The 70,893-nt window shown below is 47.9% G+C and overlaps 1 protein-coding gene across 3 annotated transcripts; it reads left to right on the forward strand.

Moving 5' to 3' along the window:
* The first annotated feature begins 4,536 nt into the window (after positions 1 to 4,536).
* Positions 4,537 to 35,171, forward strand: Ghrhr (growth hormone releasing hormone receptor). Of its 3 annotated transcripts, none has more exons than XM_005377510.2 (13): positions 4,537 to 4,631; positions 25,688 to 25,790; positions 25,910 to 26,017; positions 26,715 to 26,806; positions 28,055 to 28,152; positions 28,865 to 28,994; positions 30,032 to 30,185; positions 30,367 to 30,427; positions 30,930 to 30,999; positions 31,805 to 31,896; positions 32,439 to 32,568; positions 33,133 to 33,174; positions 34,848 to 35,171. In XM_005377510.2, the coding sequence occupies exons 3-13, from the start codon at positions 25,948 to 25,950 to the stop codon at positions 34,971 to 34,973; spliced, it is 1,065 nt and encodes a 354-aa protein (XP_005377567.1). In that variant the 5' UTR covers positions 4,537 to 4,631; positions 25,688 to 25,790; positions 25,910 to 25,947; the 3' UTR covers positions 34,974 to 35,171. The 3 variants fall into 3 exon arrangements, with proteins under 3 accessions (XP_005377567.1, XP_005377568.1, XP_005377566.1); XM_005377511.2 differs by lacking the exon at positions 4,537 to 4,631 and adding an exon at positions 7,066 to 7,111; XM_005377509.2 differs by lacking the exon at positions 4,537 to 4,631 and adding an exon at positions 22,656 to 22,750.
* The last annotated feature ends 35,722 nt before the right edge of the window (positions 35,172 to 70,893 follow it).

Here is a 70,893-nt window from a genome sequence, read left to right on the forward strand (position 1 = left end):
GTAGAGGCTGGCTTGGTGTGCTTGGGCCCCATCTGTGGGGTGTACCCAGCCTTTCTCAGAGCCTTTCCAGGCTTATCTCCTTACACTGTTCCATTCTCCTAGGTGTGGAGCCTTCTCTACGCCTACCTGGGCCCAGCCATCCTCAACCCATTCTACCTCCATCCCTTAACAGAGCCTTTCTTGTGACATTGTTTCCAGAAGTTACGACTTTTAGATTCTTTTAGCCCAGAGGTAGGGCCAGAGAGCAGGCCAGGAACTGCAGCTACTGGAGCACCTAGTACATATGAGAAGCCTCCTGTGACAGTGTGTACATTCTCTCATGTCTTTGCAACTTGGAAAGTAGTGAGGTCCCCATTTATGGAAGATACTGAGCACCCCTGAAGTTGAGCAGATTTGTCCGAGGTGGCGGAACTGAGATTTGAACCTATTCTGCTTGACTGAAGGACTGGGATTTGCTTAGCTCTGGGGCAGTGCCACAGCCAGCCTGCACTGCAGCTGTGCCCCATCCTACAGAGCAGTGAGGGAGAGGAGAAAGGGAGCAAGGCCAACCTGGGAGCCTGTGGCATCAGGAGAAGCCCCTTTCATTCCAGGGCTGCCTGGAAGTGGTGTCAGCTTGAGATACACTAGCACCACCAGGCTGAGGCTGCTCCCTGGCACTATCCCTATCCCTGACTATCCCTCCCTCTGGGAGTAAAACAGCTGATAAACTTGCTTGCTCAGGAGAAAGGGAAAGGCAGTGCTGCATCACGAGAGCTAATGATGCACTGAGACAGGCCTTGGTTACCCACTAGGCCTCGACACAGTAGCTTTGGGGCAGGCTGGCCTAGACTTGTCCTCCAGCCCATGGGCTCAGGGCTCCAGGCACCCATCTCCCTGGGTCTTCTCAACTTCCCGCTGCCCCTGTGCTGTCTTGCCCAGCACAGCATAGAGGAGAGGTTTGGGGGCTCTAACTGGAGTCCTTGTCTGTTTTGTTCATCCAAATTTAATTGAGAGAGCAAATTTCCTGAAAGCTTCTAGGACTCAACCTTCGTCCCTAGTCTGCTAAGCATTCAGGTGGCTGCCCACGTGAGGTGCCCTGACCTGTTGTGCCCCTTTGGCTAGGTCTCTGTTAAGACCAACCACAGGTCACTTCCTTTAGCAGACTCCTGCCTGGCCAGATCCCTGAGGTAGACCCGGGGGGGATGGCTTAGCCAGTGTGGAAAGCTGCACCCCTCTGCGCCTGGTTGAGGAGGAAGCAGGATGTAATCTAGCAGCCACTGAAGCCTAGAACATTTGTCTTTCCATTAAACTCACCATAGTAAGAAGCTATGGTTCTACAATTGTCCCTTGTATTCTAAGTCCCCCAGGAACCCTAGAGCAGATCAGAGGATTTTGCAAAACCTTTCCCAAGGAGCATCGGTCCAAGCCCTGTGACAACTGTTCCTATCAGCTGGAGGTTGTGTTTCCCTGGAATATATATGTATGATCTCAAGCACTGGGTCAGTCCATCCTGGGTTTGGAACATTTAGGAGTCCTTACAGCCTATATTTTCTCTTTTGATATTTCTTTCCTCTTCCAGCATGAAGGGGACTCCTTTTCCAGGTACTGGAGTTGTGCTGACATGAATGACTCTCTGAAGGTACTTGCTGTAGGATCAGGCAAGTGGTGAAGCACAGATGTGATGGACTTTAAGGGGGTCTGTGGCTATAATTCTGGCCCAGACTCCAGGCTTGCATGGGTTCCGTGAGGGCCCAGATGGAAAGGTGTGCATGGCTCAGGAAGCCCCCTGCCACTAAACCCCAAGGACCCTGGTACCTCTTGAGGACTTGGTTGTCTCTCCTTTGGGGTTCCCAGGCTGGTCCTCAGTGTCCCTGGAGCTGGAGCGAGGAGCTGGGCTGGAAAAGCACTGGAGGAACCTGTGCCAGGCCACTGCCTGTGGCATGGCTGGGCCTGTGCTGGTCCACTGGGATTTTCCACCGCTCCTGTAGGGCATACCTTCACTGGTCAGAAGCCTCTCAAGGAGGGGATAGTGATTAATGTTTTATGGGCGAGCTGCTGGGCATGATGCCTTGTTTTCTTTAGGTTTAGAATACAATGAGGACGATGAGTGGAATTTGCTGCTGAGCATGGGGCTGGGTGAGGCTGTTCTTGGAGCCTAATGACCCAAGGTTCACTGTCCATCACCTTGGAGGAAGGGACATAGGTAGAACATCACATAGGCAGGGAAGTCAGGCAAAGCCCTCACTTACAGGGCCAGCTTCACCAACCTGTGAGCAGAGGTCTGTGGCAAAAGGCCAATGAGCTTCCCACAGACTGTAGGATTCTACTCATCCCAATAAAGCCACCTTCTCTGCATGTAGAATTTCTCTTATTTTTCTGTTCTTTCCTATACACTGATGAGACAAGGGGTGAGGCACAACTAATCCTCAGCCATCGGGCAACTACAGCTTTACCTGTTCTTAAAATATTATTAAAAAGTTATGGGTGGAAGATAGCATTCAATACACGTGAAGGAACTGTCTGTACAGAAAGAACCAAGGACAAAGTGTGCATGTGTGTTCAGGGATGGGGGTGACTTATCCCTGAACACCCTGTTTTGATTCATTCTCTAATCTGTCCTAAGACACTTCTAAGTGATGGTCACAGGACGGGCCAGGGCAGTACTTAGATCTGGACTCCGTGACCTCAGGCAGCCTAGGCAAGGACAAGGCCTGCCACATAGTCAGAGACTGGAGAAATGTCCTCAGCCCACAGTTGCCCTTTCTCTATAAGATGTCACCACAATGGGCTGTACTAGGTTTGCCTGTCACTGCCTGCACCCATGTGGAATGTTGGCTCCAGGAGGCTGACCTGGTTGGGTTTGTTAGGGGGGACATGGTACACACTTTTCAGTAAGCTACAAAGTAGGTGACAGATCCACAGGTTGGAGAAGATTCTCATCTATTTTCCCTCTGCCACAGTGACCTAAGGGAAGAGGGTGGAGGAGAGACTATGCATGAGTCTAGTCCAAAAAGAGCAAACCTATAGGATGAAGACAGACCTCAGATCAGAGCCCCGTTTGCTGTAGCTGTGAACATTCTAAAAGTGGGCAATGTCTCCTTGAACTTTGCTGCTGTGTTAGCTTGGTTTGTATTTTTCATCATGCAACTCAAATAGATAGCAAACCAAAATGAATTAAATCTACATCACCAAGAAATTCATTTAAAGTATATAAGCTTAAAGTTGCTAGCTGGAGGTAATGCCAGGCCACACCATGAAGGTGTGAAGGTATTTTGAATCATGGTGTGCATGTGTGCATTTGTGTGTGTGCATGGCTGCATGTGTACGTGCTTGTGTGTGTGCTGCTTCCTGGAGAATGCTGTTGAGTCTGTCTGCCAGCTGCCCACACTCACTCTTAGCTGACTGTGGAGCCCTGCAGGTCTCCTAGGTCCTGTGAGGGACCTGCCTGCTGGGAGAAGTTTTGAGCATCTCACCACTTTCTGGTCATTTTCTTGAACTCCAAGGAAAGCTTCCTTTAGTCCAGCTGGAGCTGTGAACACTGAGGGTCCCTTGCACAGATGCTGTCACAGGGTGGACTAGCATCACAGGAGGCAGGAGATGACACTGATGTGTCCTGCTGTGAGGAGCAAGTCCTCTGCTGGAAGCCACCCTCTCCTTACTGTCCAGCTGGGCTGACAGTGCCCACATCACCTTCCACCTTCTCGGCTAAAAGCCATGGGTAAACTCCTTCCTTGGATCAGCTATACACCGTATCATTATTTCCTTATCAGGGAGACTTTTTTCAATGAGAAACGTGATACATGCTTTTGTTTATTCCTGGTGCTCAGTGCATATCCCCATGCAGCTGGGCCCTGGAGGTGACCCCCATGTTTAGGAAAGTGTAGTGTGAATAGAGCTGGTTTCATGTCAGAGCAGAGGTAGGTTTTGGAGGCCAGTCAAAGGAGATGTGGCTTGCAGTTCCAACAGGCCCCCTGGCATGAGCCAACTGCCTGGTACACTTCAGAGTCCTAAGGTGAGTGTTCGTCTCCCTTTCCAGCGTCCTGCGGTTCACTCACCGGGGTTGGACCTCTACAGCAGAGTGGTGGGCATGCAGGACTTCCTGGCCCTCTACACCAGCCTTATTTTGTCTCCTGCCTCACCCTACCCATCTCCCCTCTCATCTGCCTTTCTGGAGACCTGTGGATGTGGCCCTGTTCCACACCTCAAGGGAGGATTCCTGGGCCCTGAGGTGAGATGACTCTGTTCAACTGTTCGTGAAGTTCCCGGAAGTCATCTGTGCACCTGGCTTGGGACTCATAAGCCAGTGGCACCTTCCATCCGAGACAAACTCCAAGAATTCCACAGCTGCCAGTGACCTCCTAGGAGTGGAGGAACAGCACATCTGCCTGCAGGAATGTGGGGCCCAGAGACGCCAGGCCCAGGAATGCCTCACTGGCTGCATCTTCCCTTCCAGAAGATTCTGAGGGCCCCAGCTCCCTGCTCCTTCCCTTCCTTCTCCCTGTGTATAAAGCTACCCTGCTTTCCCCTGGGGAGCTCTTTGAGAGGAAAATCCTAGAGTGTTAGATTTGAAAGGAACTTAGCAGCTGTGGTGATTGGGGCCACAGGCAACATCACACCCCTGGCCAAGGCCCAAGCAAGTGGATTGGATTCAGGTGGGTCACCTGCCTTTTGAGGTCCCTGCAAAATGGCAGTCCCAGCTGCTGGAGCTGTGGGGTTGGGTTTTCACAGATGTGGGTTGGGTTCAGAAACTGCATTGCCCTCTTGAAGACCCATCCTTCAGGTTCACACAGCAGACGCTCTGGCAAGTGCTGCAGGAAAAACTCACTTGATTTAAGCCAGTGCTCAAACTTGTCTGTCCACAGAACACTCTGTTGGAAGTAATGTGGATTATTATTTCAGAGCACGTGTTGTCTACAAAAGCTGTATTGTAAAGACTGGCCTGCGTGCTATCTCCGAGGGCCTCTCAGCTTTCAGATTCCCTGGTTTAAAACCCTAAGGTGACTTCATTTATCAAAACTTCCCCTGGGGACAGGTGTGAGAGAAGGGAGAGTTTCAGAGTTCAGAATGAGGTGCTGAGGAGGTGGGAGGGCAGTGTGTATGAGAGAAAGAGAGGGAGAGGGAGGGAGAGGAAGAGGGGAGGAGGGGGGAGGGAAGGGGGAAAAGGACGGGGAGGGGGGAAGACAGGGGCTGGGGTGGGCTGGTGGTGGGACCCGCCTACCAGGAGTGCCTGTGCCTCCTAGCTCATCACTGATTAACCCTGTCCTGCCCTGCTGGGGAGCGTGTGCAGGAGCAGAAGCAGGGCAGCAGGTGCCTGGCACTCTCAGAGAAGGCCCCCAGGGACAGAACCTCCATGAATCATTGACTGTCCTCCCTGGGACTGGTGTCCATGCCAAGCCCCTGGAGCTCTGGGCAAAGGCGGTGGAGGGCGGAGGTGAGCCCCACCTGGACCTTTCCGAGACAGGCTGACCCAGGGCCTCCTGAGTGGTCCCAGCGCACGGGGGCTTCCTTGCGGCCTGGGTCAGCACAGCCAGCAGCAGTGCAAGGAGCACTGAGCTGGGAGTGGGGCCAGAGTTCTAGGCTTCCTCTGGCCCTGACTCAGGACAGTACCTGGGACCAGGCCCTTCTCCCTTCTGGGGCTGTTTCTCCACTCATACAGTGGAAATTAAATTTAAGAGTCCCCAGACTTTCTCAGCTGTAGGATTTTTCCCCAAAGCTTTTTAAAATTTCCTGCCAGGAATCCATGTTCTATGTGTGTTGGCCTTGAAGTCTTGTTGTTGAGATTTCTACTCACCTGTCTCTGTACCTCTGGCCTGACTTGAGCTTCGGGGCTCTGGGACTGATCCACTCTGGTGTCTGTGACACGCAGAGGGAAAGGAGTCAAGTCTTTCCTTGGAAACTCCAGGATGCTGAGAAGACCTGGTGACCCCACGGCCAAGCAACTGCTGTCTGCCTACCTCCCAAAGGTGCAGGCTGACACTCAGCCCGGGAGCCTGTGACCACCGACACGGCCCCTCATCTTGCTTAGGTCTTGGCCTCACCAGGGCCCAGGGGAGCCCTCCCTGCCTCGATCCCCTGTCACATAGCACAGGAGGAAGCCCCGGAGGGACCACTGCAGGCTCTCACTGGCAGGACCCTCTCCACCCTGTCTACTGGAGTGAGACCCATCCAGGCCAAGGCTCCATTGCACATCCGGGCTTATGTAGGTGGAAAAAGCACCTGTGCACCTCAGCCCATGCTTAGGAAGCTGCCAGAGAGGGCCTTTCAGGATTAGCACTCCGGGACCCCTGTCCACAGATCTGCAGATTCCAACCCTGCTGGACACTAAGAAGACCTGGTGACCCCATGGCCAAGCAGCTGCTGTGTGGACCTTTGTGGGGACCTCGGGGCAGGTCCTGGACCTAGTGAATTGAGGAGGTGCTGGGCCTCATGGCAGGCCGGGCTGGGGTACCCTGGAACAGCTGTGTTTATTTGTGGGTCTGCAGGCAGCTGGACATGACGACGTTATAACTCCAGGCAAGATCCGGAGGTCGCTGAGCTGAGCATACCACCTCACACCTAATCCTGAGCTGGGAAACTGAGGTTGGGGGAAGGGATCTGTCAGTGCCAGCGCAGGGCAGTCACAGAGCAGGAGCCTATCTCTTTCTGCTGAGCAAACTCTGGCTATCAACCCTGGCTGCCTTTTGCTGTGGCCAATTTTGGTCTCTCTGTTCTCTGTCCCTGGGGGGTTCTGAAGCCCACATTCCAGGACTGCACTGAGCACAGTACTGCTTCCTGTGCCCCAAGCCCTGGAGATTCTACTCACAGAGGCTGGGGCCATCGCGGAACAGAGGAGAGGAGAGGGTGTCTGGAGTCCCAGGGGAGGCAAGGGGTGCTGCTCCCTAGAAGCCAAGTGCAGGGCTGTGGTGTGGACAGAAAAGGGGGGCCAGGGCTGAAGCGGCAGCTTGGGATGGGGGAGCCTGGAGGTGCTGTGTGTTTCAGGCTGGAGTCAGGGCCTTGGGGGTTGGGGATCCCTGACCGAGCCCTGGCGGGTCGGTGAAGGTCAAGAGGAGATCCACCGGCAACGTCCCTGGGGAGTGCTGGGCACTGTGCAGAGGCTTAACGTTCACCTCTTCGCTTGACGCTCACAAATGAGGTGAGAACTGTTCACTCCTTCATTCAGCTGAGAAATATTTACTGAGCTCCTGCAGTCAGGCACTATTCTGGGTGTTGGGTATTAAATAAAAGACAATATTTACATTTTATAAACGAACAAACTATGATCCAGTGAGGTTAGGCAACCAGCCAAAAGTTGCAGAGCTAAAAAGCCAAAGCCAGAAAACAGAGCTAGAGCTGCTGGGCTCTAGGATGAGTTCTTTCTGTTTGTCTGTGCTGGCTGGGCAGAAAGGTAGAGGAGTGGAGTAGAGAGAACTGCAAATGGCCTCACTGTGTGCGTCACAGCAATTCCCTTCCCCTCTCCGGGCCGGAATTTCCTCACTGGACTTTGAGGCTTTGGGCCAAGCCATCCAGTTGCTCCTGGGGGCAACAACAGAAATCAAAACCTTACAGGAGAATTGCAACAGCGTTTTTGACGATGTTCTATGCATCAGAGGCTGCAACATTCACTGGGAGCCGTGGAAGGTGCCTGAGCTGGTGGGGGTTGGGGGAGGAACACACCAGAGCATCCTTGACCTCTATGTGCCCTGGACCTCTCCCAGTTCCCCAGGACCTCTGGTCCTCTGGTTATCAGGGGAAGCAGCTGAAGCTTTGTACAAACAGTCAGGGCAGGCAAGGACACAGAGACATATGGTTTATAAATACGGGGGCCAGCTGGGGCATGGATGGATCAGGTGGGGAGGTGAGGGCTGAGCTGCAGCGATGCTGGGAGAAGGCTTCAGGGGCATCCCCGCTCCTTGTACACAAGGCCCCCACCCCTCTGCAGTAGCCTTTCCTTAGATCAGAACTGGTTGCCGGCACCTTGTGTGGAACACTAGGCTCAGGAGCTCAGACGGAATCTTGAGACATAGGCGCTCTGGCCCGGCCGCAGGTCCTCCCAGAGGGGCCCAGCGCCATCTCTGCCATGCGGTCTTCTGGGCTGAGAGCCTGTTGTCTCGAGGGTGCCAGTGCACAGCACTAAGCCATCCTGGTTTGCAAATGGAAGCACAGGACCATGGGAAAGGTGCTCAGGAAAGAGATGGGTAGCTAAGCTTCCACAGGGCCTGTGGCTCTGCTCCCTCTGCACCCTGAATTAACATACAGCAAACTCCTCCATACCAAAAGGTGCCCCTTGAGTTTTAGTCTCAGTGAGTGAGAGCGTGCAGCTTGGGCTGGAGATAGGTGGTAACGGGACTGGGGCTGTGCATCTGGAGCCTGAGCCCTTGGCCCCTTGCAGAGAGCAGCCTCCTGGGCAACCTTGACACCTGTTTCTCCTGCTCTAAAATAAGCCCTGTTCTCCATGCTGGCACAGGAAGGAGCCACAGGGCCCGTACATCTCATGGTGCTCTGGGGCTCAGGCTTGGCTGGATGAAGCCGCTGTAGGGGAAGGAGGGCAAAGTCTGCAGAGAAGTTAAAAGTTTATAAAGCAATGAGTTATCCATGTACAAATCAAAGCGCTTTCTTCAGTTGGAGGAAAACAAAGTGATACATTGTTCTCACGTTGTCTGGCAGGAGGCCAGAGCTCCCGCACCTGGGTGCCCAAACCTGCCTCACCCTCAGCCTCCCCATGAGAGCCTCTGTGGAGGACCAGGCCTGCCACCGGGAGGAGGGTAAAGAAGGATCTAGGAGAGGAGCCACTGGCTGGGTTGAGGGCAGAGCAGCCTGAGGTGCTGAGCCATACCGGGAGTATGGAACTCGCTCCCTCAGTTCTGCCATCCTGATTAGCAGAAAATTTACTTTGGAACGGTGAGACTGATTTAAAAATCTTAAAGACAGAGACTATCTTGCCACTCAGAGCCCAAAGGATCTAAGCCTCATTGTTAGTGGTGCCCCAAAAATCCTCAGCCCTGAGCCTCATCTTGCCCATCCCTGGCTGGAGAGGATCCCTGATCAGCCTGTCTTTGTGTTGCTGTAACAGAATACCCCAGACTGGGTAGATGATAAAGAACAAAGATGTTGTTTGTTCTGGTGGCTGGGAAGTGCGAGATTGAGGGCCCACGTGGTGGCAGCAGGACAAGGATGTGGAAGTAAGAACAGAGAGGGCACAGGGCTGAGCACATCCCACGATAACTAACACTCTCCTGAGACAACAGCATTGCTCTATTCTCAGGGCAGAGCCCTCAGGTCCTCACTGACTCTTAAAGGTGCTACCTTCCTGCTTTGTGCCACTAGGGGTTAAGTTTCTAGTGCATGAACTTTGGGGGGTACAGCCAAACCATAGCAGCCCCAGTTAGCTCTTACTTTGCCCCCAACTCTGACTCTTACTTCTAGCCCAACAGATATCCTAAGTAAACCCCAGGCTGAGCTTTGCCCTGGACAGAAACTGAGCTGTAGTACAGCCCCATGAAGAGCTGGGTCCCAACAGGGGTGCATATTAGAGTGGCCGATGATAACAGCGCCACAATCCAGCGAGGCTGAGGATTGGAGCTTCTGTCGGTGGGGACCCTTCCTGAGATCTGGCCTTGCTGGTAGACCATCTCTTCTCCAGAGGAAGGGGTTCATGTAGGAATAAGGTGAGGAGCTACAACTCAGCCAGGGATTGGGATTGCTGTGCTATTCCCCTGCATACCTTCTGCCTCAGTCTACTGCATGTCCAGAGACAACTGGTCACAAAATTGATGCCCCAGCTCTGAGCTCCCTCCCTAGCTCTCCAGCCTGGACCCCTAGGCTGGGGTAGTTTGAGACAGGCATGCTTTTAGGAGCTAAAGTTAGAAAGAGGCAGCAGGTGTCGTCACCAGGGAGGCCCAGGAGTCCCCAGGGATCTGTGCTGCTGGACAGACAGCTGCCTATGAACTTGTCTGTCCTCTCTGCTATCAAGGAGCCCATCTGCTTAGGGGATGGGCAGACAGACTTGACTCTGATATCTCCAACCTTCACCTGGTGACACTCATTTGTACCACATTTTAAATTTAATTATAATCACAAAAGTTGTGTACAAATAATTTTTTCTTAAGAACTAGAGTATTGAAATGGAAGATAGTGCTCCATTTGACACCCACATTCCATCATTCCCTCCCCTCTTTTTTTGTTATGATTTTGATATGGGAACTTCTAGATATTGAGAAATACTTTCACAGAGGCCAAGAATGGTGGTATATACCTGTAATCCCAGCACTCTGGGTGGCTGAGGTAGGAGAATTTTGAGTTCAAACTCAGTGTGGGTAACTTAAGGAATTAACACCACCCTGTTTCAAAATTTAAAAAAAATATGGCTAAGGGTATAGCTCAATCCCCAGACAGATGACAGACAGACAGACAGACAGACAGACACACACACACACACACACACACACACACACACACTTCATTGTCCCCAACCCTTTTTAAGAAAGTTTTTTCAGATAGGGTCTCACTAAGTTGCTAGGTCACCCAAGCTGGGCTTGACTTTGAGAGCCTCCTGCATCAGCCTCCCAAGTACTGGAGTTATAATCACGTGTTATAAGCATGACACAATATAGGGTTTTTAAAATTAAAAAGCCATGATTTTCTTTTTCTACTAAAGATCTCTATATTTTAATCAGCTTTACTGAATTAGTATATAATAAATGCACTAGTATATGTACAGTTCAATGAATTTTAACCAATGTGTCCTAGAGCATAACCGAGATCAGGATCACTATGTAGAATGTTACTGCTATTCCTTAAATGATTCTTCTTAACTCCTCTCAGTCAGTTCATAACTCTTTCCCCTGGGCCATAGCTACCTCTCATTTTCTTTCTGCTGTTATTGTTTTACTTTTTCTAGAATGCCATGTAGAAGGAATTACACTGGATCTGACTTCTTCCACTTAGTGTAATGCTTGGCATGACACACATTTACCATGACTTGCTTATCCACGTATCAGCGATGCATATTTGGAATGTTTCCAGGTTTGGGATGGCTAAGAATAAAACCACAGGAACTTTGGGATGCAAATTTTCACTTGAGCATGTCTGTTTCTCTTGGACAAATATATACTTAGAAGGTTATCAAAGTTGTAAAAATGTATGTTTGACTTTACATCCAACTGTTAAACTGTTTTCTAGAGAGGCTGCACTGTTTTCCAGTCTAGATTTTTAGATGTTCCACAACACGGCCAAGACTTGTATTGCCAAGTTTTTGGTTTTTAGAAAAACTTTTAACCTTTCTTATGGATGTGCAGTGGTATCTCATGGTGAAATTTATATTTTCCTTTTTTTTTTTTCTAAATTATATTTTTCTAATGGCTAGTGACGTTGAGTATCTTTAAATGTGCTTGTTGCCACTCATAATTTTTTGGTTAAGTGTTCAAGGCTAGTCTAATTTTTTCAAATCAGATTGTTTCCTCATCATTAAATTGTAGGACTACTTTAATAGTCTGGGTATGACTCCTATATGAGATACATATTTTAGAAATATATTCTATTTAGTATCTTGCCTTTTCATAGTAACTACATCTCTTTTTAAGTGTGTGTGTGTGTGTGTGTGTGTGTGTGTGTGTGTGTGTTTTACTGGGATTGAACCCAGGGTCTTCACACTGAACTTCATCCCCAGATGTTTTTATTTTCCACTTTACACTATGTCTTGCTAACTAACTAAATTGCCTAAGTTGAACTTGAACTTGAGAGCTAGAATGCTGGGATCACAGGTGTGTGCCACTACACCTGACCCTTTTAAACTTTTTATTGGGAAAGAACTGTAGATCAAGAGAACAATTGCAAAGGTAGTACAGAGCACAGTTCTTTTAATGGTAACATCATATACAACCACAGTACAACAATCAAAACCAGGAGATAAATTACAGACTTTATTCAGATTTCATGAATGTCCCTTTTCTGTTCTAGGATTCAATCACTTTCCCATGGTCTCCTCTAAAATGTGACAGTTTGCTATTTTGTCCAGAATCCTTTCAGTGTTTTGTCTGATGCTGTCTCATCATTAGCTTGAGTTTATGCATTTGGGGGGCAAATACCATACCCTTGTCTTGTTACATCACATCCTTTGATACATATTACATTGGCAAACTTGATACTGGTGATGATAACCTGGATTGCTTGGTGTGTGATGGGTTTCTCTCATGAAAATTTACTATTCTTCCCCTTTTCATTTAGTAAAAGTATAGGGGAGATATTTTGAGACTAGGAAAATATCTTGTTTTTGTTAAATGTTTATATTAGTTGGTGGAATGTCCAACAATTGTTATTGTCTGAATGGAGGTTGTCCACTTCCCTCAATTCAGCAAACTTCATTAATTAGAATCTTTCTGCCAGGAAAAATGGTCTCCTTTCTACAGTTTCTTTAACTTGTGGGTATTTATTTTATCTCTGGAATATAATGGCCTCTATTTATCTGGTTGATGGTCTACCAGACTTGGCCATTGGAAGCTCTTCTAGATTTGTTCCTGGGTCCTTTGTCATGCCCCAGTTTCTCTTTCTCTTATGTTTCTGTTATCTTTTTTCCTGAGCACTCTTTTTTCTTTTTCTCTTTTACCATGAGATGCTCTAGGTCTATCCTCAGTTATTCTTGCTCCAACCATGTAATCAATAGCTTTTTTTATTGGAGGATGTATTTAGGTGCCAATATCTGAATGTTAGTATCTACAGGGGTGCCACTGTTTCTGGGTTCTGTCATAGGGAAACAAGGAAATACATGAATGTGTATTAACTCATTCATTAAGGCTTGTGATTAGATATCTCCCCAAAGGCTCATGTGGTCATAGGTAGGGCTTTTTCAGAGGTGGCTGGATCTAGAATGTGTGATGCTGGAATTGATTCATGGTGTAATGCTAGGATCAAGGGCACTAGGATTAAGGGTGTGTGTGCTACCCACCCTAAGTAGGCTGGATAAGATATAAGGGATTGAAAGAGCTGTGGTAGTCCCTAGTTGCTTTGCTATCTTCTGCCCACCATGAACCGTTTATCCTCTGTGATTCCTGTCTGCCATGTTATCCTGCCTTGGAGCCAGCAGATTATGGACTGAAACCTCTACAAATTGTGAGCTAAACAAGCTTTCCCCCTTTAATTTAGGATGGGTATTTTGTCTCAGCAATGAGAGAAAAGTAATTAAGACACCATGTATATGCATATGTCTCTATACCTATGTCTTGATACCCATTACCCATCCATAGATACCAATTATCTATTTACTTAGATATTAATTGACCTGCCATTCTATCATCTATCAATTAAAGAAATACATGATCTTATCTAACACTTATAACTACAGTCCAGCACCATATGTTAATTTCCCTTTACTCATAACTTGTTTGGCGTTCATTAATGACAATGTATTTCTCTGGATCTTCTTATCTACAATACATTTATTTGTTTATTCCACCCTATTACATTTGTAAAGTATATTCAGAATTGTTAACTCAACCCGTGAAAAACAAATTCAGCAAATAGAGTACAGCGTCTTTGTACAGTTCTTTTTATCTTTAGCTTTGCAGCATCCAGGAAAATTTACCTCCTACATGGTGATTATGTCAAGTATTTGTAATAGTCACATACATTTTTCACAGTCTGTATTTTATTCTGGGAAGCCCTGACATCCTGGATAGATTTTACAATATTTATATGCAGTAATATTCACTCTTCAAGAAGTACAGCTCTGTGGATTTTGACAAGGGCATAGAATCACATTCCTAACACAGAAGACTCCTTCATCCTCAGATACCTCATGCTGCCCTTTGTGTGTCAAGCCCTTCTCCTGCTCCCACCCCTAGACATTTATCTGCTTTCCGTCCCCATAATTTTGCCTTTCCTAGAGTTTCACATCAATGGAATAATAGAGTACATCAGCTTTGGGATTTGGTTTCTTCCTTTCACTTAATCAAAGTGGATTTAAGATTCATCCATACCATTTCATGAATCAATAATCTGTTCATGTATATTGAGGCATAATAAGGTAATGTGTGACTGTATTACAGTTTGTTTAACCATCTACCTGTTGAAGGACATCTAGGTAATTTCCAGGTCTTCATAGATCATAAATAAATCTACTGCAAACCTTTGTGTACAGGTGAGGAGAGTGTTCAGTGCACTATGGTATATTTTGAGGAGTAGGATTCATAGTAAGTATATGTTTAATTTTAAAGAAACTATTAAAAGTGTTTTTCAAAATGGCAATACTATTTTACTTTCTTACTGAAGATTCAGAGTCCTAGTTTCTGCACATCTTTGTAAGCACTTAGTTTTGTCAGTTTTTTTTTTTTAATGTAAGCCGTCCTAATGGGTATGGTTTGTGGTGTGTAGCTTGTGGTATTAATCTGCACTTCTGTAATGACTTATGATACTGAGAATCTTTACAGACGTTATTTGCCATTTGTGTATCTTCTTTGGTGAACTGTTTAGCTCTTTTGTTCATTTAGAAATTGTACTTTCTTGTTGAATTTTGAGTGTTCTTTATATGTTCTTTACAAGTTCAGGTATTTGATTTGTAAATATTTTTAAAATATAGACAAGCCTGTGGCTTGCCTTCTTCAAGGAGCAAAAGGCTTTAATTTTGTTAAAGTATAATTTACTCAGTTTTTCTCATACAGATTGTGCTTTTAGCATCGTATCTAGTAAGTCTTTCCCAAACTCAAAATCTGCAGATTTCCTTCCCCTCATGTTTTCCTCCAGGAGATTTGTTATTTTATGCTTACATTTAGGTCCCTGATCCACTTTGGGTTAAATTTGCAGAGGTTGTAAGGCATGTGTAGAGGGTTGGTTTTTTTCTTCCTTTTGCATTTGAACATTCAATTTTTGCAGCAATATTTGTTGAAAGGGCTATCCTTTCTCCTCTGAATTGCCTGTGCATCTTTATGTAAAATAGATGTGTTGACTATGTGTGTGTGTGAGTTTTTCTGGGTTCTCTATTTTATTCCACCCCCCACCCCCACCCCCCAGCATAGGGTTCTACCTTTTGGCCATTACCATATCATCAAGATTATTATGGCTTTATCATAAGTCTTAAAATTGAATAGTCTGAATCTTTCAACTTCCTCTCAGGACTGTGTTACCTGTATTATTTCCCCATGTTTATTTATCCATATAAATATTAGAATCAAGTTCTTTATATGCGTGAAAACAGCCAGCTAATTCTATGCTGATTCTATACATCAAGGTGAGGAGAACCGCCTCTTAGTATTGCCATCCATAAGCACAACATGGATCTTTATTTTTCCAGGTTTTTATTTCCCTTATTGGTGTTTTGTCATTTTCAGTGTATATATCATGCACATTTTTTGGTCATATTTATACCTAAGCATTGCATTTTCTGAAGCTATTACATGTGGTATTTAAAACATTTTTAGTTTCTAATTGTTAATTGTAAATATAGGAAAGTATATTGATTTTGCCTATTGACTTTGATCTTGCAACATTGCTAAATCCCCCTATTAGTTCTAGAAGATTTTCTGTATATTTCTTTGAATTTCCTACATAGCTTATATTGTGTTCCCAAAACAAATAACCAATCAGTTTTACTTTTTGCACTCAAATCTGTGTGCATTTTGTTTGCTGTTCCTGACTTTCCATTTGTTGAACTCAAACAATGAAATCCTGTCTTAGGGGAAAGTATAAATCTTTCATCAGTTAGCATGACAACAGTAGGTGTTTAAAATGTTCTTCATCAATGAAAAGAAGTTCCTTTTATTGTTAGTTTGCTGGGAATTTTTATTATGAATGGATGTCAAATTTTGTCAAAAGCCCTGGAGGCAATAATGTTCTTTTTAAATTTGTTAATATGATGAATTATATTCATTAGAGTTTTGACTTTTAAACCAGCCTTACATTCCTGGGATGAACTCCACTATACTTTTTATTTAGTTTTGGATTCTAGTTACTAATTTTATTGTGGATTTTCTTTTGTTGTTGCCTTTGTGTTTTAGGTATATATTTTTGAGAGACACTGGTCTACAATTTTCTTCTTTTAAAATGTCTTTTTTGTTTGTTTGTTTGTTTTAGAGCAATTATGGTCTCTTAGGAAGAATTCTAAAGAATTCCATTTTCCATTTTCTGAGATTTTAAAAAAGTGATATCATTTCTCCTTTAAATGATTGGGAGAATTTAACAATGAAACCATCTGGAGTTGTAGTATATAGAACTTATTTGGAAGTGTTTTTTAGTCTAATTTCTTAGTTACATATATGATTCTTGGGGTTATCGATTTTTCCTTTAATAAATTTTATTAATGTCTTTCAAATAATCATTCATTTTATATGTTGTTGAATTTATAGGCATAAATTATAATGTTCCTCTATTTATGTTCAGTGTTTTTAGGACTTGTGGTGATGTTCTCTCTTTCATGCCTGGTATTGGTAACTTGTGTGTTTTCCTCTTCCCCAAGGAACCTTGGTAGATATTTATTAATTTTTGCACTACATATTTATTAAAAAATAATTCACTAAATTTAAAAACCAGCCTTTGATTTCATTAATTTTCTCTATTGTTTCTGTTTCCTGTTTCTTTGATTTCTGCTCTTTTAAAAATCTTATTTCATCTCTTTTTTTCTGGTTTCTTTTTTTAAAATTTATCAGTACAATTTAGACATACATATTGATTACATTAATCATAGGGGATCTGTACCTGTACATGATATATCTTGGTATCTATTTTTTTTCCTGTTCCCCTCCTCTCCCTTCAACCCCTCTTCCTCTCTTTATTTACAAAGCTTTGTTTCCATTTTGTCCTTTTCTCATTTTTTTCTTTTCCCCTTTCTGGTATTTTTTGGTGGAGATTTACATTATTAGTTGTGATATTTCTTTCTACTTAAATAACCATTTAATGCTACAAATTTCCCTCTAAGCTTTATTTTAGCTATATCCCACAGATGTTGATACTTTGTAGTTCTCTCATCAGTCCTTTCAAAATATCTGTTTTCTCCTGAGATTTTTTTCTTTGAAATATTTAGAAGTAAATGCTACAATTTCCAGATATTTTGGGATTTTTTTGCTTAATGTTTTGTTAAATATTTTTGGCTTTATTCTGTTATGATCAGAGAACATACTTTGTATGATTTCCATTCTTATATGTATTTATGTGACTTTATCAAGACTTTTTGAGACAGTGGTGCAGTGCTGTAAGGCTGGCCTCAAACTCATGATCCTCACACCTCAGCCTCCTAAGGGTTTTGCATTACAGACCTGCACCACTGTACCTGACTCTCAAGGTTTTCTTTATAGCACAGAAAATGGTTCGCATTTGTGAGTGCTCTATGTGCACTTGAAAATAAGATCTATTCTGCCATTGTTTGATGGGACATTGTTTAATATATGTAAATTTTATCAAATTGACTGACAGTGCTGTTCAAGTTATCTATTGCCTTATTTTTAAAATAAACATAACTTTAAAATAGCTTTAGAAAAATTGATAAGATAACACAAGTTCCTATACACCCAGTTTACTCTATTTTTAACATCTTATGCCAGTATGGTGACATTTGTCATAATTAATGAGCAAGCACTGCTACATTATTATTAACTAAGGCCCATACTCCATTCAGATTTACAAAGTTTCTCTGCAGTATCCCTTTTCTGTTCTAGTATCCTATCCAGGGCTGCACATTATATTTAGTCATCACGTATCCTTAGTCTCCTCTTGCACTGACAGCTTCTCTGATTCTCCTTGTTTTTGATGGCCATTTTGTGGCCTATTGGTTTGGTATTTTGTACAATGCTATTCTAGTGGAATTGTGGGCTGTATGTTTACTTCCTTCCCCAGATTCACATGTTGAAATCTTGACCCCCAAATCTGGCATTCGGAGGTAGAACTTTTGGGAGAAGCGTAGATCGTGACAGTGGAGCTCTCATCAGTGGAATAAATAGCTTTATAAATATGGAATCCAGAGTGCTTCCTTGTTCCTGTGCACTATGTGAGGATACTGTTAGAAGATGGCTGTCTATGAACCAGTATACAGGCCTTCTCCAGACATGGGATCTGCAGGCATCTTGCTCTTGAATATTTTAGGCTTCCGAACTGTGAGAAATAAATATTTGCTGTTAAGGCCACTTAGTCTGTGGTATTTTTATTATAATAGCCTGAGCAGCTGAAGGCAAATGGATTTGTCTGATGTTTTTCTCATATTTAGACTCAACTTATGGGCTTTGAGGAAGAAGGCCACAGAGGCAAAGCATCATTCTTATCACACTATGTCAAGAGTGTGTGCTATCAACATAATATGCCATTGCTGGTGTTAGCCTGGGTCACCTGGCTGGTGGAGTGCTCGTCAGGTTCCTGCACTGGAAAGTTCCTCCCTGCCTTTCTGGCAACCCTGTACTCTTTGAAAGGAAGTTGGTCAGGGCAACTCATGCTTAAGTCATTTTTCTTTGACTTGACATTTTCTGTGATGCAGCTTTTGCTAGCAATGGATTTTTTCATTTTTAGTTTCTCTTTGAAAGTCTTAACTTTTTTGAAAGAGATTTTCACTAACACAGAGTTGTAGTTTGAAAAGTTTTCTCTTTCAGTACCTTAAAAATATTTCCCCACTTTCTTCTGACTTGCATATTTTTTTGAGAATATCTGTTGTCATTCTTATCTGTTTTGTGTCTTTCCCCTTCCTTTGAGAAAATATTTTCTATTGTTCATGACATTTTTCTCTAGTAATAGTTTTTCAATAACTTAATTATTTTGGTCTTAGAGGATTTTGTTTGTATGCTCATTCTGCTTGCAGCTCATTGACCTTAGACATGTTTTTCATTAATTGGGAAATTTTTCAGATATTTTTTTCTTTTAATATTTTTTCTGAATCCTCTTCCTTCTGTATACAATACTAATTATGCATATGCTAGACCATTTGATATTATCTCTCAATTATCTTACAGTTTTCTTTTCTTAAAGAAAGTCTCCCACCCATTTTCCCCATGTTTTTCTTCCCCTCATGTTTCATTCTTGGTGTTTATATTGTGATACTTTCAAGTTCATTGCTGTTTATGTTCTATAACATTTTCTCTGTTGTTAATCACAACAGTGTATTTTTTTCTTTTCTTTTTTTTTTTTTTTCATTTCAGACATCTACTTTTCTCACTTCAGACATCTACTTTTTTCACTCCTGGGTGTTGAACCCAGGGAACACAAAACTGCATTCCCAGTATTTTTTCTTTTTGTCTTCTTCTTCTTACTGTTGTTATTATTAGTTTGTTTTGAGATTGAATCTCACTAAGTTGCCCACCCTGGACTTGAACTTGAGATTCTCCTGCATTAGCTTCCTGCATAGTTGGGATTACAGGCATGTATTCCACCATACCTGACTGAACTTGGTATTTTTTATAGCTTTCTTCTCTGTTCATCATGACTATGTTTTACTTTACCTTATACACATGGAGCAAGTCTGTAATAACTGCTTTCACATCCTCATCTGCTAGATCCACCATCTTTAGTACATCTGGGAATATTTCTATAGGTTGATTTATTTCTTTAGTTATGGGTTACATTTTCTTATTTCTTTGCATGCTTGATAATTTTTGTGAACATTGGATATTATGAATTCTACATTTTAGTTTCTGGATTTTGTTTTATTTAAATAGTGCTAGATTTTTTTTTCTAGTAGAGTCATATTGTAATCCTTTTTAGGGTTTGCCCTTAGGTATGTTGGAATGAACCTAGAGGTGCCTTACCCTTACTCCACAGATAATTTCATCAGATTACCAAGATACTGCTATTATATAACCATGCCTTGTGAGTTTTCACTTGGATACTCACAAACTACCCTCGGCCCCATGAGTTTTTAGAATTTTCTGCCTGCTCCATTCCCGTTGTTCTGTCTGCAAGTCTGTTTCTTCTCACACGTACTCAGATAAGTACTCAGGTAAAGATTGTGCTGATATGTTGGGGGACTGTATTCAAGACTTTGGAGCTCTACCTCTGAGAAGCACCTTCTCTCTGCTATTCTGCTTCACACATTCACCTAGCTGGACACTCTCGATTCCAGTATCCTTCTCCTTCACTCACCAAGACTACCAGCTTGGGTTGGTTCCTCCTGTTTGGGCTGTAATCTGGAAATTGCCTCCAGGTAGGAAACTGGTACATAGGGCTCAGATCATTTGTTTTCTAATATCCACAAATTCAATATTTTGCATATTTTGCTTGGATCTCTTGTTTTTAGTGTAGAAAGATAAATCAGTCCTTATTACCTATCTTGCCTGGAAGCAGAAGTTCTTCAAGTATATTTTTGAAGTATTTCCATGTTCATACAGGCTTAGTTCCTACTTCTATACTTGTTTTGTCTGTGCTGTGGATGAAACCCAGGACCTTGCACATGCTAGGCAAGTACTCTATCACTGAACCACGCCCAAGCCTCTGTGGTTCATACCTCTGACATGTTCTCTAACACTCCACTGTATAAAGAGATTACATTTTGTGTGGTTATTCTGCTTATCATACGATGATTATATTATTTTCTAATTTTATATTATGTGTTATAAAATACTGCTCTTAGGAAGCAATTATCTAAAGTAGAACTTCTGATTTTGGGATACATTTATTTATAGATTCAGTAGGTAGTGCTGAATTATTTCTGAATTGCCAGTTCATATATTTCCTTTGCTCACTTTTCTATTAGATTGTTTTTCTCTTTGTTATTGATTTATAGATTTTTAAAATATACTTTTATACTATTTATTTGTTTGTTAGTGTTGGTTTCAAACATTTATTTCAGTTTGTACCTCGTTTTTGGTATTCACCTATCATGTCCTTTCTTGAGAATATGTTTTGATATGCTGGTGTGGTAATATTTCTTGATATTTCTCTAATAGTTTCCATTTTATCATATAAAAATCCTGTTTCACTCTAAGGTCATGGAATACATTTTTGTTTTCTAAAAAGGTCTTACTACTTTATAGGTAGGATTTTAGAATCTATATTTTGTAAATGTGTGCTAAAGATCTAACCTTATGTTTTTCATGCAAAAAATCAGTTGTTCCAATCTTGTTTGCTGATAGTTCATTCTTGAGAATGAACTAGAGAAGGAAGGTCCATAACCCTGGGCTATTCAGAAGGATGGGTTTAAGGAGAATTTTGGGGAACAAAAGTTTAGATAATATTAACTATTATGAATTATCAATATGGATTTTTAACGATCATCGATGCTAATGATATTGACGCTATCAATGGTTAATCATAAAATAATTCCTGTTCCTCTTTGCTGACAAGGGACAGAAGTTCTAACTTTCTCATTAAGTCACAGCTTATCAACATTCTGCCGTCCCAGCCTGTGAGTCCGCAGCCTGCTGAGAGCGTTGCTCTGCTTCCCTGGGGGAAATGTGCTGAGCGCTGTGGAGTGCTGCTTGCGCTGTGCATGGCTATGCTCATAAAACCTTGGATACAAGGGTGGCTGGCGGGGCTGAAGGCTTGGAGTAGTTCATATTTTCTTTTCAAAATATTTTTCAACATTTTGTTGACAATGAATAGAAGTGGAAAAATAAAGCTCTGTTGATGTCAAATGATTCCTAAATCCAGATGTGGCGGGGGCGAGAAGCCTTCCGTATTCATGACAAGTTGTAAACACGTCTGGCGTCTCTAGCATGCATCCCAGCACCCTCTGTGAGTGGAGATCTGCCCATAGTCAGTAGAACTTGTCTGCTCCTGGGATACCCAAGGCCCTCCAATATATAATATGCTTGCAAATTCCAAACTGCTATGCAAGCTCTAGCCTGGATTAGAACATTGTCTTAGCCTGGCTGTGTGGCTTTGCATTTTATAGTCATAAATTATGATACAAATGACCAGACAATGAATGTTCAAAATAATGTGAGTGCCTGTGTGACTCCTCTCATTTCTGCTACTGAAGAATACCGCAGTCTTGCTCTGTTCCTGATGGCCCAGCTCCATGGGTCCTTTTGTGTACTTTCCAATCGGCCTCCTTTTCCCTCCTCCTGTCATGAGGAATTTTGGGGGACTTTGATCTGCTCCGTATGAACTCAGGAGTCTTGCCATCTGCAGATGACGCCTCACCATTCAGTCTGGTGTCCTTGCCAGGTAAAGAAGCCAGATCCTACCAACACAGCACAGAACTGGTCAGCCTGTGGCAGAGATTAGTGATCATGTTTCTTCCTTACAGCTCGTCCCAACTCTCCAGCCCCAACCACCACCTGCCCTACCTCGCTGGGGGCCCCAAGTTCTGATCTCACCCTGCATTTTTGTGGATCAGGCTGGGAGTACCAACCAATCTGGGGGCTACCCGAGGGAGGGCCAGGGTGTTCATCCTGTTTTCTGAGGTCCTGTCATTCTGAGACAGGGCTCTCCAGTGCAGGCCACCCAAGAGCTGGGCTCAGGGAACCATATGGTAAAGAATATTGACCTGCTAGAGCACGAAATCCTATGTTGTTACCTCTCTGGGCTCTGGGTGCCTGCTATCGGGGTACACTCCGTACTCAGAAGCAGAGTGAAAGGGGCTGGGTGTGGGGGCTCAGACCCTCTGTGCTGACGTGGAGTCCCACTCCAGGGCCAGGCTGAGTTGGGCAGTGCGCTGGGACCCTGGTGAATATTTAGTGGTGTGTCCATTTTGCATGCTGCTGCCTATGCAAACAGCCACCTGGAGAGGGAAGGCAGAGCAGACAGTGTGCTCACAGCAGGAGGGCATAGGGTGGAGAGAAGCAAGCCAAGCCTCACTGAATCTGACTGAGGGAACCCTCGCTCAGCCACAACCATGGACAGCTGGATGTGCGGTGCCTGTGTCCTCTGCTTGTTGAGCCCATTAGGAGCCGTGAGTAGCCAGTTCGGATCCTCCTCCCTGTCCAACTGGATTCAAGATCTGGGAGCCAAAGGGCATTTGGGGACCCAGCTAGAGACCCCATTGTCCTTCCCCAGCATGCAAGTCACTCCCTACCATGCAGGTGGCCAGACATGTCTTGGAGGAGTCCCTTGTCCTTCCCTGGCAAGTCTGCTCTGACTACTAAGGTGTCCTCCCTGGAGTGGAGCTGAGCTCATCTCCCTGCTGCTTCCCCCAGGACCTGGCTGTGCCCTCTGGGGGCCCATGGAGGTGCTGTAGGCCCTGAGACAATGCCTTGGAATGGGGAGATCAAGCCAGGCCCTTCCCTTCCCACTCGTGTGCTCTTTCTCTAAGCCATGCATCCCAACCATTGCCACACACTCCCTGTTAAAGATCTCAGCCCCTCTACCCACTATGACTCTTCTACCACCCTCAGTTTGGTTGTTTCCATTGAAGAGGGTGTGTCCAAGGCCTGGGTGGGTCTGAGTAGCTAGTGGATACTAGATGTTCCTGCTCTGCATTTATAGGACTCACTTTTCTTGCTGTGATGCCCTGGGCGAAAGAAGCTTCTGGCCTGGAAAACTGCAGCAGGGGTACAAGCCAAAGGGCATTTGGGGACCCAGCTCCCCTGTGTGCTGCAGGCTCCTAGCAGGTTTTTCGGGTCAATGCAGGTGACAGCAGGGACTAGGAGGGGAGTCACAAGGTATGGGGGATGTAGGTGGAGATCTCCTTCTACCCCCACTGCCTTGCCTTCAAGGGAGCATTCCTCCCAGAACCTGGCTGACCTGGGTGCATTGGTTTTAAGCTGGAGTCCTGGAACCATGAAATTGACTGTGTGACCAGGGTTAAGTTCCTTCCCTTTCCTGAGTTTCCCTTGTCTCTCGAACAAAAAAAGGAAATCCTATCTGTTCACCAGGCTGTGCAGTGACTGGGTCTGATTTGTGAGGACTGGGTGCAGGGTGCAGTGCAGGTATCTTCCACTGCCCACCCCCTTCCTCTCCTCTGTGCAGCTTCCAGCGAAAGCTTTATGTTCAGCAGCGGGCCTTCTGTCAGTGGGGCCACTCAGCATTGGGTGCTCTTGCCAGCGCAGGAACTAGAACAAATCATCTCCTATCATGTCCCACTGTGGGCTCCAACCCCACAGACCCCTGAGATGTGCAGTGGTCACAGATGGCAAGGCTAGGCATCCACGGTGATGGGGTCTCCCCTCCAGAAGGGGTGAAGATTGGTATGTGCATGGGGTAACTCAGCAGGAGCACTGGGTGACTTGCTATCTCTCCAGCCCTGCCTATTCATCCCTCTTTATACTGCCCACCTCACAGCTGGCCCTGGAACCACACATCCCAGGGCTCTGGTTGAATCTCCCTGAATTTGCTCCTCCTCTTAGGATGTGCAAAGACTCCTTGTCCATCCTTTAGGTAGAGGCTGCTCACCTGGGGCCCTGGTTCCTTTGGCCTCAGGGATTCCCCAGACAGTCCCTGAGAGCATGTTCCAGGAAGGGGTGGGGTTCCTAGACAGTGGAGTGAAGGACAGAGGCCACAGTTTTGCAAGCTCACAGGGTGACAGTCAGGCTAATTGTGTAAGAAAGTCATTTTCACCCATTTGGGACTCTTCACTTTTTATTTTGCTGTAGTCTTGGGGAGAAGGAGGTAGAGGTGTTAGAAGTCCTGGTTTTGACTCCCAGCTCCCTAGGGAATTTGCTAAAATGCCAAATCCTCGATCCATTATAGGCATCTGTGTATCTCTGGTGCCATTCCTTTTGGTCTCCTGTTGGTTTATGAGGTACATCTTTAGAAATACCACTGGAGAGACAACTTCCTTTCCCATTTCCAGATATCATTCCCTGTCGTTCCTGGGTAGCACAATATTCTGGGAAGCTCTTAAAACTGTAATAGTTCATAATTGCTAAGCCATACACGCAGATAATTATCCTTCCATCCATCTATGCATCAAACTACCCACACACCCTTCTGATATAGCACCCTCATTCATCTACTGTCCATCCATCCATCCGTCCATCCATCTGTCTGTACGTCACATTCTTGCTCCTTCAGCTTAGTCATATATGCACTCATCCATGAATTCCCTCACTTACTGAACTACTCATCTACTCCTGCACCCTTGCCTGCAGGTCCCTGAAAGCCTGGAATGATTTTCAGCGGGCTAGCACCAAGGGATTGGCAGAGCTATGTTCCTTATGGCGTCTGGAGGAGAGAATTCACTTTCTTGTCTTTTCCTTGGCTTGCAGTGTCTTTACATCTCAGTCTCTCTTTCCTTTTATCACTCCACTTCCATCATTAAATCTAATTCTCTGACTCTGACCTCTTGTGATAATATTGAGTCACCACAAGATCCTTCCCTGACATCAGCAGGGTCTTTTTCACTTTCTGAAATGTAAGATCACATAGTCATGGGTTTCAGGGGTTTGCACATGGAATCTCAGGGCCTGCCTGCCAAGGTGGTTTAAACAGAATTGCCTCCAGGGAGAGGAGTGCAGAATGGGAGAGTAACACAGGGTAGGAGGAGAGGCCACTCCAGGGACTGAGCTGAGCGTTGTTGTAAGATCCTCAGAAGAATTTGTTTGATGTGTTTCAGAACTTAATACCATGAGATGAAAAAGGAAAGCATCTGTTCAAACCTCTGCCTGTCCATCCTTTTTTCCTTTCTTCCTTCCTTCCATCCATTGATCCACCCATCCATTGATCCACCCATCCATCCTTTTTTCTTTCTCTCATTTCTCCCTTCTTCCCTCCCTTCCTTCCACATATCTGAAGGACCATGAGACTCACCTGTAAGTGCTGTGAGGCAGCCTGGGCTTAGGATCAGGGCACGGAAATGAATCAGGCTCTGGCTCTGTCTTCAGACTACTTGGGCAGGGAGCCCAGAGGGAGCACTCAGCTGGCTTGGCTCATCCTGCTCACTCTCTTGCAGGTGCAGGGACATGTGCCCCCAGAATGTGGCATCGATGTCCGGCTGCAAGAGGATGAGAGCGCATGTCTGCAGGCGGCAGAGGGGGTGCCCAACACCTCCCTGAGTATGGGACTTGGGGGGGGTATTGGCATCCCTGACTCAGCTCCTCCTCCAGCCTTGCCTCTCAGAGAGCTGGACCAGCCATACCCTTGATACTCCTGCATCTCCCATCTCTCCACCTAGGCTGCCCTAGGATCTGGGATGGACTGCTGTGCTGGCCGATGGTAGGCTCTGGAGAGTGGGTCACTCTCCCTTGCCCGGATTTCTTCTCTTACTTAAGCTCAGAGCCAGGTGAGATGTCCTGGTTGTGCTGGTGGTAGGGAAGCAAGGCAGTTTCACCTGGGGTGGTAGCACAACCTAGAGGGTATTGCTGACTTTGGAAGTGGGCAGACCTGTATTTGAATTCCAGTCACCCCTCTTTTTGAATGACCCTGACCCCTGCCCTCTCCTGAGCAAGAGTAAGACATTGGCTTAACATGGGGAAGACCAGAGAGTAGAGCACAAACATGTTGGACGTGGGGCTGGTGCCAACCAGCCTTCCTGCAGCTGGTCGCAGGAGGCCGGGCTGCAGTGATGGAGGAGGGCAGGGCTTGGCTGGCTGCTCAGATGCCCCAGGATGAGGAGGGTAGAAGGGCACCTGCTGCTGCCTACCTCCCTGGCCTGGGGGTCTGGGTGGAGTGTCTCTCCAGGGACACAGAGGGGCTGCTTTTTTTCTTGCTGCCCTTAGTATGCTGAAGGTTAACTCACTATTTCTCTGCTCTCCGAGGAACGATTTTCTCTTATCAGAGGGCACATGGGAGGTTGGAGAGGTAAGGCCCCAGAGTGTGGCCAGGCTGGCTGGACCTGAGAGTGGGCCCCTGGAGGGAGCTCTCTCTCTTTCTGCCACCAAACACTGCCTGTGCAAATTCTACCATGCTGCAGGCTTCCTTCCACCCTTCCTGGGAGAGGAGAGGAGCCATGGTGACCAGAGACTCTTGCTTTTCCCCAGGCGCTGTGCAGCGGGATTGTACCATCACAGGGTGGTCAGATCCCTTCCCATCTTACCGTGTGGCCTGCCCTATGGAGCAACTGGCTGAGGAGGTAAAAGGTTTTGGACATTTTGGAGAAAGAATTGCCACGGACATATGTATGGGTAATGGGCTGCACAGTTGGGAGAGGGGTGGGTTGCCATTTCCTTTCTAGCCAAGTTGGAGTTATAGCAGTAGCCAAGTATGGTGGCACACACCTGTAATCCCTGCGCTCTGTGAGGCGAAGGCTGGAGAATCATAAATTCAAGCTCAAACCAGGCAATTAATGGTCTCAAAATTTTTTAAAAAAATTAAAAATGGCTGTAGATGTAGCTCAGTGTGAAACTGCTGAGTTCCAGCCCCAGACTGGGGTGGTGAGGGACAGTCATCCAACAGAGGGCGCTAAAGTGTCTGGTGCAATGGGGTCCTTTGCTCATTGCTTGAGTGTTGACACATGGGCAATCTGCTTGGAGGGAGGGGGAAGGCAGAGGGCAGGTGGGTGATGGGCTGGCTCCCACCTCCTTGGCGAGCCTCTTCTGTGCTTAGGCCTCTAGTGCAGGGAGCCAAGGGATTTTAGAGAAAACCAAGGCTCCAGGCAGTGCTGGGCAGCATTCCCTTCCCTGGCCCTCAGTCTACATGGCGGTCACCATGGCTATAGTGCAGGCAAGGGGGTGACTCGGGGCTGGACTCCAGCCAGCACCTCCCCTGCTGCATGGAAGCAGGTCCTGCTCTAGCAGGGGCTTTGGCAGGTGTGTGCACCCTCACGACCCTGCTTCTTCCTCCCCTTCTTTCTAAAAGGACCAACATGAGTGTGGCCATTTTTCTTGATGATAAAACTGAAGCCGAGAGGGGCAAGAAGTACACAGGAGAGTGAGGGCAGGGGACCAGCGCCTGTGCCCTTCTCTCTGGTGGCCAGGCGAGACCGATTGGCTCCAAACACTTGGGCACAGAAAGAGCTTTTCCTTGCCTGCCTGCGGCTGTCCCCGGTGTCCTGGCCGTTCTGTTTATGTGGGGACATTGTGTTCCCAAGCTGGTGAGCAAGCTGGATGTCAATAAGCACGACTGGTTTCCTCTTGGGCGCTGTCACTCCCCAGGGATGAGCCACGGCGAGTCTCAGTGTCCCCACCCAGCAGGCCCAGCAGGACAAGCAGAGACGGGGCAGGAGTGAAAGCCTCCCTCACACAGGGTGCTTCTTCCAGTGCTGCCCGCAGACACCTCTGCCCTGGGGAGAAGGTGGATGCAGCTGCAAAGTCTGCTCCTGCTTGATTGATAAGCCTCCCTTCCCTGAATGCTGAGAGTATCTTCTGTCTACTCTCCCCAGAAACCTTACTTCTCCACCATGAAGATCATCTACACCACGGGCTATAGCATCTCTGTTGCAGCCCTGTCTGTGGCCATTGCCATCCTGGTTGCTCTCAGGTTCGCTGTCCTCATCACCCGTTCAACAGCATTCATCGGTTCTCTATCATCCAGAGGACCAAGCGTGACTTTGCTGGGATAGTTAAGTGGTTCCCGGGTCTAGACACCACGCCCACGTCTGCCCTTTCCCCCAATACATAGATCATCTCCTCCTTTGTACACCAAAAACTCAGTCCTACAGCCATGCCTTTGCTTACCTAGAGCTCACCCTGCTTGCTTGGAAGGCCTTTTCCCCCCTTACGTTTACTTCCTCCAAATGGAAGCCCAACCCTTCCTGATTACTTTAATCCTCAGACTACTGTCTGGTTTCATGGTTCTACAGCCTTCAAAGTCTGAGCCCACATGCAGCATATGCAGGCCTCTGCTGGGGGGGTGGTCTTTCTGTTAATCCAGGGGACCCTGTTTCAACCTCGGATCCCTAGAAGGGGAGCTCCTGCAGGCAAGGACAAGTACTTTCCTCTGCTCCTGCCTCTTTGCCAGAGCCCAGGGCAATGGCTGCTCAGCTGACCAGCAAGGCGAAAATGTCAAGTCCAGCTCAATCTAGATCAATTTAGTTGGGCTTGATTCCATTTGATTTGGCCTGATTTGATTCATTTTCATTCCACTTATCTCTTGCTCAGCTCAGCTCAGCCACGCCAGGCTCCTCTTGAGGGCACACGGAAGCTCCTTTCCCTGCTGGTCAGCTGTTTCCCATCTCTCCCCACCCCTCCAGGAGGCTCCACTGCCCTCGGAACTATATCCACACCCAGCTGTTCACCACCTTCATCCTCAAGGCAGGAGCCGTGTTCCTGAAGGACTCTACCCTGTTCCAGGATGACATAGAGCACTGTGTCTTCTCCACTGTAAAGGCCATGGGGGGGGGGCAGCGGGAGGAGAGGAGGCCAGATGACAGGCATAGGTGTGTCTGTGCCACCATGTGGGTGGCCTGGGATGCCTCATGTGCACAGATTTCGGGACTTCTTGGTAGAGGACGCTGAGGGCTTGAGGAGACCTGAAGGGCTTCAGAGAGGAAGTGGCTATAGAGCTAGGGTGGCAGCAGCGGTGAGATAGTGAGGAGAAAGGATTTGAGACTAGAGTGAAGACACTCATAGACAGAGGGTTGGCGTGTGGTCACCAAATAGGAAGTCGTGCAGGCAGGGGTGAAGCGGGGAGAGCAGGAAGGGGGAAGAGTGTGGAAGCTGAGCACCTACTCAGCTGTCTGCAAGTGAGCCCAAAGTTGGCTTGAAATGAGCACACCAGTGTATGAACAAAGCCACAGATGACCTGAATTAATCAATGGAACCACTAATAATTGAGTATATTGAGCACATACATGTGCCAGGCAGCCCACTAAGTGCTTTACACATATGATCTCCTTTCATCTTCAAGGCTGAAAGCATGCCTGTAGCTCTGTTTTGTAAATAAGAGGCAGCAGGCAAGGTGAAGGGCTAGAACCAACACCAGGCCTTCAGGTCTTGAGACCACACTGCTGCTCATGACTGTTGGTGAGCCGATGTGTGCAAGCGCAGTGCTTCCTGTCCTGGGTGTCTGCAGCTCTGAGCTGTTCGAGGATATACGGTCCATCATTATAGCTCCCAAAGGCTGGTGCAAGGGAAGATGAGCAGCATCGGTGCTTATGCAGAGTTTCCACAGTAATGGAGCCATGAGATAGACACAGGTGGAAAGCTAAACGTGAGGAGGTTTGCATGGTTAATAGGTTATAAACTTGAACCGAGGCTGTCTAGATCCCAAATCTGTGTGCTTAGCCACTGCATTATACTACCCAGGGTGGGCCCTGAAGTTGGATGGAAGTGGAGGGGGATAGAGGTTCAGGGTCTCAGAGGTGTAGGGAAGGCCTCCTTGGGGGCTGTAAGGAAGCATCCAGGTCTCTGGTCCCCAGGTCCAGTGCAAGGTCTCTGTAGCTGCCTGCCATTTTGCCACCATGACCAACTTCAGCTGGCTGCTGGCAGAAGCTGTCTACCTGAGCTGCCTCCTGGCCTCCACATCTCCCAGCTCCAGGACAGCCTTCTGGTGGCTGGTTCTTGCTGGCTGGGGTGAGCTCTGAAGAGCGTCATTTCCCTGGTGGTGACCTTGACACAGGTGGGGGAGGGTACAATCCTACTGCCACAGAAAGTGGTCCATATGCCTTTGCTGGTCCTGCCTTTGCAGTCCCTGTGTGGGTTGATCTCAGAGCCATGGACACAAACCCTTCACTCAAATTTTTTCTCTGCCCAGGACTCCCCACGCTCTTCACAGGCACCTGGGTGGGCTGCAAGCTGGCCTTCGAGGACAACGCGTGAGTCCAGCTGCTGCCTTCCCACCACCATTCCTGGTGGGCAGGGGCTAGATCAGATAGTCAGGCACTATGGCCTTTCTCCAGGCTAGAAATAGAGGAGGAGGTTCCAGCTTCCGTGAGGCAGAGGAAGGGGCTGCCTTCAGATAACCCAGCAGAGGCAGGTACAGGGCAGAAGGGGCCAGATTGTCAGGGCTGCCCAGATGAGGAGGGCATGGGAAGCTGCCCGTGGAATACAAGATGTGAGAGGCCAGCAAGGAAACATCAGACAGGTTTTACAGAGCTTCAGCCTATGGAGGTTGAGCCCAACCTGGACTGGGGCTCCCCATTGGAGGGGAGTCCTATGTGGGTGAGACAGAAGATAGGGCCAGTGAGTTGGGATGAGATGTAAGGCATGAAAGTCCTGGAGGAGAGGAGCCCCAGGAACAGAGAGAGGACAGGAGGGAAGGGTGCGGTTACTACAGAAAAGGGGGCTGGCCTCAGCCTTGGCCTGTCCTCTCTCCAGGTGCTGGGACCTAGATGACAGCTCCCCCTACTGGTGGATCATCAAAGGGCCCATCGTCCTCTCTGTTGCGGTGAGTCCCTGAGGCTAGTGTTCTTTGCTTCATTCAGCCAGCCTCCCTCGGTCTGTAGAAGGACCACCCACATACAGCAGGAAACAGGACTCCAGGCTGGGAGTCAGGAAACCTGGGCTCTCCTGGTCTGCTGATTCTCGAGGCAACCCTCTACCAGCCTGGGAACCCTGTTGGCCAACCTGATGGGCTCCCCCAGTGCTTGGGCCTTCCTGCACGGTTTCCCATGTGATGGTTGTGTTGGTTACATATAACCCACTGTTGGGTGAAAGCTGGGGTAGGAGGTTGAGGAATCCTGTACCCACCTGGTTCCCACTCAGAACGGGAGGCTACTAGGAGGGCCTTGTGTGGTTCTGTGAATATGGGAATTTTGGTCAGCATAGCAATGTTCAAAGTGATAGATACTGGTTTGTGCTAGAGAAGACTCTGGGAGGCATCTGGAGGCAGGTGGCGAGGCCTGACCCTTCCACCCTTGTTCCCAGGGTGAAGAAGGAGGGTTCCCTGAGTCCTCCTCTGCCCTCCAAGGTCCCCATGTGAGACCTCCAAGTCTCAGGCCACATTGTTCTAGAGCAGCGATGGCAAACCTTTTAGAGCTTTCACTGATACGAACAGCTCACTGTGGCACACACATGGCCCAAGTTCGCCACCACTGTTCTAGGGCAGCAGTCAGTGCATCCATCCATCCGCGCATCCCCACGTCTCAAGGATTTGGAGTTTCTAATTCCCCCAAAGTGGCTGGGGCTCCACCATAGGCCACTTCGGACAACCCCTGACTCTTGCTCTCCATCTTCCTATACCTTGCTTCTAGGTAAACTTTGGTCTTTTTCTCAATATCATCCGCATCCTGCTGAGGAAACTGGAGCCAACACAGGGCAGCCTGCACACCCACTCTCAGTACTGGTACTGTGTGTGTGTGTGTGTGTGTGTGTGTGTGTGTGTGTTAAGGGATGTGGAGATATGGAGGCAAGGATTCTATGTGCATTGTTTTACCAGGCAGGCATTCGGGCCCCAACCCCATCCTTTTCCTTATGTCCCCAGAGAGACTAGATGTAGTTCCTGCCCTCCAGAAGCTGACAGTGTGGGAAAGGTGGGGACACCAAACCATCCGTGACGGAGCCAAACAGGCTGATAAGAGCTGAACCAATTTCAACAGGCATCTGGAGAGGGAGATTCTTTGTAGATCATGGGCAGAGGGCATCAGAGATTGCTTCCAGGAGAAAATGGTCTTTGACTAGACTTTTAAAAGTGCATAGAATTTAGAATAAACTGAAACAGAATTCAGTGTCCCAAAGTGAGGAAGGCCAGGGGAGTAGGGGAGGACAGAGTGTTCTGGGATGGCTGCTGCTCAGGGTAGATGTGTAGAGGTGGGCAGTGAAAACTGATCGTGTGCGTGGGAGTTTCTAATCCCAGCTTGTACCCCAGGGGGTGTTTCTTCCCTTCAGGCGTCTCTCTAAGTCAACACTTCTCCTTATCCCACTGTTTGGAGTCCACTACATTGTCTTTAATTTTCTGCCTGATGATGCTGGCTTGAGCATTCGCATCCCTCTGGAGCTGGGGTTTGGGTCCTTCCAGGTGAGGCCTGCACAGGTGCTCTTTCCCCACAGGTACTTGGGTGCGAAGTCTTTGCTAACTTCACAGTAGAATGAGGACTATTACTATTCATCCATTTCTTCAACTGTTTGTCCATCTTCCATCCATACTGCTATCTCTCTATTCATTCAACTACTCTACTCACCCATCCAATTATTCATCCACCCATTCTTCTGTTCATCATTCATCCACCCATCCATCCACCCATCCATCCATCCACCCACCCATCCATCCATCCATCCATCCATCCATCTATCCATTCTTTACAGAGCACCTGTTACGTACTAAGTAATGCACTCATTGTTAGAAGATGCAGAAACAAAGAAAGAGAGACAAGGTTAACAGTAAGGCATGGCTGGCTTGCTATGATGCCTACATGGGACAATGTATCTGGCACATAATGATTGATGTGTCTGAATTTTCTTTTCACAAAGACCTGGCCCAAGCCACAGACTGGGGGTGGATGGGAAGGCAGTAAAAAGACTGTGCACAGCTTGGAGACAGACCAAACTATTCTGATAGAGTTTTTCCTCTGTACTACCACAGGGCTTCATTGTTGCCATCCTCTACTGCTTCCTGAACCAAGAGGTATGTGACTCTCTGGTTTCCCTAATTCCTGGAGGCCCCTGCTACAGTCCTAAGGCCCTCTCTCTCATCTCAGGCCAACCCCTGTCACCCTCTACTCTTATGATCTTTAGCGGGTGTCATTCCTGAGCTCCTGCACCGAGCAGAACCTGAATGCTTTCTGTAGACATCTTTACCTCCTCTGATTCGAGCCATGTTCTACTGTCTATTTGTCAAGAGGTGGGAGGAGGTGTTTCAGGGTTTAAGGGAGAGTTGGGGAGGGAGTATGCCTGCTAGGGGAGGGGCAGTGAGAGGAACAGGGATGGAGGAACCAAGACAAGCAGAGATAGACATACAGGGAGCTAGGAAATAGAGTCAGATTCAGAGATAGTGAGGAAGACCCAGAGCAGAACGTGAGAGACTGAAAGATCCTAGAAGAAAGACATGAAAAGACTAGGCCAAGCCAAACTGGAGGTAGAGTGGACAGAGTAGAAGCCACTATTGTACGTGTGGAATTGTGGAAGTTGCAGGTGGACGGGAAGGGAAGGCCACTCAGAGAACCCTGTGGATTTTCCCAGTGTGGCATCTTGCTCTGGGTAGAGAGGTGGGAAAATCCAGCTCAGAGCCCAGACTCCCAGGCCCTCACAGTGCATACAGGCAGGGTCAGGGCTCCCCCTGGTGGCCACAGATCTGTCGGGGGCTCTGCCTTCTGTGGAGACCCGGTTGCACTTGCCCTAACCCCTGGTTGGGGAGCATTGCTCCCTGCCTCACCTGCCACCTCTGTCCCTGACTGCTCCTTCCTTCTGCCTCTTTGCAGGTGCAGACCAACCTCTCAGAGTCCTGTGCAACTTCTCTGGCTCTGGGATGCAGACACAGAGCTTCAGTGTCTGGGCATAGCAGGTCATGAGCCTGGCAAGTGCCAAGAGCAGGCTAGGATGAGGTTAATGGGTCTAGGAAAGGAGTTTCTAGAGAGAAGTAAAGAGTGATCTGTCTCAGGGAGCAGGGTTGGAGACCAGATGGTTGCATATCTCTGCTGACAGGGAGCTTACTATTTCCACGAGTGCTTTCTTTTGCTGGTTGGCTGTAGGAAGATCATCTTTATGTGAACAGACTTAGTCTCCCTTCTATCTTTTATTACAGCCCCAGCTCAACTCTGTCAGGTGGGTGCAGTGCCCCGGGTCCCTCTGTCCCCAACAGCCCTGTGGAGATGGGAAGATATAGTCTCCCCTCCTGCTTTCCTAGGCAGTTTTGCTTTCTGTTCTCTTGACTGTAGTTCCTCAGATGGAAGACTGGGTCCTCCCTCTTTTCATTTGTGTCCTCTGGACAGATTCCCTGGGAATCTGTCATACTTCAGCTCACAGACTTGAACCTCAGAGCAGGGACTCATCAGAGTCATTCAGGGGGACAGAGTAGGTGTTTGGCCAAGAGCTCAAGAAAGTACCTATAAGTGATATTAACTGGGCTCAGACAAGGGAGCACTAAAAGGTAGGAAAATGAACTAAACGGCCAAAAATTCTCAGAGGAAGGAGGAAGTAGCGTCCTTTGGAGGTGGTACTTAGCAGCTGGTGCCTGTGACAACTATGGCATTTCTTGTCTTGCTGTTTTCCCACCAAGCCCCTCCCTGCCTAAAAGTCTCAAGGGGTTAAGTAGTGAACGAGAGTGAGACTTTCCTAACATTCTCTTCCCTGTCTCTGGAGGTGAGGACTGAGATCTCACGCAAGTGGCATGGCCATGACCCTGAACTTCTGCCAGCCCGGCGGACCTGTACTAAGTGGACCATGCCTTCTAATGTGGGGCCCAAGGTGCTAACCTCTATGTGCTAGGCTGGCTACACCACACAACCGGAGCCCACACCTGGGCTTGGGCAGCTGCTTGGTGCCTACCACTGTCTGGAGAAGAGACCCTGGGAGCCCTCATGCCCACCATGCTGCTGCCCAGGCCAGGGGGCAGCGCTGCCACCCTGGCTTTGCAACTGACCTTTCTCTGGGCCTTCTGTATGCCATGCTCTGACTCCCTTGGTTACTGTGTCTATTCTTTTTTTTTTTTTTTGGTTTTTCTCCGGTACCGGGAACCGAACTCACGACCTTGCGCTTGCCAGGCAGGCGCTTTGCCGCTGAGCTAAATCCCCAGCCCCTATTGTGTCTATTCTTGAGGTCCTCTTCCTTGGGTCTAGGACTACAGCCCCAAACCTGGAGGAGCTAATAAACTTATATATGAATGACACATGTTTGAGTGTGTAAATGCGCTTCCAAAGGGGTTGTATCTGCATTTTTTATTTGGGTTTCCACTTGATAGAGTTGCATCTATCCCTCCTTGGTGCATGCTGGATTACCATCACTATTCTCTTCGGGGACCTCCTATGTATTTATTTTTAAAGTGCATTCTCTTTGGTTACCATTCCCCTTCTTTCACAGGCTCACAAGCCAATGGGTTTCATGTGAATCCTTGTGTTTCTATGTTGCAAAAATGGAGTGTTTCATATGCCTGTTTTGAATTTACATAAATGCCATCGGTTATATGCCTCATCGTGCTCCTAACATCTCCCCCTTAGCATTAGCATTGTGCTTTGAAGACCCCCTCCTTCCTTGTTGCCTTGTGTACATCTGGTCCACTGTTTTGACTGCATATGTGCCACGTGGTGCCATTTCCTCTGGGTTACCTGTCCCCTTCCCTCTAGGTGGACATCCATCTGTGTGTCCCTTATGGGCTGCTGGAGCAAACCTTCCTCCAGGACTTACCGTGAAGCATCAGTCACACCTCTCATGACATGATAAGTATGAGTACTGCCAGATTGCAGCTGCAAACCAGCACTCCCATCGGCAGCTCTTGGATTCCCCAGGGCCCCCAGCCCCCAGCGCTTGTTACTTTCCAGCTTGGTAATGTTTGCAAGCCAGTAGCATATGTACAGTGGCAACACATCGCTGTTCTCATTTGTACTTCCCTGATGCTAGACAAGTATAAACATCTCTTCTTGTGCCTGCTTAGCATTTTGGGTATGTTCTTCTAGGAATTATTTGAGTCTCTTTCCCTGGCTTCCTCTGGGGTAGAGATTCCTCAACTCTAGGTCTTTCTCTTGCATCTTTTCCATTATGTGCTTTCTGTGGCCCAGCCCATTGGCTGCTGCCCCCCACCTGATGTAACACAGCTGCACCATCTGTCCCTCTGCCACTCTCCTCTTTGACAAGAGGGAAGAGAAAGAGAGCCAGGTGCTGTCTTTGGCGACCTGTTTGTTGACTGGTGGGATAGAGGGTTTTCAGTACAGAGAGCAAGCTCATGGACACTATGCAGGTCAGAACGAAATCTTTCCTTTGCTTGGTCTACCCACGGCAGATGTGTCCTACAGAACTCAGCTCCGTTCTTCCTGCCTCCAGGAAGCCTTCCCTCACTACACCAACCTTTCCTGATACTCTTCCTTTCCCCTGCTATCCTGAGAACCTACTCCCCCCTGTCCTGCCTCTGCCCATTTGGGCTGATAGCCAGGTGCCATTTGCTTTGTCCTGGACTGTGTTTGAGCTCTACTGTCCCTGTAATCTTTTCTGCACAAAGGATCTGTGTGTCTTCTGTGAGCTACCTGGACCAAATTTCCTTTCTTAGGCACTGGGCACAGAAGGCCCCAGATGCTGGTGCACGGGGGTGTGTGTGGTACAGGCTGATGGACATCTCCCTCACACTCATGGGGGCTGATACAGTTATGTGAAACCAAAGGTCACGTTGTTACTCGTGATGCCCAGCTGCCTGACTCCTGCCTGGTCAGACAAATGCCAAAGTCAGAATGTGGGCTTAAAAACCCATCATGCAATCCTTTCTTTAGTCTTGGTCATAAGAGTAATTCACACTCCTCACAGGCCTTTGGGAGATACAGGGAGAATTTTAAAAGAAAGTAAAAATCAACATTAACCCTACTACCCTGCAACCATTCATCCCTGATGTTTCTGTTTGTTTCCTGAAAGGGATTTTCTCTCCATTTCTGAAACAGCTTGTAGTTATAATATATTTGTAAATTTGCATCTTGTTTTTAATGCTTAAAAATAATTCATGACAGCTGGCTTGGTGGTGCATGCCTATAATCCCAGCACTCGGGAGGCTGAGGCAGGAGGATCGATCTTGTGAGTTCAAGACCAGCCTGTAATCCCAGCACCAGGAGGCAGAGGCAGGAGGATTGTTGTGAGTTCAAGACCAGCCTGGGCTACAAAGTAAGCTCAAGGCCAGCCTGAACTGCAGAGCAAGACCCTGTCTCAAAAAGACAAAATAAAAAAAAAAAAAATTCATGACATACAAATGGCCAAAAAGCATCTAGAAAGATGTTCAACATCATTCATCCTTATGAAAATACAAATCAAAACCACAGTGAAATACATTGCTTCACAAAGCTGGTGAACATGGAACAAATGGAAAAATAGCAGGTGTTCCTGAGAATGCAGAGAAATTGGAACCCTCATGCATTGTTGGTGGAAATCTACAATGGTCAGAAACCTTGGTAAAAGGTTTGGCAGGTCCTCAAGAAGCCAAACATTGATTTATCCAACAAATGCACTTCCTGGGATACAAACAAGAGAGTGGGAAACATAGTTACACAAAAGTGTGTATACAAATGTTCATGGCACCATTATTCATAATAGCCAAGTGGTGGAAACCAGCCAAATACCCATCAGCTGAGGACTGGATAAAGCAAATAGATAAAGCAAATGTGGTATATCCATATGATAGAATGGCAATTCCATAATAAAAATGAATGGAGTACTAAAACCTACTGGAACAGGTACAAAATAGAAGGAAGCTACCATACTAAGTGAAAGAAACAATCACAAAAGGCCACATTGCATATGATTCCATTTCATTAATATTATATATCTGGGGTGGACAAATTGCTACTGCGTATGGGATATCTTTCTGAAGTTATAGATAGTAGTGATGGCTGCAAATGGTGAATATTCAAAAACCAACACAATTGTACATTGAGGGAGAGGGAATTTTATGGTATGTGAGATACCTCAATAAAGCTGACATTTAAAAAATAAATGGACACTGTGCGGGATACTTGCAAAACTTTTTCTGCTATAGAATGTATAAAGTCTATATAATATTGTTTCCTTAGCTAGCAATTATTTAATAAACCCTCTCTTGTTGAAAATTGATCCCTATTTTAAAGTAAACTTCCTTGCATATAATTCTTCATGTACACTTAAAAAAAAAAAGCCCAAAAAGCTGAAAAATAAATCATCAGAATTTTCAAATAAATTCTCCTACACCTGGACTTTTTGAGCCGATGCAATGCACATGATGCACCCAGGCAATTGGCTCCTAGAAAAGTTGCTTTAGTAGATTCTTGAGCAAACCATCAACATGATTACCTGTAGCATCGTTATTACATTAAAAGCATCTTTTTCCTTCTGAGTTTTAACTGTTGGTAGAACTGTCAACAAACAGTGGTGTTAGTTAATGGTTAGTGTTAGTTAATGTGGGGGATTAATTAATGATTATTACTAATTAGCAATTAGTGTTAGCATTTAGAGGTGTTAATGGTAGTGAAAAGTTAGTGGTTAGCAATTAGTGGCTAGCGTTAGCTCACAGTCGTGCGCGGCTCGTCAGTTAATGTTAGTTAGTGGTTAGTTCGTGTTGGCAGTTAGAGTATGGTGCCAGTAGTGGCAGAAGTACTTGCTTTGTGAAATATTCACTCCTTCCTTAGTGGGTCCACCCATGGCTGCAAGTCTCCCACTTGCTTCTTCCAGTTTCACGCAAGAGCTTCAAATTCCCATCACTTCTCCAATCTCTTCCAAGACGAGAATATCTGGACTGGGGCTCTGTCCAAAGATTCATGTTTCTGGTAGGCCCCCTGTCTAGCAAACTTTCTCTCTAAGGGCTTCAGCGTCCCCAGTTGTAGCAGGAGGGATTGGTCAGAACCGGCTCTGGATGGCCTGCAATGGGGCAGGTTGAGAAGAACAAAGCTCATGTCAGCCACCAGGTGGCAGGTGAACTGCGGCCAGCTCCCTGGCCAGGCTGACCTGCACCCTGAGTGAGGCCCTGACGCTGAAGTTGGGCAGAGGAGGCCCAGGGCCCAGGATGAGGAACTGAGGACAGGATGTGGTGGTGGCAGAAGCAGTCAGGAAGGGCTTTCTGGATGAGGACTTGAGGGCTGGAGTGTAGGCCTTGGAGCACACTGGACCAAGCTGCCCAAGAGCCTCCCCTCACTAGCTGTGCAGGAAGCAAGAAGGTGGCTGCCATCAGCTTGGAGGTGATACTCAGAGGGAGGGTGTGGCAGGGTGGTGGGCATCAGACTGAGCCTTCGTCCTCCTGCTTACTCTCATGGCTTCACTCCTGGTGGGGCTCTGGGTCTGCCGGGCCACCCATTCCTTCACTGGGTAAGTGGAGGAATTTGCTAAATTTTGCTTAGATGATAGGTGTTTTGCTAGAGTCCAGGGACACAGCTGCAGACTTCTCTGGAATGTAGCCCTCCTCTAGGGGCGTAGGGTATGACTAGGGTGCGAAGGTGAATTTTATGTGTCCATCTGACTGGGCCACGGGTATTGATCATTAGTTCTGGATGTGTCTGTGTAGGTGTTTCCGGAAGAGATTAGCATTTGAAGGGTAGAGGAGTAAAGCAGAGAACGTTCCCTAATCAAGGGTGGGTAGAGGAAGCCACAATCCATCTTTCTGGAACAGAGGGGTGGAAGAAAGATGGATTCTGGCTTCCTCTACCCACCCTTGAGCTGTAGCATTCTAAGGCCCGGTTCTCAACCTTTGAATATACTACCCAGGCCTTTGCCTACCCCAGCTCACAGGTGGCAGCTGGCTTCCCAGCCTCCTACGTGAGCCAATACCATATGATAAACCTCTTCTTAGGGCTTGGGATGTAGCTCAATGGTAGAATACCTTCTTAACATGCATGAGGTCCTGAGTCCCAAACAAAAACAAAATAAAAGAAATAAGCATAAAAATTATGACATATTTATGTATATAATTTATATAATTCTTTCTTCTGGAGAATGCTGATTAGTCCAAAGAGCACCAGGCAAGGCTCTCTGTGGCAGTGTTCTCCCTCTGCAGAAACACGCCCTATTCAAGGAACCTGGGTGGCTCATCTTTCTCCAGGGGGCCAGAGCTCAGGCCAGAGGGAGTGCAGCTGGGAGCAGTGCCCAGTCTGCTCTGGGGAGTCACTGTGGCCAAAGCCCTGCTCTCATGCTTGGTTATAGACACAGCTGCTCACACCAGTAATAGTGCAGACAGGATGCCAGAAGTGCCACACAGTTGTCCTGAAAAGCCAAAGTCGTCTACTGCCTCCTTTGCCCAAATCTCAAATCCCACTTGCAACAGCATCTTCTTGCCTCTCTTTTCCAACCCGGGTCCCACAGAGTTGCCATTGATGGGCAAAGCCTTGGTGGTGACTCTGCCTATTGCCTGCAGGGAAGGCTAGGACTGCAAGTTCTGGCCTCCACTCTAGGCAAGGTTGGAATTGTATGGTAAGCTCCTCAGACACAGGGAGGACACTTAGAATATGCTGGCCAGTCACAAACATGACAGATGTTTAATACATCTGCCACGAGCAGGAGGCAGTTGGAGCTGTTCAGGAGTGGACATGCCACTCAAGCAAGTGCATTAGAATGGTCTTAGGCGCACAGAAGAGAAGTTGCGTATTGAGAGAACAAATATCTGAGGGCCAGCCTTAGTGTGGGAGTGCTAAAAGAGAAGAGATCAATCTTCCGGAGGAAGGGAAATCAAACCTGAGATTAGAGATATGAGTATGAATTGGCCAGGTGAAGTCTGGGTAGAGGAAAAGGCAGGTTCAAAGGAAGGACCCTGGCATCTGGGGGACCCGAAAATAAACTATAGTGGCTAGATCTAGGAGAAAAGGGGAGGGAGATCTGGGACCACAGTGGGGCCAGGTTGCACCTGCGTCACACAGGGTACGGAAAGCCATACCAAACAAATTTGTTTCCAAGAGTTATTGGAAGTGTGTGATATAATTTATCGTTTTCAAATAATCCTTCTGGATGGTGTGTGAAGACTGAATTATAGGCAGAGACAACAGTTGGAAGCTGAGAGACCAAAAATAGGTTAGGACTAGGGTGACGGTGATTGAAAAGATAAGGACAGATTTAAATGGTCCAACAGGAATGCTCAATTAATGGAGGTGATAAAAAAGCTTCTAGGGAGCTCTCTTGAATGAGTCAAGGTGGGAAAGGGCAGGTTTTAGGGGACAGAGCACCAGCTGGCTTGGGTACTTTCAGTTTGGGATTCATGAGCGGTACCCAGTTGAGGCGTCTAGCAGGATGGAGGTGATGTATCTGGTGGGATGCCGGTGATACATCCAGCATGATGCAGGTGAGATAAACTGGACACGGTGCAGACATTCAGTGGGAGACAGGTGAAATGTCCGTGGGCTATAGGAACACATCCAAGGGGATGCCAAGGAGCAGCTGGATCATTGGAATATTGATGGTGTTCAATACCAGGGGCACAGGTGAGACCATCCAGGTGAGAAGCAATGCATGAAAGAGCTTGACCTGAGCTCAGGAAGATTCGAACATTTCCAAATTCAACTGAGGAGCAAGCTCCCCCGTGAAGCTGAGAAAGAGCAGCTAGCGAGGTGGGAGGAAAGCAGATGACTGTGGGATTCTGGGGGCCAAACGCAGAGCCTGACAAAGAGGGGCTGGCAAATGTCTGCGTGCTGCTAAACAGCCTTTTAAGAAAAGGCTCCAGACGCGGCCACTGGGTTTGGCACCACAGCTAGCAGCGAGAACAGATTTGGCAGAGGACAGATATGGGAACCAGACAGGAAGATGGTGAGAAGTGACGGGTTGTGGGAAAGTGTGGCTGAGACACGGGACAGTCCCTGCCTTGTGTGGGATGGGAATGAGGTCCAGGTGGTAAGCGGCCTTGTTTGGTTTTGAGAGGACAGCTGGGCGTGTGAGCAGTAAGGGGGTGTTGCCTGGGACCTGGACGGAGCCAGAAGTTCTCTGCCCAGAGGGTGGCGGCTGATTTAAGTGGGATGGGGCCTCAAGGGGCAGCGGAGGGAGACCAGCCATTGGCTCCCATATGCACCTCTGAGACAGTGTTCCTGGCTCCCCAGGGTTAGGGAGGGGAGGGTGGTAGTTCCTGAAGGGCACGAGGAGGACTAGAAGTGCTAGTGGGAGCAGGTGGCAGACCAAATGGGCCAGACACACAGGGCAGTTGCCAGGAAAGGCTGAGGGCTCAGCTCTGTGCAGTGTAAATGTAGAGAAACGTGGCTTAAGGGGAGAGGGGAACTTAGACAGGAGGAGGAACTGGCCTGTCCTGGATGGACTCGGCCCAAAGACAGGATGCAGGGAGTTCATCTTTGCAAGGGAGCCCTTGTGTCGTGGTCATGGGATCTAAGGCAGAGGGTCCTGCTCGAGTAGGACACAGAGCAGGAGGTGCTGAGAGGGGCCTGGGAGGAGAGGAGGATGTGGGGTGAGCAGCGAGCTCCACCAAAGGCCTGTGCATCTGTTGGAGGTGGGCAGGGTGGCTCCAGGGCGTCACAGGGGTCCTGAGAGAGAAGAATGGGACTGCAAGGCTAGACAGTGATGGAAGCATTGGCTTGGGCACTGCAGTCACCAGGAGTGAAGGCTGGGGCTGAGGGGCAAGGAGGACCTGGAGCCAGAGGCTCCTGTGCTCTGGGGGAGCCTGCAGGAGCTTAGGAATGGGCAAGGAGTGGTGTTTGGGCAGGCATCCAGGGCCATGGACAGACAAGCCCCAGCCTCCGCTTCTGGACCCTCCTGTGTGCATCCAGTCCAGCAATCCAGCTTCCGCCTCCCACTTTGGAGCCGGCACAGGCCCAGGGCCTGGAACCCTTAGGAACAGGGCTGCCCTCAGGTTGAACCAGGCTTTGGACCCTGACAGTTTGTCTGGCTTGCTCACGAGAGCAGCCTCCTCCCATGGACACTACTCTTCTGGCTGGCTCTCAAGCTCTCTTGTCCTGCCTGGTTCCTCACAGGAAGCCCCAGTTTCCAGCTGTGGGTGATGGAACAGCCTGTCAGGCAGCTGTCTTGTCTCTATGATACCAAACAGCTGGGTCCCAGGGCAGCCAGAGGTGGCTGGAGCTTTCCACTTGCATGCAGATGGCTAGCCACCTCCGTCTGTTAGAATTCTCTTCTGAAGTCCCTCTGCATACCCCACCCCCACACTTTCTGTTTCCTGCCCTCCCTTTCCCTCAGGGGCATTGTAACCCCCATGAACCCCCTCCCAGATGCCCTCATGGGAGTAATATGTGGATCGCCATCACCCATGTTCACAGGCACTGCTGGGCCTCCGGTTTCCCTGCATGCATCCCTAGGAGCAGGTTGGGGCCAGCGAGTCTCCCTCCCTGAGAAGCATTGCATAAGCAGCCCGCAGCTCTGAGCACATTCCCATGGTTACGGGGCTGGGGAAGGCTGGCCGCTGTGGCATCGCCATGGCACCAGTGTGGCTCAGGCTTTCCTGGGTGTGGCACTGGTGAGCATGGAGGAGCTCTGAATCCCTCTGGACAGATGGCTGCCTCCTGAATATCCAGTTCCCGTGGAGTCCTGAGACAGAAGGTAAATAGCCTGGGAACCTCTGGGAGACCTGGACGGCCCTGCCAGTGCTTCTCATGGACGGCCTGGCCTGCTTAGCCTCTCAGCCCAGAGGATCGCATTGTGCAGAGGCAGTGGCAGCAAACCCCTCAGACACCTCTGACTCAGCACAGACCTGGCTCAGATTCCTCAGCTTGATAAAACCCAGCCTCGCAATGGTGACAAGATCCAGCCTCACAATTGCCCACAACCTAAGTCCTTGGCAGTCCTTACCCTGTCACTCAGTCCTAACCCTGACTGCACACAGCCTGGCCAACCCTCTCTCAGTCCTGCAGGAGCATAGACTTGGACTCTGGCCCCATGGGACTTCTGGTGTTCCTCACACCTCCAGCCAGGATGGAGACCCAGAAACCCAGCTCTGTCGCTGCAAGTGTAGATGCAGAGGACAAAGATGCAAGTTATTCATGCTGTCAGGGATGTGAGGGTCAAATGTCAGAGGGCGGCTGGAAGTCAGAGTGGCAGTAAGATCCTCTTTGCACAGGCAGTGGGATGTGGATTTGAGAAAGAAAGGTCAGGGAGGAAGTGAGCTAAGGGAAGGGCATGTTGTCCTCTGTGAGGAACTAGGGGTTTCAGCAATGGAATGTCCATGCAGTGGGACGTGTCTCCAGGGTGGCTCTGCAATGCTAGAGCACAGGAGGTGAGCTGCAGGACAGGACGTGGTGGTTGGCAGGATTCAGAGCCATCCTGTCCCAGGAAGCCAGCTGTGTAGAACCTGCAGCATCCTCAGCTGGTGACCTCCCACAGAGTGACCTGAGGACACAGCTTCACCAAACCCCGGGCCCAGCCTGCTCCTTCCTCTGCTCCACAGGTGTCCCTCAGGTCCCTCAGCCAGCTCCTTCCACCAGATTTTCAGCTCTGTGACTGCCACCCCAGGGTGACAGCTCTCATGGCTCTCTAAGCAGAAAGCACATTGTAGCCCTCCCGGCCCTCACAGGATCTGGCCCAAGCAGCAGGAACAAAGCAGATCTTATCACTCTCTGCTGTCCAGTGTCACCAGGAAAACAAACCATCCAAGTTGCTCTCTGCAGCCTATAAGGGCCCTGGGCCAGCCCATCTCTCCATCCCATCTTTCACCTTCTTCCTCTGTTCTGTGTTCTGGTCACACTGTTCTTACTGGCTCTGATCCTCTGAGCTCTTGCTGATTTCAGCCCAACTGCCACCTAGAATCCCCAGCATCTCCCATAGTTGCCACCTTCTATGTCGCCCGGACTCAGCGCCAATGTCACCTTCGCAGAGGCTGCCCAGTAACATCATTCATGGTCACTGTCGTATTCCCTTAGTGATCATTGCCAATTATCATTATCTGTTGTAGGTTTGTTCTACAGTCACCAAGAACACTGAACTGGCAAATATGAAACCATTGTTCTTAGTGGAAATTTGGGGTAACGTGCCTATGAGCCTGTGTTACATTTTTGTCAACTGATCAGCATATAACCGTGTTATAGACATTTTGTTTAACAAATATTATTGGTTCATTAATATTAAGCTCATGTCTGAGGGTATAATGACTCATGTCTGAGCAAAGGTCATCCAACACATCTGTTCTTGCTGTAAGGCACATCTCAGCTGTTTTGCAGGCAGGGACACTAGACAGCACTTCAGTCTGCATTGTTGGTTATTTGAAATAGTGATGTCACCAAAATAAAGCACAAAAATGTGAAAATCGTGGTGCTAAGTAGACCACTTGTTCATAGTAGGTAAACAAGGACTGGAGTACTTGTTTACAGACTGGAAACTGGAACAAGAAGGCAGAGGGCCCCCTTCTTTGAGCTCAGCTCAGGAGTGTGTTATGCCTCAAGAAATATTTGAAAATGACTGGAAAATGCTGTGAATATTGACTTTGGGCTTAGAGAGGAAGTGAATTCACAAATATGAGATCTGTGAATGAGGACTGACTGCATGTTACTGACATGCTTTCATGGTTATGGTTGCTCATCCTGCTGTTTTAGTTACTGCTGTGTTTACAGGCTTTGAACAGGGTTGTAGTCAAGATCTGCTGTCGATATCTGTCTTAGCCTGCTTCGTGCTGCTGTAACAAAAGACCTAGGGCTGAGTAGTTTGTAAAGAAAAGAGGTTTAATTAGCTCAGGGTTCTAGAAGTCTGAGAGCATGCCACTGGTACCTCCTTCCCTCTGATGAGCCTCCTTGACTACCTCACAACATGGTAGGTGGCATTGTAGTTAAGGGCATCTATGAGCCAGAGAGATCTTAGAGCAAGTCAGGAAGCAAGAGTGGGAGCTGGAAGAGTGAAGCTTACTTGATAACAACCCATTCTGGAGAGAACTAACCCAATCCAAGACACCAGCATTATTTCTTCCAAGGACAGTCATGACCCAATAATTCCCTCTAGGTTCCCCCTCAGTAAAGCACCACCACATCAACAGTGCCATGCTGGGGACTGCACTTCCAGGCCATGAGACTTTAGGGACCATACTCACATGAGATCCAAACCAGAGCAATTGGCCAATTGATCTACTTCTTACACACACACACACACACACACACACACACACACACACACATACACACACACTGCTTAGGAGCTCTCAAGACAGAAAAGATAAAGCATTTCATTTTCTAGGGCCAATTTTGGGCACCACAGACTAGGCAGAGAAAGAAGATTCTGCCAGGAGAGTGGGGTTGGTGAGAGCCCTTGTTCTAAAGCTTCCTATCCCCTCTCTCTCTCCTTGCTGGCAGAGCTGTCACCTGGCGCAGGGAGGGGACATGCGCATGCGTGATGTGGAGAGCTCTCCCTGGTAGGAATCAGCTTCAGCACAGGCAGCACCACACAGCCTGTCAGAAGACCCTGGGTCCTGGCGCATGTGTGCGGGAGTGTGACGGTGCACACACATGCCAGAACGCGTATTCCCGAGTGTGTAGGCACATGTGTGTGCATGTGCTGGGCCTGGCCTGCCGAGGGCTTCTGGCTTTTTAGCAGCTGGAGTGCTTGCTGTACTGACAGGGCCTGTAATCATGGGAAATTACTGAGCCTAGAACTAGAATTAAGGCTGCTGTCGCTGCCACAAGATTTGTTTACAGAACCAAGCGCCCGGAAGAGGCACTGGAAGGGGGCTCTGCTGGGAGCTGGGAGCTGGGACTTCTGAGGAGGGCAGGGATGGGGTCTGGGCCAAGAGGCCACCAGAGAGAGGGGCAAACTGCTCTCTGTTTGGGAAGCACCTGCCATGTGCCACGCCCTGTGCTGGCTAATTTGCCCTTCCCCACAGCCCTGCGAGGCACCATGTCCCTCTGGCACCTCTGAGAGGACGTTTCCCAGAGGCTCGGTCATGTGGCTTCTAAGCAGCAGAGCCATCTGACAGCAGGTCAGTAAGTTCAGCCAGGGCAGATCACTGGACCTTGTGTGGCTAAGCAGGAAAGGGTCCAGCTTTGAGCCTCTGCTTTTCAGTATTTGGCACTTGGTATAAAGAACACCAGAAAAAAGCCCCCAAGTCCATAAATAGTCCCTCCCTCCCTCACTCCAGCCTGTCTTGTTGTTGGGGGTGCAAGCCTGTGGGAATCTACGCATCTCCCCAGGGAAGACACAGTGACCTGAACACCAAATCTATGGAACCCTGTCCCTGAGCACAATCTGTCCTGACATTATGGGCTCAGGTAAATTCCTTGTTCAGATGGGGAACTTGGGAGAGACCATTTAACACTGTACCCAAGCTGGATAGTAGAATTCCCCGCTGAGGACATGCCCAGCACTTGCTGGCCCTACAAGGACCTATCCATGATGCTAATAACTGATCTCCCTCCTCCTGAGCAAGCCAGTGCACTGTTAAGGAGCAATGGCTGGGGTCTGCTGAGTTGCTCCAGGCTGCAGTCTGGCTTAGGGCCATCTTGCTCCCACCCCACCAATCCCAAGGTTGCCCTGGCTCACCAGCATGGAGGCTGTGGAAGGAAATCTTGACCCCAAGGCTCCATATGGTATTTCTTGGCCACAGTATGGCTGGCCTGCAGCCAGTAAGTGGCTGCATCTGACTGAACAAGAAAAATGATCAGCATGACAGGCAGTGTTCCTCTCACACAGACAGACACACACACACACACACACACACACACACAAACACACATGCATGCGCACGCACACACACACACATGAATGTGCTCTGTAAGGAACTCTGTGAGGACTTTGTAGAATCATCTTATTGGTGAGGAAGGGGAGGCACAGAAAGGCTGAATGATTTGCACATTTGGCTGCAGAGCTGAGAGGCAGTGTGCCTGGGATTTGGGAGTCCAGTAAGGCAGGTTCTATGCTAACCACTAGACTATATGCTTTCCCTTGGGTCCCCAGGTCCTTTGGTCCTTTGCAGGCCAAATTCATATTATCCCCTTCCTATTAATATATTCCCTGTGGCTACTCACGCTCACAGCCCAGAGGGTGGCTGTGCTGGGCAGAGGCCCTTTTTTGAAAGTGTGCAGTGTCCCTTTAGGGAGATGTAGAGGACACTGGACATCTGCCTCCTGGGTCTGCTTGCCAGCATTAATGGTGGCCCTTTTGAGAAGACAGTCCCCATGCTAGAGAGCTACTCCCTCACCCCTCGCCTGCACCACTGGAATCAGACTCAGATGATCAGTGTTCCAGACCCAGGGTTGCCCTTTCATATCAGCTCATTCATCTTTTGTGTTGGGTTATGACCAAACACATTAAAATTCACTAAAATTTAATATTTTTAATGAATTACAATAGAAGTTAGAACATGAGAGTGAGTATTATTTCATGAAACATGTGTTTCACTTTTACATGCGTAAACGCATTTATGATGTCGGCTTTCTGCTCTCCTGTTTTGGTTCTGGTGTCAGCCTCTTGCCGTCCAAGTGTTTCTACCAAGTTGAGCCTAGACGTTTTTCTGCCATCCTCATCTCTCAAGCTGGAGATGAGTCCAGCTCCGGGCACGTAGGGCTACTGTGGCCTTTGGGAAGGGGCGCTTGTAAAAGGAACCATGTATAATGGGCACTCACTGAATACTGGGCTTAGTAGTAAGCACAATTCATTGCCCTTTAAGGCTCACGAAGTCAGTAGCGTATTCTGTCTACACATGGGGTTGGGTGACCCCCTCCTCTACCTGTCTGTGGCTCTGCCCTTCAGCTCTGGTAGTAAACAAGGCTGTGAGCAGGCGAGGAGGCCTGCCCCTCCTCACCACACTTCCCTGGTTACTTCTGTCCCCTCCTTCCTGCCTTCTGAGTGGTGCTCTGGCCAAGTTCTTCGGCAGCTCCCTTTCTTGAGGGCCTGAGGGATTCTGTGGGTGTTGTTGGAAAAGCTTCTTTCTCCTGTGACCTGAGGGCCTGTTGGGGGTGTGGGCAAGGGACCAGGCCCAGGGGAGTCACGTCTAGCCTGCTCCACCCCACACCTCTGCTTCTTCCTTCTCCTTTCTCCCGTCCAGTACCGTGGATGGCTGAGGGCCCCTGACTCCACAATCCCGGTGCTGCAGGGATTGAGTGACCACGGACTCACAGTCCTCCACAGAGATGTCCAGAGCTCATCAGGGCTGGACCCAAACTTCCTCGCTCCCAGGCCTGACACAAGCTGCCAGCCCAGGGCTCAGTCCTCAATGTTAACAGGTCTCTCCTTTCCCGGCCTCTTTTTCCTTAAGATATGGGCTTCCAGAGTCAGCCCCAGAAGACTGGAGATAGTTAGACTTGGGTTCAAGCTAGGGCTGGGGTCACAGAAAAATGTGGTGACTGCTCACCTCCCTGACCCTCACCCAAGAAAAACCAGTAGAATTCTCAATAAATCCTGATATCTGTCAAGCCCTCTAAAAGCTTTTCATTTCGCTCGTAGCAAAATGTCAATAGCTTACACAAGACTAGGAAGGCCTGTGTGCTCTGCCTCTCTGGATCATTTCTCTTTTCTTCTCTTCACTTGGTTCCAGCCATGCTAGTGTCCTTGAGGTCCTCCCAGGGTCTCTTTGCATTTGTCATGCCCTCATACACCCACATCATTCACTTCTTCCACACAGTGAGGCCCTCTTCAACCCTAGTTGCAAACTCCATTAGGAACTGAGGCCACACTCTTGTTCTTAACTTATATTGTTCTCCATGCTACCTACTACTAAAATACCACATGTTATGTTTATTTATATTATTATTTATTTGTTTTTGTCTTTCTCCATTGGCATGTAAGTTCCATAGAGGTAGGCTTTATTGTTTTGTTTGGTATGTTCCATAGTGCCCAGCAAAGAACAGATGTTAGAAAAAAATGTTTGTGGAACATACTAACAATGCACAGGGGGAAAATTGTGCATCCTCTTATGCCTGTGAGATTTAATATACAGTGATGGCTTGGTTCATGAACAATTTTGGTTTTCTTTTTTTTTTTTTCCCCTTTTTTTGAGACAGGGTCTTGCTATGCAGTTCAGGCTGCCCTTGAGCTTACTTTGTAGCCCAGGCTGGTGTCAAATTCAGAACAATTCTCCTGCCTCAGCCTCCTGAGTGCTGAGATTACAGGTGTGTGCCACCAGGCCCAGCTCCTGAACACTTTTGTTTGTGAACAAATTGGTTCACAAATAAAAGTACTTAGAAAAATTTTGTTTTAGTTTGCAGACTGTACATTGGGTGACAATCAAAACCACAGTCATTTTCCCTGCACAAACACAAATGTGGCCACCATTTCCAAACTCATGGAACAAATTAAGTTCATGAACTGAGGTACCACTGTATCGAGTTATGGTGAGGGTTAATTAGCACCTTGCACATTGAAAATACTCGGTAGATTATTATGATTTGGAAGAAATGACATTCTTACATCATGGGGGGAAAAACAAATAATGTTTATAGAAATAAATTGAAATCAAATAAAAATGACTATCAAAGTTCCCAGAATTCTAATTTCTCCCATGGCTTCCCTGAAGCTTTCATATCAAATTCTTTGAAACCAGAGTCCCCTAGAGACATCTGTTTTTGATGTACCTGCTTTGCTCTGGGCTTTCCCTGGATGGGATCCCACTAAGGTTCAGGGTCTGACCCCTCCATGGAGAGGTACACACAAGCTTGGAGCCCTTGGGGTGCCAGCCCCTGTGCTAGAGATGTGAGGAAGAGACACAGCATCCACCCCGCAGGAGCACGCCGCCTGAGGAGGCCAGGGAGAGGTGCAGCGATGTGAGGGTGCCCACAGGCACAGAACCTCAGCAGGCAAGCATGACTGTGGGTCCCCCAATTCCTCCCAACCTGACTCCTCATGGTCACATTCAAGGACAGGATAATCCAAAGGACACCCTTCATCCTGGAGAATGACACACACACATATTGATTTTCATATTTTGTTCTTATATTTTGTGAGCCCCTTCTACAGGTCTCTTGTGTTTATCTTTCTTCTATGTCCCTCTCTTTGCCTTCCCTTAATTTCAGTCACCTGGAGAACTTCTAAAGGTTGGGGCCTTTTTCTTCCTGCCTGCTTCCATCTCAGAGGAGTCCAGAGCCAGCCTTGGTTAATGAGGACTTAGGGAGAGGAACATGCCCATGGTTACACAGAGAATTGGAATTCAGACAGGAGCTGAGCCCAGGAAGCCTGGGCTCCCCTAGAGGATGCCATGGCCCCTGACCTTGCTAAGCCTCTACGGCTCCTCCAGCACCACTGGGGCCGTGCAGGCAGGCCAGGGGCCTGTGGGGCTGGCTGGAGGCGTGGGAGTCCGGGCAAAGCCCGTTCTCACTGCAACCTTTGCACGCTCTGCCGCGGCTGCGCTGTCCTTTACTTTTCGCTCCTCCTCTGGGGAGGGATAGTCTACTCCAGCTGTGCTGGGATGACCATTACCTGCCCTCTTGGGAGAGACTCTCACAAGTGTCAAGAAAATCCATCTCCCGGGCTGAGTGTGAGGGTGGTGGTGATGGTGGGGGAGGTGCCTCTCCCTTCCATCACATAGGTGAGGAATCTGAGGATGGCGGCAGCAAGGGCCCTGCCCAAGTTCAGGGGACAGAGGCTGAGGTCAGTGTCACCTTCAGCCATCTACTCCCTCAGGGCTCTTGTTGTGCCCTTGCGGGGGCTAACCATGCATGGCAGGAGGGATGGGATACTCACTACTGTTCTGAGCTCTGTCTTCCTTTCTTTCCATTTCCGTTTTCCTTACTCCTGGATCCCAGTTTGGAGATCTTAGAACCTCCTTGCTTTTCTGTCAGTGAGGGTAAAGACCCTCACTGGCTGTGCTCACTGAGGGAGCACTGCTCACCACCCGCAGTCCTCTAACCTACACAGCATACCAGGAGCCTGAGGTAAAGCTTACTGTTTCATTTATTCCAATTTTTTTTTTTTGAATCCCTAGTGTGCTATGAACCAGGAACTCTTCCAGGTACTGGGATGCACATTGAGGAAAACAGACAAAAATATCAGATCAAAAAAAGACTTCACCAGTCTCTGACTTACAGTAGACCCTTCCCTACTCATTCTGGAGCTTCCTGTGGCTGTGAAACCCATGGCCAGAAGTGCAGATGGTTGAGACAGTAAGAGAAGAGAGACGCAGAGCAAAGGAATTCTAAGCGGAAGTGGGACGACGCACAGGGGAAGCTTCGTAACCCCCAGCTTTGTGGTCAGCTACAGCTCTTTTCTACCAGGAAATCACAGGGCTGCCCTTTGGCCCCTCTTCAGGATTTGGAGGCGGAGGAGCCCTTGGGAACAGTTGAACATCTGTGAGCTGGCTTCTCCCACTGAGGAGGATGCGGCCAGAGCTCTTCTGGGTAGGAGAGGGACACAGATCCAACAGGAGGCCTCCCAGGCCTCTTCCTGCTCCAAAATCACAAACACTGCTTCCAGGCCCTTCCAAGCTGTACGACCAGACCCTGTACTGGCCTCCTCCTGCCTCTGGCCCCTTTGCGTGGGCCCTGATCCACCCTCTGCTGGCCCAGTCAGGAGGTCAACTCTCCACAGGAGCCCATGAGGTTCAGGGGGGGGACAATGAGGCAGAAGGGGGTTGTGCCTGGGCAGGGAAGAGGCTTCCTGCTGGAGGCTCAGAGCAGAGAGGGAATCAAAAGTTTTGGAGGTGGTGGAAGGACTAGGCAGGGTGGCTAGCACAGTGGGAAACTCATACTGCAGACTCAGTGAGAGGAATCCAAACTTGCCCCTCCTCCTGCTACAAGGGTTGCAACTTGATGATGGGAGGTGTCATGGGCTCACTAGGGTCTCTCCCAATTTGTATGCTGAAGTTCAGTGTCTCAGAAGGTGGTAGTTTGAATATGGGACATTTTATTGTTTTATTTTTTTGCAGTGTTAGAGACTGAACCCAGGGCCTAGTGCATGCTAGTAAAGTGCTTCATCCCTGAGCTACTTCCCTGGCTCAGCAGGGTCACTTTAAGGTAAAATGAGGTCACCAGGGGGACTGTACCCTAATATGACTGATGTCCTTATAAGAAGAGCCAATTAGGACATAGAGGAACAAGAAGGAAAACCATGTGGAAAAAAGAGAAGATGCATGCTGCGAAGACAAGGAAAGATGCCTCAGGACAAATAACCCGGCCAATGCCTTGTGTTCAGTCTCTGAGCCTCCCAAATCCCTAGGAGACAGGTTTCAGTTGTGTAAAGCACCTGCCTGATGCACTTGTGGTGTCAGCTGGAGCTAACCCTTGCCCCATGCAGAAATGGAGCTCTGTGACCATGAGTCCACCCTTGGTCTTAGGCAGGGCTCTTACAGTCACACAGAGACCTTGTTGTCCATGTATTCTGCTCAGAAAGAGACAGAACTAGGGTTAGATTCCTAGTTTGTGATTTGTTACACAGATCAGGGTTAAAATGGGCCCTCTTGTAGCTGTGAGACCCAAGGTCAGAAGAGAAGTTCATATTCTCCATATCAACTGCATAAGCTAGTTTTTGAAGAAAATCAGTGAGTTGTATTTCCTTTAAAGAATGCAGGATTGGGAGGCTAAGCCAGGAAGATAGCAAGTTGGAACCCAGTGTGGGCAGTTTAACAACTTAGCAAGACCCTGTCTCACAGAAGGGCTGGATATTTAGCTCAAGTGCAAAGGCCCTGGGTTTAATCTTCAATATTGAAATACACAAAACAGAGAAGGCCCAACACAACTTTGCCAGCATGGAACGACCAGCTGGAGGTAGAGCACCCATCATCTTTCACAGGCATCTAAGGCATAGATGTGCCTTCTCCCCACCCAGTGAGCAGAAAGGCCACAAAGGACGGATCTCACAGACATCTAGCATGTACCTGGGCAGTGCCGTTTACAAACCTATGGGATGTAGTAGTTTGCTAAAACTTCCCAGTCTTGGGGGAAGGGTTGAATATCTAAGGAATAATTCTAAAAATAGATAAGCCCTTTCTTTTACAGACACTGGAGCAGACTGTATATTCTAAGCATGTCACATTCATCATCTTAATTAACCCTCACCAAAACCTCTGAAACAGGCACTGTCAGCTCTCCCATTGTACAGATGAAAAAACTGCATGAAGAGATTGTGTGACATGGCAACGTTTACTCACTTTCTAGAAGGATGAGTAATAAAATGAAGTGTAGCAATACTTGGGGAGAAGACCTCTGGGGAGAGGTTAGGGAGTAGGGGCGCAGCCACAGGACCATTTCCCAAAGCCTTGCCCCTCAAGTCTTGGAGTGACTCTACGACACTTTCTGCAATCCTTTAGGAAAGTTCTACTGGCCTCTCTTTAGGGTCCAAGAACAGTTCAGCCCAAGGAAGCCATGCCTAGAAGAGTAGTGGTTTGGAGATAACTACAAAGTCAGGGAGGACCATTGTGAATAGCAGCATGCAGATACCTCGGATACTCTGACACAACTTATAAACCATGGGTTCAGCATTTCTGACGGAGGCCAAGGTCTCTTTGAACAGGGGTCTGTTGATGAAAGTTCCATTTTTTCTTTTTTCTATTTATTTTTTTAAAAACCACAGCCATGATGCCTCATCCTCGGTTTCCTGTTCTGCTTTGCATCTTTGCTTTCTTGTTCTACTTTGTAGAGTGTAGAAACAACTGGCTGGGTGTCCTGGGGGCTGGGTCACATTCTCTACTCTCTTTCTGTGCAGTATAGGACAGCCCCTCGGTGCCACTTGAAGCCACTTATGGCCACACAAGTGGCCTTGGCCCAGGTGAGGATTGGTGGTTTCATTTCTGAGAAGTCAGTAGGTGCTGCACAGCGTGTTTTCTTCCTTCAGCCCAGGTACTGGCAGAAATCCAGATGCTGCTGAATCACCCATGTAGGCCTGGAGCAGAGCCCTGGCTAACCCAGGGTGGTCATGTAGCATGACAGGACAAAAATTCTGTGGTTTTAAGCTTCTGATATTTGAGGGCCCTTTGTTACTGTATCCTAACCTCTCTTACCCTGACTCCCTTTGGAAGTGGCGTGAGCCCAATGAGGCCCCTTTCTCTCCCAATCTTTGGCCAAATGTGGGCCACAAATACTCAGAAAATCACCACGTCAGAACTGAACACATAGAGGCTTATTTTTCTTGTCATTATTGTAAACAATATGGTGTGACAATCTACATTGTACAAGATAATATAAGAAATTTAGGGTTGATTTAAAGCATACAAGATGTGCATAGGTCCTATACAGATGTCATGCCAGAAAATTGAATATATGAAGATTGTGATATCCAAGGGATGTCTTGGAACCCATCTCTTGTGGTTACTGAAGGATGACTGCGTGGCATTCTGCATGATGTTATTCTTATATCTTTTAATGCATTTAGATGTGTTCTAGTATTGTAGTATGGTCTCACTCTCACCCAGACTTCATACTCTAATTCTTTTTGGATACTCATTGTTATTGTAGGATACTGGAAACCAGCCCTTCTTCATGAGGGAGACTCTGGTAATGTGTAACTCCAAGGGGATGCTACTGTGCACCTACAAAGCAGGCCTGTAAGCATGGCTGTCCAGAGACCCCAGAATGTCCTTCCTTTTTCCTTATCAAGATCAGTTATTTGCATTGGACCATGAACATCACTAAACATTCACGCTGACCGTGCCAAGAATGCTTGGACCTGATCCTTCTCACCTGGGCCTGGGGACTTTGGTCATATCTCAGTATGTCTGCCACAGACAGTGTTGAATGATGAGCTAATACCTCTCACCGGGTAAAGAGCAGGCTTTTTTCCATTGGCTATAAAAATAGTAATTCTCCCAAGCTTAGTGTTTCTCTTCTATAACAACCCATGGAGTGGCCCACCCATGGATACTCTGCATCGCCTTTTCAGGGCTCTGTGGGCCAAAGTAGCCCTGTGTGAAACTCTGCCTACTGTTTTTACAGTGAGTAATAAACTCTTTTGTTTCTGACCCAGGAGTCTTGCATCTTTTACCAGCATTCATGAAACAGTGACAGGTCAGCTTGTAAACAGAGTAAGAATCTCAAACTGTCCCAACACCCAGTTCCAACGCAGTGCAGGATTGGGCATAAAGTGATATAGCAGTGAGTAAGCTTTTCACTCATTGATTCTGGAGTTAGACAATTACAGTCCACACCTACTTCTCTGGTTGTCATTTTATTTCCTGGTCCTCAATTTCACCCTCAGTAGTGGGGATAACAATCTGAGATCCCTAGTTCACACCAAGGCTGTGAAATTTGGAAGTTGGGGAAGATAACTGGTGTTCTCTGTAATTATCAACCAATTCCTGTTTTGTCTTGGGGTAGTGTCAGCAAACTTGGACTCTTCCCAGGGCCACTTAGGCAAGAGGAAGCAAGAACTGGCTGTCAGTGAGAAGGAGGAAGATGACAAGACAAAATGCACTTGCCCATGGAGTCTTCCCTTCTGGAGATCCAAAGAAACAGGATAGGGCTTGTAAACTCTAATGGGTCAGGACTGGCTTGGATGCCACCTGGGGCTCTAGTGGGAGATATAATGTCTAACAAGAAGGACTTGCCCTGGTTTCCGGCCAAGGATCTGGGATTACTATGTCAAGGCAACAGCGGTCGCCTAGCAAAGATGGCAGCCACAAACAGTGTATAAGCATATGCCACCTCTCCCTAGGCAGTGCTAGAATTTGTCTCCAAATGCCTAGCAAAGCTAGGGTTCTTTCACATATTTCATATGAAATAAATGTAAGGAAAGCAGCTTAGTACAAAATTGAAAATAAAAATAAGGAAGGGACCATTTGTTGGTGTCCTCCACAATTGTGATGTCTTTGCCGTGTCCTCAGTAACTATCACCTGAAAACTTATGTGCTCTTCTGTCCCTCTCTGAGGTTCATGGAAGCAGGCTGGCTCAGGAAGACTGACTAGTGTGTAGTACAAATTGGACTGGAAGGTGAGGGGGAGAAGAGGCAGAAGCGAGCTGCAGCAGTCCTGGTGACAGGTGATGAGCTCTGAGCTAGGGACAAATGCAGGCACACTGCGGAGGGTTAATTCTTGGAGATATAGTGGCTGATAAACTGGGGGTTCCAGGGCAGTGTCCATAGGACCCCTGTATTTGCTCCTCTTCCACACTAGGACAAGGTCTTCCTCTTCCACAGAGGATTCTGGGAAAGTTGCCCTTCCATCCTTTGGTGCTCAGTGACTGGGAGTGGGCCGTTCTCAGGACACTCCCTACCCCCAAGGAAGGGCCTGTCACCAGGAGAAGAATAACTCTCCCGTGTCCGAGTCCTCATTTCACTTGCAGCTCGGCACTAATCCAATTGCTGGCTCTAACCTAATTCTCCATTGTTGCTAGAGTCCTTTGCCTGCCGATATTAAAACTCTTTTCATTTAATTGTGCAGAAGATAGATCCTCCTCAGCCATCAGGTGGTAAATATAGAATAGCTGATGTGTAGCTCTAATTTCTTCCCTGGCAGGCCTCCTGTAGCTCTGAGTAATTGGGGACTAAAAAGACACTGTGGAAGGAAGGAGACAGGAAGTAGACAGAGGGAGGCTGGCCAGGGGGCGGGGACCTTGCCTTAACAGGAGGTCACAGGTCAAAGGGAGTTGGGCCTGCCATCCTGACCTGGGAAGCTCATCGATTTCTGTGCACCCAGTCATCAACTCTCGGATCACCTGGAGACTGAAGCGCTGAAATGCTGCATGAGAATCAAGTGCTCCTGAACCATATGACCAAGGGATGTTGTCCTACTGTGAAGACCATGCGGTGTCATGGGATCACCCAGTTAGACTACCAGAGAAGGGTGGTTCCAATAAGTCCTTCTTTCAAAGGAGAACTGCCTGACATACCTGTCAAAGTCACCAAGAAGCCCCATAGAATCATAGCTTTTCCATATAGCAAGATCCTTTGGGATGATTGACTACAATCTTCTTGTCTGATGGCCACGGGGTTTCGCAGCAAAGCAGTGAGAGATGGAGACAGAGGCCTGGCAATCTGATTTCTAGGCCAGGTTGGAATGGTTGTGGAACTTGGTGGCCCCATGTGTTCCTGTGGAGGGGTAGGGACAACAGCACCTCAGCAGGGTACCAGGAGTCCTCAGGGTCCTCCTCTGCTCACTCAATATGGGCACAGTCCTAATGACTGTACAGCTGCCCACAAAGGAAGAAGAAGGCATCCATGGAGGAGCCACTGGTCTCAGGCCTGGCCATGGCCTAGCTGCAGTTTCCCAGGTCAGTTTCTGGGATCCCTACCCGCTTGCTCTGGGAACATGGTCACTTACTCCTCCTGGAAGTATGCTGCAGCTGCTTCTGCTATCATGCTCAGCTCCCTATATCTCTGAGCTCCTCCTGCCAGCCTCCTGGTGGATCTGAGCTTCTTAGCTGGTCTGGATCCCCTGTCAGTGGCTCTGTGGACCCTCAGCTCCTGGCCCCTCCCTGTGTCCCCATCCCTCTCTGGCTGGTGGGGCTGCTCCCTTTCCCAGTCTGGGAACCTCAGGCAGCCTCTTCCTGCCTTCTTTCTCCTCCTGCCTCAGAGCAAATCCTAGAGGCAGAATTTACTGGGGCCTCCTCTCTCCAGATTCTTAGGGTTTCACCCCCTCCCAGCCCTGCATCCTAGGCCCCTCAGGACCAGTCTGTGTGCTCTGACTCCACCTGGAAAACCTGCAAGACCTGCTCCCTCATCCTTCCCTGAAGCTGGGTTCTGCTCCTTCTCCGTCTGCGGAGCTAGGATCCTGGGGCCAAGTGGATGCCACCCTGGGGGCTTGAGTAACCTTGGACTCCTGAAAGTGACTCTAATGTCTTATAATGTTCCCTCAAAGCCTCATGTGGTTATAAGTGAGGCTTTTTCAGAAGTGGCTGGGTCCAGAGTGTATGATGCTCATGTTGATTCATGGTGCTATACTAGGATCAAGGGCACTAGGATTAAGAGTGAGTGCTACCTGCCCTCAGAGTAGCCTGGTAAGGTATAAGAGATAGAGATGTGGTCATCCCTTGCTTGCTCTTGCCAGTCTGCATGCCGTGAATGATTTCTCCTCTGTGATTCTCCTCTGCCATGCCATCCTGCCTTGGAGGGAGCCAACTATAGACTGAAATCTCTACGAACTATGAGCTAAATAACCTTTCCTCCTTTAAGTTTGGGTGTCAGGTATTTTGTCTCAGCAGCAAGAAAAGTAACAAAGACAGTGACCAAGGTGGTTCCTGAGACCCTGGCCTGGAATATCCCTATTGTCCTTTCCTTCAGCACTTGGTCCCAGCCAGCTGACCTGCAGGACATTCTCTTCTGGGGCTTCTCCATTCTCAGGAGAAACACAGCAAGGCATGGGACTGTTAGAAATGCCAGCCCAGGTGGTTCCAGTCACAGGCCCCTGCGTGTTAGGGCCATACTGGTCTCCTCTCTGCTCAGATGAGGAAACTGAGGTCCTGAGACACGGAGTGGAAGAACTCACTCCCCCAGGTTCATTGCTTAATCCATCCTAGGATCCTGGACTCCAGACATACCTGCTCCTACAGTCAGAATGACGGGCAGCATACAAGGGTCAGGATGAGAGGGTGCCAATTCCAGCTCTGCCCTCTGCCAGCTGTGTGACCATGGGCAAGTTATCCAGCCTCTCTGAGTAATATATTGCTCATCCAATAAAAGAAGGTAACAGTGGTACCTGCCTTATGTGGTGGTATGAAAAGCCACTGAGATAACCTTCCCAAAGCCCCAGCACAGCAGCTGGCAAGTGGTAAGTGGTAATTAGCTATCACAAAAATTCAGCTCCATCGAGTCTCAAACTTCTCCTCAAACCATTGTGAACCATAATGAGTATTAGCTATTCAAGCAATGAGCAGGCATTTAATTTACTCCCTCAGAAAATTGAAGGGTTGTGTGTCAAGGGACTATTTGGATGGCTTTTCCAGAAAAAGAAGGTTGCACAGATGTCTTTTTCCCTCTGTACATGTTTCCCAGTGCAGGGCAAGGGTGACAGAGTCATTCTGCCCCTCCTGAGACTGTCCCTAAGAAGCAGATGGAGCCACTAAAATCAAGCTGCTGGTGGTTGGTCCCTGGAAGGCCCCAGAAGCCCAGTGCTGCCCTGACCTCCACTGCCTGCCCTCTGGTTGTGTGGTGGATGGAGCGCTGTGGGAACCTGCTCCGAATCCCAGGAGGCCTTGGGGTGATGGCTGTGCCCCAGGCTCAGGTCCTGGCAGGATGCCAAGCAGAGATGCTGATGGCCCAGGGCCAGTGCTAGAGGCGCCTCACTCACCTAGGGTACAGGGAGACTCCAAATTCACAGCATAGTCATCCCCTTCACCTATGCGGATTGCCCCAACCCCTATGTATGCTTCAAGCTCTACATATACTATGCTTCCCTATACATACCTACCTATGATAAAGCTTAATTTATAAATTACACATAGTGTGGGAGTAATAACTACTGATAAAAATAGAACAATTACAACAATGTACCGTAATAAAAGTTATGCAAATGTAGCCTCTCTCTCTCTCCTTCTCCCTCCCTTCCTCATTCCAGCTCTCTCTGTCTCTGTCTCTGTCTCTCTTCTTTCTCCCTCATAATATCTTTTTGTACTGTACTCTTCCTCCTTGGGATGATGTGTGATGATATAACACCTACATGATAAGACAGAAGTGAATGACATAGGTATAGTAGTGGGCTATTCCAGGAGCTATGTGGTCATGGCTTTGCAATACCAGGACAGCCAGTCTGATAACTGAGCCACCTACCAAGCGGCTAGCAAGCCTTGCTAGTGTATGCAGGGTGGACATAATTAGACCATGTTTTGTGTGTGTGTGTGTGTGTGTGTGTGTGTGTGTAGAGGGGTTGGAACTAGAGCTGTATGGTACAGATCTCATCACACCACCCAGAATAAAATGTGTGACTCGCTTATTTCTGGAATTTTCCATTTAATAATTTTGGACTGTGATTGAGTGGCTGAGCATGGGTCACTGAAACTCTGAAAAGTGAACGGGGGATACTACCGTGATGAAGCTAAATAATGTTTTGTGTCATTTTTCAAGATAAAATTTAACTTAAAAACTCCATGTCAATATTTTAAATGAAGGCGGCCCCTGCCCCTGCCCCTGCAGGGCTCTGAAAGCACATGTGCCACGTGGTACCTGTGAGGCCCCCTCTGTGGGAAGCGGCTCCAGACAGAGGACTATGTGGGGAAAGCCCTGCAGGCAATTCTGCTGTGCAGAGGGTGGAGTCCTGTTCTGAAGAAAGACACAAAATGCAGGGCTGAGAGTTTTGGAGGAGAAGGGTAGGAAGTGCCCTGGGGTCCCTGAAAAGACTGTAGCTGGTGAAGAGCTATATGCAAATGGACAAGGAGCCGCCATCTGCTAAGGTCTGAGGTTTGCTTTTCCTTCTCCACTCCTTGGGGCTTTCTCTGTGGGGTCAGGTGAAGAGTCCAGAGACTCCTAGGATGGTTGGCCTACATAGTAAGTTACCTTGCTCTGTCCTCCAGGGCTCTCCACTCCAATGCTTCTCACTTTGGGTATCAGGTTCTCTTCTGAGGCCCAGCCCACATCGACTCTCTCTTCGGCACTCCCTTCCCCACTGCCCAAGGGCTTTCTCTCTCTTCCTCCATTCACTCTATAACCACACTTCTGAGAACCTACCATGTGCTGAGCCTGCTTATGAAGACGGAAGACTTGAATTAAAAACATGGACTCTAGCTGGATGTGGTACACATCTATAATCTCAGCACAGTGGGAGGCTGAGGCAGGGCAATAACAAGATGGAGAAGAATTCAAAATAATACCTGAATGTAATTAAAGGCAAATTATATTAGAAGGTGCAAAATGAAAAACAGCAATCTCTGGTATACCTTCTTCAGGTCCAGTCTCCCATCCTGGCTCTGGTCATTATAATTCTTCTGGTTGTTTCCCCTAAAACTTAAATCTCTAACCTCCCTCCTGCTCCCTCTATCCCTCAACTTTCCGACTTTTTTGTTGTTGAACAAAAGTAATCACGAAGCTCAATTGTACATTATTTACTTTTATCTTTCATTTTATTTTTCAAGGTGCTGGGGGATTGATCCTAGGGCCCTACGTGTGCTAAGCAAAAGGCTCTACCACTGAGCTACACCCCCCAGTTCCTCCAGTGTACGTTATGGCTGCATTTTTACTAGACAATTCTCCTTTTTCTAGTTAATTACCACCTTTTTTATTTGCCTGATGTCTTGTGTCTATTAATACTTCTTTCTAAGTGCTCAGTATTTCTGCCACTTACCTATCTAGGCAGCCTCCATTCAATCGTGCGTAACCATTTTATTTTTTTTCTCTCTTATTTTTATGTAGACTTGAGGCTTGCTGGGGCTGGCACTCAATGCCCTCTGGAGACATTCACCTGCACCTTGAGACTTTGCATTATGATTCTTCTTCTCCATCCACCTCCTCACTTCCTGCATCTGCTCTTTCTCCCCCTTGGTATTTGTTTTTTTCCCCTTGATCCGGTGGTATACATCCTTCGACAACTTCCTGAGAAAGGGAAATAGGAAGCAGATTTGCAGCCCCTTAATGTCTGAAAAGATCTCACATTTGACTGATAACTTTCCGGAGCACGGCTGTCTAGGGTGGAAATTCTTCCCTTCAGAGTTTAACAACTACTGCCAATTATCTTCTCTGCTAGAGAGCAACCTCTGATTCCAGTCTCAGGAAATGTGTGGCTACTTTTGGAGCTCCTAAATTCTCTTCTTTATATTCTACAATTTTTATTTTTGCACTACTGATATTGAACGCAGGGCCTTCTCACTGAAGGACCTTGTTATTTTGAGACTGGATCTTGCTAAGTTGTTACATTGTCAAGACTGGACTTGAACATATGATCCTTCTGCCTCAGCCTCCTAGTATGATGAGATTATGACCTTGCCCCACCACAATCAGCTTATTCTTGCTTGTGGATCTCTTTTTATCCATTGTGCTGTGTACTTGAGTGAACCTTTTGATCTAGAAACCATGTGCTTTTGTTCTGGCAAACTTTGGTGCATAAGTTCTTTGATAATTCTGCCTTGATATTTTTCGTCCTCGCTTTCTGAAATCCTCTTTAGCCAGATGCTGGACTTCCCAGAATAGATCCCTAAATTTTGTTGGTATTTTTTACTTATGTCCCATCTTGTTCTAAAAAATTCTTTAAAACAAAACATTTTCTTCTTGACATAGGATCTTGCAAAATTGCCCAGTCTGATCTCAAACCTGTGACTTTCCTGTCTCAATCTCTAGTGTAGCGGGGATTACAGGGATGTGCCATTGTTCCCAGTACCCTAAGTTTCATTTTCCTCATAGATTCCTTGTACTTTGTATTCCACTTTTCTATTGATTTTTAATCAATTATCACTCTTGGATTTTTGTTCATCTGATTTAATCTGCCAGAACTCATTTCCATTCTCTGTCGTGTCTTCAAACCATCCTTGTGTTGATGCCATAGGTATACTTATATAATATATTTACATTTATATACATTTATATATCTTTAAATTAAGAATGTTACTGACAGTTTGCGTCATGGTTGCCGACATTTTTTTCCTGCTCCTGGTATTGTCTATTTTTCCTGTTACTTTCTGCAATTTGTACCTCTGCCTTTGATGTTGGAGGGTTTTCTCAAATGTCAGGCCTTCTTGGCTTCCCTGTCATGTGTGAGAGGGGCTGCCTGGAAGCCCCATGGCCCTGGGCAAGGCTGGGATCCTGACAGGCTCAGATAAGCTGCCTTTTTGTCACAGACACACAAATGTCAGAGTTTGCTGCTCCTCATCGGTTTTCTCAGGTTTCCTGAGAAGAGCCAGCTTCCTGCTTGAGTGGGGCCATTGTTCTTCTGGGTTTCAAGAGGAGAGGAGCAGGAACCCTTGTGAGATACTTTGGAAGTAAAATCCACAGGGTTTGTTTTTCTTGTTTGTTGCATTCTTAGTTTTCTAAGAATGCACCTATCATGAATTCTTCCCAAATTCTCCAATGAAACACCCAACGGATTTCAATTACGTTAACGTCCACAAATAATCTGCTAGTTCAAGATTTTCTTTTCTTTTTGGAGATAACCCCCTTATTGCCTCTTGTTCTCACTTGGTAGGACTGTTCTCTCAGTCTCCCCCTGCCAGTTGTAGAACTTCCCATCCACACGTCCCTGAGGAGTTCCCTCTCCTCTCTATTAATTGGCTCCACTGTGTCCTGGATGCAAGGGTTCTTCTGTTTCTCAGCCAGCTTCCTTGTTCTGGGGTAGCACATTCCCCAGGAACTGTCTGAGAAACACACACAGGAGATAAAGTTTATGAATCTTTGCATGTCTGGGTAGGTCTTTATCTTTCATATGCTCTGTCTTAGTTATGTGATGGATAATTTGGTTAGCTATGAAATCCCAGGTTGCAAACAAGTTTCTGTCAAAGATTTTTACAGTATTGTTCGGTCTTCTACAAGTTTCCTACGTTACTGCTCAAAACTTGGATGTTGTTCTGAGTCGTATCCTTTGCACACGGTCTGCTCGCCCTCTGCTTCTAATTTTTCCTCTGTGTTGCGTGTCATGAGAGTGCGCCTTGGCATGGGCCCTCTATGATTTGTTCCATGATTCATGGCGCTGTCAAAGTAGAGATCCAAGTCCTTGAATTCTGGAAAATCTCCTGCCATCTCTCTGAAAAACCTGTCCCCTCCGTTCTCTTTGCTCTCACTTGCTGGAACTTTTGTGAGGAGGATGTTGGACTTTATCATTCGACACTTCCCTTGCATATCTCTTCTCTTTCCTTTCCCAACTGGTCATTCTGTTCTGTTTTTCTTTTTTCTTTCTAAAGATGTTTTCAATTTAATCTTTTAGCTGAAAGATTAAGTTGAAATTAAGTTCAATTAAGTTTTTAGTTTAAGCTATACTATTTTTTCTCTTCACTTCTCCAGAACTTGTGCTTATTCTGCATGCTCCCTTTAAAAATAGCATTCTGTTCTGTTTTCCCCCTACATATGTAGTATACCTTATTAATTTCCTATGAGGTTTAGCTATGCTTTTAGTTTTCTCACCACTTACCTCTGTTTCCTCTAATTCCTTCCTGTCTGCCGCCTCCACCCTTCCTTTCCTTTCCAGTTTTCTCATGTTGGAGGATTTCTGTTGTGTCCTGGACCCTGGGCAGAGTCCATCTGAAGGCACAGGCAAGCAGCCTTGTGACAGGAGAGTCTGCATGGACAGAAGCATGATCTTGCCCCACTCCTCAACTCCCACTACCTCAAGCTCTTTGCTTATGGACTGGCTAGTTTTTCTAGAGAAGACTTCTTTAAATTCCTTCAGGGGATGTTCAGTTTCTGCAAGTAGAATGGCAGCTGGAGGCTGACGTCCCACCTTCCTGTGTGGAACCCCCACTTTCAGCACGGTGCTTCACCCTCTAGGGACCTTCTTCACCCTCCGGGACCTTCTAGTCCCGGAGTCACCAAGACCTGAAAGCTCGGGGTTAATTTCCCTGAGAGTCAACTTCCCATGCTTGGGTAGGTGGGATGGGACTCTGAGGGTCAGGGGTACTTCCTCTGTGTTCTGTCTCCCTCCTGCTTCCAGAGAGATTGGAAGTCCTTCATCCTGAGGCTTTGGACATCAAAGCAGAATCCAGCTTTTTTCCTGTGGCCTCCCTCAGCCCTAGGCACTTACCTTGTTGTTCCCTGTTGTACCCTCTCTTAGTCTTCTTGTTGCCTTCTTAGTGGGGCTTTGCAGGGGCAGTTGAAGGAATATAAGTGAGTGTGGTCATTCTACGGTGTAAATCTCTTGACCGGGCTGCATGAATTGGCTGGTACCTTTCCTTGCTTTGCCTAATTCTTCTTTCTACCCTGGCCTGCTCCCAAAGCCCAGGTCGCTACATTCAGTGTACCCTGGACATGCTCCCTGCTATGGACCACAGGTCCCTCTGACCAGGTAGACTTCAGGCTGAGGTGAGTACCTCATCACTCCCTCCAAAGTTGCCCTTCCTCCAGTGTCCTGCAGGACCAGGCCTGTGCACCCACCAGGCCAGGCAGACGCCACACAGCATGAGTCCTGCTTCCCCTGGAGTCCAGCCCTCTGCCCCTCCCCACCCCAGCCAGTTTAGTTCAAGACTCTTGTCTCACCTGGACAGCAGCCCTCTTCCCTGGTCTGTCTCAGAAAGACCTCGCTGCATCAGATCATGTGGCACCTCCCCATGCCACAGGAACTGCTCCCTCAGCTCCTCACTGCCATTGCCTGGGAGTCTGAGTGTGTGGCCCCATGACTCCATCCTTCTCTCGTTCCCCCTGGCCTTGAAGGAAGGCCTGTCTCCTCTCCCTGCTCCTCTCCCACTCTTACCTTCTGTCTTCTTACCTCTGCTTGACCTAGCCTCTCCACTCCGTCACATTTCAGCTGCAGGGTCACACTCTTCAGGAAGCCTTCCTTGATTCTCCTCCACCCTACCTCTTCATGGCTGAGGAGGTGCTGTCTTGGTCTTGCTGTGAAGTCCTCACCTGGTTGGTCACTTGTCCTGCCTTCCCAAGGGGCAGCTAGCTCTGTGGAGCAGCCGCTCAGGCGATCTGTGTAGGGGTGTGTGCACCCTCCTGCCAATCCTGTCTCCCCAGCCCAGCACAGTCCTGGTGTAAAGGGGGTTCTGGATTGTTGAACTCATGAATTAATGTTATGATTAATGTATGATTACATAGAAATTATAAACTTCATATGTAATGATGTAAATTATAAATTATGGTTAGAACCCATTTAATGTTAACTTAAATAGATGTTAAATTAATGAATCGATTTGAGATTGATTGAAGTCCATACAGGTCAGGCAGAGCTCTGTCACCCTTCTGTGTGAAGATGGAGGCTGATCTCAGGAGGTTTCAGGGGCTTGTGTGTTCCTGCCCCAGTGGGGTCTGGGTCTGTTGATTACCACAGACCCAAGAAGAAAGGAAGGTCTGGGGTAAGCCCCAATATGTCTTCTTCTACATTTGGTGTGTAGGTGGCTGCCTCCCCCAGGCCCTTCTCTATTTTGCCATCTTCCCATCACAGCTCCGACTGAGCCCCAGGAGGGAAGGAGCAACAGATCCAGAGCCCGGCAGTGAGGGACATGTCACCATGTGTGTGCCAGCTGCACCACCTCCACCTAGACCTGAGCGAGAAGCTCAGAGAGAGATGAAGCTGTCTGAGTACTTGACATCACCCCCAGCCATTTCCCTACCACTGCCTCTGTCTTTGTTCCCACTGCCTTCCCCCCACCCAGCCATATCTGGGAGTTCAAGGTCACCTCCCGGTACTTCCCTTCTTACCATCCCCACCACCCTCAGCTGCAGGAAGGTGGGCTTCAGAGCGGCCTGTCTGGTGGCTTATCTGGCTGTGTTTTATTTGTAACCGTATTGGGTGGGCATGAGGCAGAAGCAGAGGATGTTGAAAGCAGAGACTTTGGCAACAGTCTCTCTGCTCCATGCCTCGTATTTTCGCATCTTAAAATGTGCGTGGAAACAACACTAGCTCACTGCATTGCCCGCCTCGTCCACACAGACCTTACCGAAGTCTTGCCCCTTATTACCAGTAGGGTCCCTAGGAGGACCTGCTGAGTGGAACTGTGTCAGGTGCTAGAGGTGAGCGATCCTCTCTGCCTGGATTGCTGCTACCTCTAAGCTGGTCTGTCTCCTCCCAAACGCTCTGCAGAGCCCTCTGCTCTGTAGGATCATCCAGGCCTAGAGGAGTCTAAACCTTTGATGCTTGCAGCCTGCCTGCTTCTACTACTCTGCCTACTTCTCTGCCTCCTGTAATCATATACACACACATGCATGTACACAGAACATATAGATATGCACACATGCACACACTTAGATGTACACATGTACACGCATGCACATACATAGATCATACAGGCAAAATACAAGCACACAGAATGCACGGGTATGCAGGCATGTACACACATAAATATACACATATGCACACATGGGCACAGGAGTTTGCACACACCTCCTTTCCCATGGCCCCTGTGCTCCAGGCTGCTCCCGCTGTCTAGGCTTCTCCTCCCCAGGCTCTTGATGCCGGCAAGATGCTGCTCTGGGTCTCTGCCCTGTGATATATTCTTGCTGGCCTTGGCTCGCTGTCCCCTTTCCTGGAAGTCGTTTCTTTTCAGTGACTTCCAGTGCAGGCATCAGCGGCCCTGCCATGTGCCCCACCTTGTTACTGTCCTGCAGAGTTTCCTGAGGATGCGGGAGGCCTCCACCCTAGCCCATGGTACATGGCACCACAGTGGTCACTTTATCTGTGTTTCCCCTTCAGACAGCCAGCAACTGGAGCCCTACTTGGGTCTTAGGGATGGGTGTCAGGCACACAGGGCACAGTGATTTCTGCCCCATAGGCAGCACAGGCCTTGGTGGGGGAGTGTTCACAAGCAGTGGCAGCTCTTCTAGGCAGCTTTTAATACTGGGGGAACAGGAATAGGGAGTGGAGTGGGAGAATTCAAAGCACCAGAAAGGGGGTTGCCTCTCTAGGCCAGGCAGAACTAGGAATCTTGAACTAGGAAGCAGAACTAAGAATCTGTGTCCCAGGATTAAAGCTGGTCTGCTCCTGTACACCCTAACCCCCAGGTCCTGCCTGCTGCCCCTGAAAAACACGGACCGGATGGCAACATAGGGAACTCCCAGGATGGCTGTAGGCTGACTGAGTGCTCAGGGAAACTGCAGCCTCAGGGAGTAAAGGGCAGTCTCCTCAGAACATTGGCACCGCATGTACTTTATGCAGATTTCCATATTCCTGGTGTTGCTCTTCCTTTGCAGGGATGCAAGGAAGAGTGAAGAATGTGGAATATGTGCCTTCCTTGCTATGGTCCTGATGCTTGGCCTTTGTCCCCTTCTCTCCTAGGCTAGGGTGAGTTTTCGTTGTTTTGTTGTCACGGTATTTTCAGCATCCTGGGTGAACTCTGGTTGTCATGGCAACTGCACTGAGGGAGGGAAGGAGAGGGCCTGAGGGTGGAATGTATTGCACTGTCAGCTGGTTCTCCAGGTGGAGATCAGCAAAGGACTAAAAGTGGGCTTCTGGAGAAGGTCCCTTAGCCAGGAAGCCCCCTTCCTGCCCCTCATCTCTTCCCAGCTCTGCTCCATGCTGGCTTCCACACCCTGCAAGAGTTCATCCTCTGGGGTAAGGATGCACCATGTAGGGGTCTAGGTCTAGGGAAGGGGAGGTCAGAGCCCTGAGAAGAACATCAGTGCCCTGGAGACCCATACAGTACCCCCACCCTGTCGTGTTAGTGGGGTAGGACACATTGTTAGTGCCAGAGAACCCAGAACTTTCTGTTCAGCAGCCCCGGGCCAGGCAGTCCCACCAGAGTGCAGGGACTGCCACGGGCTGGTAAAACATTCTGCACCACCTCACTGTCCAAGGGAAGAGTCTCCCTTGACTCTTTTCTTTATTATATATAAACAAATGTCCTTTCATTTTCTAGAACAATTTGCAGATTTGGATAGTGACACAAAGACAGAGAAAGAGTTTTCTACTAAAATCATTGCTATGGTTTGTGTCTAGATGTTCCCCCAAAGCCTCATGCAGTCACGGGGTGGGCTTCTAGAGTTTGTGATTGATTCATGGTCCAATGCTGGGATTATGGGTGTGAGTGCTACACTCTCCATGGTGGGCAACCTGCATACAATATAAGGGAGGGAAGGAGACTTGCTCTCTAGCACCTCCCTTTGGTGTTTGCTGCATTTGCTGTCTTCCACCACCATGAATTGTTGTCCTCTGCCACACCACCCTGCCTTGGAGCCAGCTGATTATGGACTGAAACCTCCACAAACTGTGAGCTAAATAAATTTTTCCTTCCTTAATTTTGGGTGTCGGGTATTTTGTCTCAACAATGAGAGAAAAGTAACTAAAACAATCATGTATGCAAGCCCAGTGGTAAGTGGCAGCTGGCATCAGCAATGGGGAGAGATGGGACTGGTAAGGACTGGGGCTAAGAGGCAGACATGTGTTCTAGATGAAGGACACTACCCATGACTGTCACCATGTGGCCATGTTGGCTCAGCACTGCTAAGAAGTCAGAGTTCAGATTATGTGAATCCCCTGAGATTTTACCTTTTTCCTCAGTGTGGTCCATGGTCCCATTTCTTGTGCCCACCTAGACCCAGGACTTCTCAAGAATGCATGTGAAGGGATCTTTGTCATCATTTTGAAGAATTAAGATGGGCCAAGCCTTTAGAATGATCTCATTTGCTTCATCCTGCTACATATGGGCTCATGAGGGCAGATATGTGCCCAGCCAAAAACACTGGATTAGTGGCAGGGCTGCAGTTAGAGGTACCCTGAACAGAAGGATGACCCAAGACTGTACCTGCTACTGACAGCATTAAAACTGCCTTGTCCTGTCAAGGCCAGAGAGGACAATGAAGACCTAGGGGTGCTAATAATTTCAGCTCACATGTATGAGGATAGGTACCAGAAAAACCCTTTACCGTGTTATTGGAGAAATTTGCCTGCTGTAGTAATGAAGAATTGGACAGTTGTTATGTCTTCCTTGTTCACTTCTAGGCTACAGACAATGCTATCTAAAATGTCAAGATGGATTTAACAGCATATCATTGTCTCTTACCTGACTCAGTTTTGCAGCCTGCTGTGGGCCGGGGAAGGTGGCTGGCTCCTTTGTCCTCTTTGGTCTTTTTCCCTCCTTAGCCAACCTCCATCTTGATCTCCAGCTTGCTAGTGCTTCTTGACCTCTCCTGGGTGGGTCTGGGGGGCTGACCAGGAAGGAGGAGTCTTGCTGGAAGTGGTTTTGTATCCTCTGGCCCAGCAGTTGAGTACCTGGGGCCATCTCTATTTTGGGTCCTGAAGAAGGAGATGACATCTGTCAAGGGTAGAGATGCCCAGTGACAGCTCACCACTCAGCCGTAGAGGTTGCCATTGCCTGAGGAACTTGACCTGTGTCAGATACCTTATGCCATGGCCACTTACCTGCGGTGTGACTTTAAGACTAATGTGACCTCTTTTGGTTCTAGTTTCCTCATTCTAAATTA

Source organism: Chinchilla lanigera, unplaced genomic scaffold, assembly GCF_000276665.1.
Source record: "Chinchilla lanigera isolate Chin_1 unplaced genomic scaffold, ChiLan1.0 scaffold00009, whole genome shotgun sequence".
Taxonomy (NCBI): Eukaryota; Metazoa; Chordata; class Mammalia; order Rodentia; family Chinchillidae; genus Chinchilla; species Chinchilla lanigera.

What these genes read in the sequence shown, in the direction of transcription:
- Ghrhr (XM_005377509.2), top strand. Translation starts at nt 22,694, where the DNA reads ATGGACAGCTGGATGTGCGGTGCCTGTGTCCTCTGCTTGTTGAGCCCA. An exon ending in GGTGCCCAACACCTCCCTGA is followed by an intron (nt 25,791 to 25,909) that starts GTATGGGACTTG and finishes CTCTCCACCTAG; the next exon opens with GCTGCCCTAGGATCTGGGAT. An exon ending in GCCATCCTGGTTGCTCTCAG is followed by an intron (nt 28,153 to 28,864) that starts GTTCGCTGTCCT and finishes CCACCCCTCCAG; the next exon opens with GAGGCTCCACTGCCCTCGGA.